General features: G+C 36.2%; 3 protein-coding genes and 1 long non-coding RNA gene across 7 annotated transcripts; 1 reads left to right on the top strand and 3 right to left on the bottom strand.

The window, feature by feature from the left end:
- Window positions 1–22,752: 22,752 nt before the first annotated feature.
- LOC122047819 (probable protein ABIL1) lies at window positions 22,753–25,804 on the bottom strand. The gene is made up of 9 exons (XM_042609306.1): window positions 25,653–25,804; window positions 25,077–25,159; window positions 24,397–24,547; window positions 24,226–24,325; window positions 24,049–24,129; window positions 23,900–23,969; window positions 23,761–23,813; window positions 23,575–23,681; window positions 22,753–23,004 (listed from the first exon to the last, which is right to left on the bottom strand). Exons 1-9 carry the CDS (start codon window positions 25,737–25,739, stop codon window positions 22,846–22,848), a joined length of 891 nt encoding a protein of 296 aa, XP_042465240.1. The 5' UTR covers window positions 25,740–25,804; the 3' UTR covers window positions 22,753–22,845.
- A 16,665-nt stretch (window positions 25,805–42,469) lies between these two features.
- LOC122047818 (ribosome biogenesis ATPase RIX7-like) lies at window positions 42,470–51,422 on the top strand. Of its 3 annotated transcripts, none has more exons than XM_042609304.1 (16): window positions 42,470–42,835; window positions 45,144–45,265; window positions 45,370–45,458; window positions 45,529–45,570; window positions 45,982–46,078; window positions 47,072–47,111; window positions 47,197–47,297; window positions 47,740–47,804; window positions 47,963–48,459; window positions 48,538–48,622; window positions 48,707–48,826; window positions 49,598–50,166; window positions 50,264–50,399; window positions 50,503–50,571; window positions 50,738–50,869; window positions 51,019–51,422. In XM_042609304.1, the coding sequence occupies exons 1-16, from the start codon at window positions 42,618–42,620 to the stop codon at window positions 51,130–51,132; spliced, it is 2,496 nt and encodes an 831-aa protein (XP_042465238.1). In that variant the 5' UTR covers window positions 42,470–42,617; the 3' UTR covers window positions 51,133–51,422. The 3 variants fall into 3 exon arrangements, with proteins under 3 accessions (XP_042465238.1, XP_042465237.1, XP_042465239.1); XM_042609303.1 differs by having other exon boundaries at window positions 47,194–47,297; XM_042609305.1 differs by lacking the exon at window positions 42,470–42,835 and having other exon boundaries at window positions 45,151–45,265; window positions 45,384–45,458; window positions 47,194–47,297.
- A 523-nt stretch (window positions 51,423–51,945) lies between these two features.
- On the bottom strand, window positions 51,946–54,490 carry LOC122047817 (reticulon-like protein B2). The gene is made up of 5 exons (XM_042609302.1): window positions 54,209–54,490; window positions 52,908–53,088; window positions 52,683–52,824; window positions 52,532–52,601; window positions 51,946–52,439 (listed from the first exon to the last, which is right to left on the bottom strand). The coding sequence occupies exons 1-5, from the start codon at window positions 54,396–54,398 to the stop codon at window positions 52,270–52,272; spliced, it is 753 nt and encodes a 250-aa protein (XP_042465236.1). The 5' UTR covers window positions 54,399–54,490; the 3' UTR covers window positions 51,946–52,269.
- A 12,085-nt stretch (window positions 54,491–66,575) lies between these two features.
- Window positions 66,576–68,473, bottom strand: LOC122049666. Of its 2 annotated transcripts, XR_006131012.1 has the most exons (4): window positions 68,374–68,473; window positions 68,197–68,277; window positions 67,325–67,468; window positions 66,576–66,697 (listed from the first exon to the last, which is right to left on the bottom strand). It is a non-coding gene; the product is annotated as an uncharacterized LOC122049666 (long non-coding RNA). The 2 variants fall into 2 exon arrangements; XR_006131011.1 differs by having other exon boundaries at window positions 68,197–68,467.
- Window positions 68,474–72,089: the final 3,616 nt, after the last annotated feature.

The raw sequence follows: 72,089 nt of genomic DNA, 5'->3' as shown, positions 1-72,089 counted from the left end.
GTGGTGCCTCATGAATGGTCTCACTAGGCACAGGCAAGGACTCAATATCAGGCAAAGGATCAAATTGAGTTCTTTGTTGCCTTTGCTCATCAACATCAGAGTCAACTTCGACTCGTTCTTCATTTTGATCATTCAAACTTAGATTTCTAAGTTCAAATTGAATTTCTCCTACATCCCTTGGTTGATCATTTAAGTTAGGGATTTCTTCAAAAGCTACATCAGAGGACTCTTCAATCAATTTAGTCCTATTGTTGTAGACTCGATAGGCTTTGCTGGTGAGCGAGTACCCAACCAGTATCCCCTCATCAGCCTTGGCCGAAAATTTTCCAAGATGGTCCTTGGTATTTAAAATAAACACCTTACAACCAAACACCCTAAGATGTTTAATTGTAGGTGGTTTCCCAAACGAAAGTTCATGGGGAGTCTTTCCTAAAAACCTATGTATCGAGACTCGATTTTGCACATAGCAAGTTGTATTCACAGCTTCAGCCCACAAGTAACTCGGTAGTGAGTACTCATTGAGCATGCTTCGTGCAGCCTCTTGTAAGACTCGGTTCTTTCTCTCCACAACCCCATTTTGTTGTGGGGTCCTTGGAGTTGAGAACTCATGTCTATCCCTTTTCTTGACAAAATTCTAAAAACCTATGGTTTTGAAATTCACCACCATGATCACTTCTAATGGTTTTAATTGTTGTTGATTTTTCATTTTCAGTTCTTCTACAAAAGGAAATAAAAATATCTATAGTTTGGTCCTTATGTTTCAAAAAGAAAGTCCATGTGTATCTAGTAAAATCATCAACGATTACCAAGCAATATCTACTTCCATTCAATGATATTACACTACTGCAATCAAATAGGTCCATGTGCAATAAATCTAAAGCAGTAGATGTACTTACAATGCTTTTACCTTTATGAACACCTTTTGTTTGCTTACCCTTTTGACATGCATCACATAGTTTGGTCTTGTGGTACTTGATGCTGGGTAAGTCTCGCACTAATCCTTGGTTGGCCAACTTCCGGATGTTCTTCATATTGACATGTGCCAACCTTCTATGCCATAGCCAAGACTCTTCTTCTTTTGACATGAAACACTTAATGAAAGCATTAGTAGCACTTTTAAACGATACTTGATAAATATTATCAACCATTGTGCCTACTAGTACCGTGTCAAGTGTGTCAATGTGTTTAACCAAACATTGACTTGAATGAAATTCAATTGTGTAACCCGTATCACACAATTGACTGACACTTAGGAGATTAAAAGTCATCCCCTTGACTAGAAGGACATTCTTGATATGGAGACATTCATATATATGAATGTCTCCAACTCCTACAACCTTAAGACTACCATTGTTACCAAATGACACATTACCTCTATTTTTGTTTTGAATGGTAGAAAATAGTGACTTGTCCCCGGTCATGTGCTTGGAGCATCCACTATCAACAAACCAAGTTGATAGACGCTCCCCCTTTACCAATGCCTACAAGACACGAAAGATAGATGTTTTAGGTACCCAAATCTTGGGACCTAATGCATCTACAATGAAAGACTTAGGCACCCATGCCTTTGTTACCTTCTTCCTAGTCTCATGAACCCTAGAAACATGCGATCTATGAAATTGGGTTCTTGACACTAAAGAAATAAAACTAGACTCCTTAGGTTGGTATCCTAATCCAGCCTTGTTGTAGACCGCCCTTTGGGCATTTAGAATCATGTATAAGGTCTTAGAGCTGGTTGAGAATTTCTCAAACATTTTCTTGAGCTTCTCAATTTCACCCTTCAAGGTTTTTTTTTCATCCTCTAGGGCCTCTTGATAAAGGTCATCGACCTCATCTTCCCTAAGGGCCCTTAATTTCTCTATTTCATCTTTTAGCAGTTTAGTTTCTGTTTTTGATTTTTTAAGGGAAGTAGACAAATGTGCAATTGTTTTATAACACTTTTCTAATTGGGGAGATGTTACCTCTTCATCATCCGAAGATGATGAAGTCGCGGCTGAAGAGCTTGAGTCCTCACTCTCGGACTCGGACTCCTCTCTTGCCATGAGGGCTAACTGCCGTGTACTCTTCTCCCTCTTCTCTTCCTCAGATGAACTTGAAGAAGACTCATCCCATGTAGCTTTTAGAGCCTTCTTCTTCTTGACTCTTTCCTCCTTCTTTTTGGCTCGTTCCTCCTTCCTTTTTAATTTCGGACACTCGCTCCGATAGTGTCCCTTTTTGCTGCACTCATAACATGTAACATTAGTTTTGTCAATATTTTGTTCACTAGGTTTACCTTTCCTTTGTATCTGCACCTTCTCATGATTCTTCTCACGAAGTTGGCCATCTCGCTTGATGATGATTCACCTTCATCATCGGACTCGGAGGAGGATGAAGATGAAACAATTTCTTTCTCCTTCTTCTTTTCTTTCTTCCTTCTTCCCTCCTTGCTCTTTTCTTCTGCAACCAAAGCAATACCTTTCTCTTTTTGCCCTTTGTTAGCAAGTTCATGTAATTCCATTTCACAAAAAAATTCATCTAACTTAACAATGGAAAGATCCTTGGATACCTTGTAGGCATCCACCATAGATGACCACAAGGCATTCCTAGGAAAAGCTTTTAGAACATACCTTACGAGGTCACGGTTTTCTACTCGTTCATCCACCGAATGGAGACCATTGATGATCTCCTTGAACCTTCCATGTATCTCACTTACAGTTTCATTTTCCTTCATGACAAGGTTCTGTAGTTGGTTTAGGAACAAATCCCTCTTGGCGATCCGAGAGTCTCGAGTCCCTTCTTGGAGCTCGATGAGCTTGTTCCATAGATCCTTCGCACTTGTGAAAGGACCAACCTTGACAAGTTGATCCTTGGCTATCCCACATTGCAAAGTGACAACCGCCTTGGCATCGGCTTATCCCTTGCGAGTTTGCTCGGTTGACCATCTCGATGAGTCAAGTTCCTTACCTTCTTCATCCTTTGGAGGTGAGAATCCCTCCTTGACGGAGAACCACATGGAGATATCGGTCTTGAGGTAATACTCCATGCGGCTTTTCCAGTATTGAAAATCTGCTCCATCGAAATAAGGTGGACGGTTGGTGCTGAGTCCCTCCTTCATGGCCATTGTTTAGCTCTTTGGGTTGTTAAGCCGTAATGAAGAGCACCAGGCTCTGATACCACTTGTTGGGATCTTAGATGGCTAGAGGGGGGTGAATAGCCTCTTTGAAAAACACTAAACAACAATTTCTTCAAGAACTTTGTTAGCACAGAAATAGAACAACTAAAACGAAAGAAAACAAACACACAGCAGACACAAGGATATACGAGGTTCGGGGATAACTTGCCCCTACTCCTCGGCGTGTCCGTAAGGAGGACGACTCCTTGATCTTTCGGTAGATCACACCCCGGACAAGATCCGGCTAAAGATGTCTCCTTCTCGGTGGAGCAACCTCTCAACAAAGTCTCAGATGATTATAGATTTAAGCACAAGACTTACAGTGGCTGAGAAAAATATTAAGATGAGCTTACAGCCACGCGGAGAAGAGAACAGAGCAAAGAACGCACAATCAACCTTCTCAGCAAAGAGCTCACAGCTTCACCAACTTGCTTTCTCGAAGGCTTGATCACAAAAGACAGAGAATTCAGAATTACCTTTCTGAACTCCTCTTCTTCCTTCTTATGTCTCTCTGCTTCACTGGCTCGAATCACCGCCGTCTGCAGAATCGCTGCTGCCAGCCAGGCGTAGCCAATCACACCTCCTCCTCTTCTGATTCTCTGAACCCATGCCAATGGAAATCACTGGCGTCTCTGGATACGAACCAATAGCTAGAGGTCAAACTGAGCAGCCCAATCGTAATCAGATTTCGTCAGAGAACGTTGATGCCTCAAATGCATCTGTTGCAGCAAATTACAGTGAAAAGGGTACTTGTCTCCTTCTCTTAATGAAGCTTAATTTGAATCCAAACATGAGAATGTGACCGCAACCTGCAAGCTAGAAAGACTCACAAAGAATGGTTAAAAACAGATAGGTGAATACAAATACGGCAATCGGAAAAAGCGTGCAAAGCAAACAATACCGTGGGTCGGTCGCAGATCGAACCACGCTATCTGATCGTCGTGATCGATCAGCGACGAAGAACTGATCGGTCCCGGCACCGATCAGGCCGCTCCTTTCGGTGCACTTCGGTCTGCGGACCGATCAAGTACTAATCTGATCGGTCCCGCCGATCAGCCGCCGTCTGCTTAAAGCCTCCGATCGGTCTCCGATCGATCAAGAAAATCGATGAGGCTCGATGATTTCGATCGGTCCGCGATCGGATCCTTGATCGATTTCGATCGCCGTCGAACGATCGCAAATCGCAGCCATCCGGATCGGGTCGCAGGCCGATCCGCTTGACACGGTCCGGTCGAGCCCTCTCGACCTAGTCCGAGAAATGAGCTCCCTAGCCCTCTCCGACTTCATCTGGTCCTAGAGAACGAGCTACCGAACCCTCTCTGACTCCGCATGCCAAGTTTCCTTCTTGGACTTTTCAACACCAGATGTCCGATCACCCTTGATCCATCTGGATTTTCCCTTGCCCGGCTTCACTCACCAGGACTTGCACCTAGCTTCACTCACTAGGGTTTTCACCTGGCTTCACTCACCAGGACTTGCACCTAGCTTCACTCACTAGGGTTTTCACCTGACTTCACTCACCAGGACTTTCCAACTGCTTCAATCAGGTCAACCTAGTCAACCTGGATTAGTAATTAATCTGAGTTAATTGTCTGATACAAACTTAAATCAGTGTCAACAGCAAAACAACATCCAGGTCAGACTGTATCAACAAAAGTAACTCTAGACAAGGACATTGGACTGCAGTAAATCATATATTAAAGTACCTTAGAGGCGCTAGAAACTATATGCTAGCTTACAAGGCAGTTAATTTGGTCCCTGTGGGTTACACGGATTTTGACTTCCAATCGGATAGGGACAATAATAAGTCGACCTCGGGGTTTTGTGTTTACTTTAGGAGGAAAAGTCATAACTATGGAAGAGTGATAAGCATAGGTGTTTTTCTGGACTCCACCATAGAAGCTGAGTATATGGCAAGCCTCTGAGGTAGCCATAAAAGTTGAATGACTTAATTACCTCAAGATAGACTTAGATATGATTTCTAGTTTGTCCAAAGATTATTACAATTTATTGTAATAATAATGGTGCAGTAACAAACTCGAATAAACCATGAGTCTATAAGGCAAGTAAACACAATAGAGCGCAAGTACTACCCAATACGAGAAATTGTATAACGAGGAGAAGTTGTTGCCGCCTAGATTGCATCAGATGATAACCTAAGGTCCTTAAGGCAAGAGCTTTTTGAAAGGCATGGGAATCAGATGTATGGCAGCAGATATGACAGCTTAGTATTTTAGTATAAGTGGGAGATTGTTAGAGTATATACTAAAAGCCTAGCTTTTGGTATAAATATTTATTATGAATAAAGAATCACATTTGGTCAAATTGTCTACATTTGTTTGTAGTTGTTCATTTAATTTATATTGTAGATAACATAGTATGTGGTGTCACATGCAGAAGATGATGTTATCAGTACCTTATAAATTATAAACAGTAGCTCACGACCAAAATGGAAAGGAACAAACCATTAGAAGGTCGTAGTGTAATTAGATATTAGTTTATCTTGACTATATAATTACACTAGTACACTCAGAGTGTATTGAGTAGGACCATTTGAGGTCGTTTCTTTTATACTGACTTTATAAAGGAACAAAGACCTCGGTTATTATGGAAGTGTGTGCTCTTAATCCTAATATAATAACAAGCACATATATTTGATATTTATTTCTTTAATTTATCAATGGGTGAGATTTAGTTCGATGAATCAATAAGCCCGATAAGTTGGGAAATGGTATCACTTATAGTGTGTGTTGTTGATTATAGAAGGAAACTGTGTCCTAGAGATACTAGGTTGATAATGTCCTCAAGAGGAGCTCATAAGGATTGTCATGTTAAACCCTGCAGGTGGACTTAGTCCGACATGATAATAAGGTTGAGTGGTACTACTCTTGGATTTAGATATTAATTAAATGAGTTGTCAGTAACTCACTTAATTAGTGGGCATTCGATATCTTAAACATAGGGAGACTAACACACTCATAATAAGAAGGAGCCCAAAAATATAATTTGGGATTGGTGCGGTAGTTCAAAAATAATTCTCTAGTGGAATGAATTATTATTGATAAAATTAAGTTGTGTGTTCGGGGCGAACACGGGATGCTTAATTTTATCGGGAGACCAAAACCAATTCCTCCTCTCGGTCCTTATCGTAGCATCTTATTTATAGAGTACTATACCCACCTATACCCACCTTCTATACCCACCAATAGGGGGCCGACCAAGCTAGTTTGGGAACCAAGTTAGGGCCGGCCTAGGTATAAATTGGGGTGGTCGGCCCTAGCTTGAACCCAAGCTAGTGGGGGCCGGCCAAATTAAATTAAAAAGGAATTTTAATTTTGATTTTTATTATGTGGAAGAAATAATTTATTAAAGAGAATTAAAATTAAAATATCTCTCTTGTAAAAGATCTACAGAAGATTAAAGAAAGAGATTAGATCTCTTTTCCTTATTTGTAGATTGGTGAGATATTTTATTTTCTCTTTAAAAATTATTCACATGTTGTAAAATTAAAATTATAGAAATTTCCTTTTATCAACCATGAAGAGATTTTTAAAGAGAAATTTTAATTTTTAAAATTTCCGGAAACAAATTAGGAAGTTTTAATTGTTGATTAAAACTTGTCTAATTTACCTCTTTTGATATGGCCGGCCATTAGAGATTAATTGGGGAAATTTTATTTTATTTTTCTCAATTAAATCATGTCAAGGGAATTAAGGAAATTTTATTGTAATTAAATTTCCTAATTTGCCTAGGCCAAGGAATATAAAAGAAGGGGTGAGGGTGCCTTCATGAGACACTACATCTATTAATTCTCTCCCTCTTTTATTCCTTGGAGTGGCCGGCCATCCTCTTCCTCTCTCCCTCTTTGTGGTGGCCGAAACTTTCAAAGGCTTGGAGCTCTTGTGGCGGCCGGATACTACTTGGAGAAGAAGAAGAAGGAGGAGGAGGGAAAGCTAGCATCTCTTGGAGCTTGGTTGGTGTTTTGATCTTCTTCCTTAGTGAAGCTTCTTTATTGTTGGCCGAACCTAGCTAGGAGGAGAAGAAGGTGGTTGATGATTTCTCATCTCGGAAGATCGTTGCCCACACAATGTCCGAGGTTAGAAGAGGAATACGGTAGAAGATCAAGAGGTCTTTCTAAAAGGTATAACTAGTAATTTTTCCTTTCCGCATCATACTAGTTATTTATGGAAATAATACCAAATACAAGAGGCTTACGATTCTAGAATTTCGAATATGTTTTTCGATGTTGTGTTCTTTTGTTTTTTCTTTTCCTTGTGATTTGATTGTTCTTTTTGGTTAACCTAAAGTTATTTTAGGAAATTAAATATTAGCTTTCTATAAAAGGTTTTGTCTAGTCGGTGGTGGTTGCTCCCATATCCAAGAAGGCCATGTGCCTCGCCACGTCAGTACTGGGAACCAATTATGGAAATTAATATTTAATGGAATTAATAACTTAAGGTGACTTGGGTCGAACGTGTTAAGTTCCGCAGGAGATCCAAGTCAAAACCTAAAAGAACAAATAGATTAAGTTTTGGATCAAACGTGTTAAATTCCGCAGGCGATCCAAAATTTAATTTAAAAGAACACATGGTAGCTAGGAAAAGGTTCAGACCTTTGTACAAAATTTTTGTACAGTGGAACCTCTAGGTTTTCCGTATAGCAACCAACACCATCGTCGTTTCTAGGTGCGGTCACAAGCTCCTTTCCACATCTTAAATTTGAGATCCAGTTTCCTTCATAGACGGTGATGTCTGAGCAACCAGCGATCAGCGTCCAAGGATCATAGTGCGACAGGAGGCGTTTTCCCTGTTCACGATCTTCGCTTTCGCGTTCTCCAGCCTGCCACAGATTAGAGGGTGTTTCCCTGTTCTGAGCTTCGACCATCCATTAGAGGTACCGACGGCGTTTTCTCGACACTTCTAATTACATTTCATCTTTGAATTCATCCGTGACTTCTGAACCGATCCGATCAATTGGTCAGAACTAGCAATTCCGGATTTCAAAACTCTTTTCTTCATGCGTCAAGAGTTTCAATTGAACGCGAGCTTGAACGGTAGTTCCCAGGAGTTGTGAGCATCATCTATTACTAGTTGGGAGTTCAGATCTTCTTCGTCAATTGCTTGAAGGGTGTTCTCAAAAGCATCTCTATGTGATGGCAGGGAGAAGGGATTAGATCAGTGATCTGAGTTTGTGGAATGTTTCTTCACTTAGATTGTGGATTTATTTGTTAGATCAAATGCTTAGTTTTATTTTTCGCTGCAACTAATTCCTTGATTAGAATTTTATGCATTTCTTATTGTAAATTGCACACTCTTCCGATATAGTTTTAGTTTACTGCTTGATTTCTACACTTGGGTAGACAAATTAGGGTTCCACTTCTGTTTTGTAGGTAGCTACAATTCAAGTGCTGAAATTTGAACTCAATTTGTACTCTGTAGCTAGGTTTTACAATTGGAATAAGTATATCAATTTTCTTTAGTTTAAATTTAGTTAACTCATAATTTGCATTTCTTTTCTTGTTTTCAACTTTGAATTTTAATTCTGCAAGTTATTGTTAGAATTCTTACAACATTTGATTGACATTTTGAACTAAATTCGTAGTTATGGTTTAATCAATAATTTAAGTTTATTCACAATCACTTCCATTAGAAATCCAAAAATAGTTTCGAATCTAGAATTTACACACACTTATTAGTTATCCTTGGAAAAATATAACTTAGAACATATACTACATCTCTTCTCTTGAATTAAGATGAGTTTTCAACAATAATAATTTGAAGGGCTACGTAACATGAATATGGCTAACATCAAGGCACCTCCAGAAGGAATTTTTATGCCCTTAGCTTCGGAGTCAATAAAACTTGCAACCTGTGGATTTTATCCTCTTAAAGACGCATCTTCCATGCTCTCCGAGGTGCATTCAAAGCACTTTGAGGCACCTCTAGAACTCTCCAGGGCACCTCCAACCCATCCGAGGCACCTCCAATATGCTGATTTGACACAATAATATTCTGAAGGTCATATCTTTTGACTCTAAACTCATAATCAAGTTTTGTCAGTTGTCATATGTGTAGAATTCAAAGATTTACGTATGTCTCTACAACACAGAGTTAGAAAAATATATACATGACTAGTTTATACATATTTATGAGTTAGATTTTATCTTATCTATACCAGAATCTAGTCTTGCTCTCAACGTAGATTTTTAAAATGAATCTAAGTTGGACCAGCATCTATAGTCCCTTCTGGGACTTGTTCTCACTGGATAACTCTCCTTTAGTGCTTACCTTACTTATCATTTGCAGTCACTTGACTTGCCCTTTAACCCATCAGGTTTTTCTGCCAGTTGTCAAGCCCTCATACCCAAATAAACTTCAGCCAGCTATTAGGCCTTGCAAATCTAACTGGATTTCCTGCCAGATATCAGGTCACTCCTTGATCTATCTGGACTTCATGCTAGTTATTAGGTCCTCACACCTTACTGGACTTCGGTCTGGTGTTAGGTCAACTAGACCCATCAATTCTTGCACACTTGGTAACAAGGTTAAATCACACAGTATATAACTTTAAACCATTTATCATTCATCAAAATTTGAATTTGACCATTGATACTAATTGTACTAATAATCTTTCTCTTTTGATGTAATAACAATCTGGATTAAAATTAGAAAAGAAAACAACAAATAAAAATAATAAGATTAACTTTTCTAGGATAGATTTTTTTTTTTTTTTTTTTTTTTTTTGTAAGTTTTTCAACTTTTCTAACTTAGCACCTTACCTGCCCCTTTGCATTCCTAAAAAAAAATTAATATATGAATAACAGTCTATGCAACTAATAAGCATCAATCAATACGTGTAAAGAAATTTTCTAAAAAATAATGCTAGTCCACTCATAAGACTTGAAAGTCAAAAACATGTTAAGTTATTTTCTCAAAGTACAAATTACAAACACATTTTTAAATACACACATTTTAAAATCAAAATTTTTCTTCAACCACTTTTTGAAACATACTTTTAAAACAACCAATTTTTTCTAAAATATTTTTTGAAACTGAGTTTTTAATATATGTTTTTCAGCTAAGTAATATATTTTCAAGTATGAATTTCAAAACATTTTGCAACGATTAAAGTTTACGAGTACTTTTCAAAACATTTACAAAATATTTTTTAAAATTATTTTCAAATACAAATTTTCAACACATATAAAACTGAATTTTAATATATGTTTTTCTTTTAAGTTTGAATAAAATTTTCAAGTAAAACAAATTTAATAACTATTTTCATATAAACTTTTTGAAATAATTTTTTCAATATTTTTGAAAAACATGATTTTTAAAATAATATTTAAATAAAACAAAGTTTTGATTCACTAGTTATTTAAAAAACACTGTTTTGAAATAATTTTTCACAGATAAGTATTTTGAAAAAAAAATTTAACAAAATAAAAAAAATAGCATAAGTTTGAAAGATAAGTTACGTAAATTGTAAGAAGAAAATAAATAGATAATTAAGACAATTTTTTAAAAAAAAAATCTTCACAAAGAAGTTTGTTTAATAATAATTTTTTAAACATTAGATTTTTCAAATAAATAGTAACTTTAAAAAAAATGGAAGGATTTAAGTATAGTTGCACAATATTTTTCAAAATATTTTTTCAATTATAAATGTTTGCAATTATTTTTCAAAATATTTTTTAAAATATTTCCATAGAAGTTTTTCAAAGCAATGTTCAAGACAATTGCAAAGCTATTTTCAAAATACTTTTTCAAGGTAATTTTGAAATATTTTTCAGAAGATTTTTTAAAGTAATTTTGGAACTATCTTTCAAAGAGGTTTTCAAATTTTTAAAAATAAAATTTTCCCCTTGACACTTCCCCTGGTCTATGAAATCTATTAATACTAAAGTTCAATATATTCTCCCCCTTAAGTTTATATTCACACTTTACTTGACATTAGGGTTTGGGTTTGTTTAAGGTTTGCTAGAATTAGTTACACTTTCTTAACATATTTTCAAAGATTATTAAGTTAAGTTGAATTTTGAATTTTGGGTTAAATTGAGATTGATTTTGTATTAATTAAAGATAGGTTAAACTGAGATAAATGTTTAATTAATTAAGTTGAGTTTAAGTTAATTTAAGATTTTACTAAGGTTTAATTAATAAGTAGGTTAATGTTTAATTAGACTTAGTGTATGGTTGAAGTTTAAACCAAAGTTTTAGCTAAGTTATAAAGTTAAGGTTTTAATTAAGGCTACGGTTATATGTTATGTTTAATTGATAAATGAATTTGATTGAGTTAAATTATATTAAGTTACATTAAAGTTTTAATTAGGTTAAATTAAACTAAATTAAGTTTAATTAAATTTTCAATTAATGTTGACCTAAGTTCTCAATTAAGGTTAGATTATTAATTAAAGTTAGGTTTAAATTTTAATTAACTTGAGTTGAATTTAGTTTAATGTTTTGAGTTTTATTCAATTATGTTTTAATTGTTTAATCATTAATTAAGTTTAAGTTAATTAAATTTTAATTGAGTTAATTATTTGTTTAATTAAGATTTAGGTTTAATTTAAGTAAAATTTAAGTTTAAATTAATTTCATTAAGTTTTAATTTAAATTTAATTAATTTAGGATTTTATTAAAGTTTTTACTTAAAGTTTTATTTTGCTTGAAGTTTTAGTAATGATAATTATTTTTCTCCAACTGTTCTACAAATCTGCATACTAAATTGAGATTACATCATTGTCTGATATTTATTCTTAATGGGAGTTGTGCAATGAAATTTTTTTAACCGATTGGTTGTCAACCAGAAACAACAATTTGTTTAGGATTTGTATACTTATCTTATCAAGCTTTTTTTTTTTTTAAGTGATTTCATTTGTTGTTTTTTATTACCTTATTGAACATCCTCAATAGGATGTTAAATGGACATTATAATACTCATTTAACATCCCCTCTTTATTATGAATGGGCTGTTAGAGTGTATACTAAAAGCCTAGCTTTTGGTATAAACATTTATCTAGAAATAAGAATCACATTGGTCGAATGTCTACATTTATGATAAATGTAGTTGTTCAATTAATTTATATTATAGATGACATGGTGTGTGGTGTCACACACAGAAGATCATGTTATCAGTAGCTTATAAATTATAAACAGTAGCTCACGACCATGATGGAAAGGAACAAACCATTGGAAGGTCGTAGTGTAATTAGGTATTAGTTTATCTTGACTATATAATTACACTAGTACACTCAGAGTGTATTGAGTAGGACCATTTGAGGTCGTTTCTTTTATACTGACTTTATAAAGAAACAAAGACCTCGGTTATTATGGAAGTGTGTGCTCTTAATCCTAATGTAATAACAAGCACATATATTTGATATTTATTTCTTTAATTTATCAATGGGTGAGATTTAGTTCGTTGAATCAATAAACCCAATAAGTTGGGAAATGATATCACTTATAGTGTGTGTTGTTGATTATAGAAGGAAACTGTGTCCTAGAGATACTAGGTTGATAATGTCCTCAAGAGGAGCTCATAAAGATTGTCATGTTAAACCCTGCAGGTGGACTTAGTCCGACATGATAATAAGGTTGAGTGGTACTACTCTTGGACTTAGATATTAATTAAATGAGTTGTCAGTAACTCACTTAATTAGTGGACATTTGATATCTTAAACACAGGAGACTAACACACTCATAATAAGAAGGAGCCCAAAATGTAATTTGGGATTGGTGCGGTAGTTCAATGATAATTCTCTAGTGGAATGAATTATCATTGATAAAATTAAGTTGTGTGTTCGGGGCGAACACGGGATGCTTAATTTTATCGGGAGACCAAAACCAATTCCTCCTCTCGGTCCCTATCGTAGCCTCTTATTTGTAGAAGTTTTATACCCACCTATACCCACCTTCTATACCCACTAATAAGGGGTCGGCCAAGCTAGCTTGGGAACCAAGCTAGGGCCTGCCTAGGTATATTATTGGGTGGCCGGCCCTAGCTTGAACCCAAGCTAGTGGGGCCGGCCAAATTAAATTAAAAAGGGATTTTAATTTTAGTTTTTATTATGTGGAAGAAATAATTTTTAAAGAGAATTAAAATTAAAATATCTCTCTTGTAAAAGATCTACAAAAGATTAAAGAAAGAGATTAGATCTCTTTCCTTATTTGTAGATTGATGAGTTATTTTATTTTCTCTTTAAAAATTATCCACATGTTGATAAAATTAAAATTATAGAAATTTCCTTTATCAACCATGAAGAGATTTTTAAAGAGAAAATTTATTTTTAAAATTTCCGGAAACAAATTAGGAAGTTTTAATTTGTTGATTAAAACTTGTCTAATTTATTTCCTCTAGAAGTGGCCGGCCATTAGAGATTAAATTGGGAAATTTTATTTAATTTTTCTTAATTAAATCATGTCAAGGAAATTAAGGAAATTTTATTGTAATTAAATTTCCTAATTTGCCTAGGCCAAGGAATATAAAAGAAGAGGTGAGGGTGCCTTCACAAGACATAACATCTATTATTCCTCTCCCTCTTTTGTTCCTTGGTGTGGCCGGCCAACCTCTCCCTCTCTTCCTCTTGTGGTGGCCGAACCCTACCCTTCTATTGGATCTCTTGTGGTGGCCGGATACTACTTGGAGAAGAAGAAGAAGAAGGAGAGAAAGCTAGCATCTCTTGGAGCTTGGTTAGTATTTTGTTTTTCTTCTTTGGTGAAGCTTCCTCTTTGTTGGCCGAACCTAGCTAGGAGGAGAAGAAGGTGATTGGTGGTTTCTCGTCTCGGAAGATCGTTGCCCACACAACGTCCGAGGTTAGAAGAGGAATACGGTAGAAGATCAAGAGGTTTTTCTACAAGGTATAACTAGTAAATTTTATTTCCGCATCATGCTAGTTATTTATGGAAATAATACCAAATACAAGAGGCTTACGTTCTAGAATTTCGAATATGTTTTTTCGAAGTTGTGTTCTTTTGTTTCTTTCTTTTCCTTGTGATTTGATTGTTCTCTTTGGTTAACCTAAAGTTATTTTAGGAAATTAAATATTAGCTTTCTATTAAAGGTTTTGTCTAGTCGGTGGTGGTTGCTCCCATATCCAAGAAGGCCATGTGCCTCGCCACGTCAGTACTGGGAACCTTTTATGGAAATTAATATTTAATGGAATTAATAACTTAAGGAGACTTGGGTCGAACGTGTTAAGTTTCGCAGGAGATCCAAGTCAAAACCTAAAAGAACAAATAGATTAAGTTTTGGATCAAACGTGTTAAGTTCCGCAGGCGATCCAAAATTTAATTTAAAAGAACACATGGTAGCTAGGAAAAGGTTCAGATCTTTGTACAAATTTTTGTACAGTGGAACCTATAGGTTTCCGAGTAGCAACCAACAATTGGTATCAGAGCTAGGGTTTTGCCTCTGTGTATTTGGTATTAGTTTAATTATGCACATGTCATACATAATTTAGGCAGGTTAATAGTAGGATGTGCTAACTTTGTGGATGCAGGATCCAACTATTATGGCTTTTAGTTATTATGTGTGTGATTGGACCCTTGGACATGTCAAGGACATTTATCTGTGTGTGCATGATTGTATTAAAATACAGCAGGAGCTGTATTTAGTTTTATTAGGATTTTATTTTTGATCTAGATACATGTACATTCCTTTTATGGAATATAGGATCAAAATGTAAAATTCTATGTATGTCGTGGATCGAATCTTGCAAAGCGTGGAACCTTCTAAGGACCAGAGGCGCAGCGGAACTAGTAGCAAGATGGATGCGACAGCTAGACCCGGTGGCGGTGGCCAAATATGGCAGCAGCTTGGGATGACAACACACGGAGGACAACTAGAGATAAAAGCCATAATAGTTGAAAATTAGATTTTCTATTTATTGCTTTTATATTGTCTTGTGTGTGCATGTTAGTATACATGACTAGTAGGCTAGCATAGTTAAAATTCCTCGTTTATAAATAACTAAGTGGGAGAGGGATTTTAAATAAATCCATGGTCTCCATTACTGGTTTGTAAGTGATGCAAACAAGCTTGCGTTGGCTCGAGTGCCTTCCTCCATAACGGATGAGCTTGTTTGTGGATCACTAGCAGACTTCCATTTTGGATGACTATAGAAAGTTAATTAAGGCGTGTGATCTTCCCCAACGGAAGGGCATAATCTTATTAATGGACTTAGTGTCAAGTAATGGTATACACTTAGACACATCTAATAGTATCCTCCCCATGAGTCATTGCTATTATTTGTGTGACCAAATGAAACCAACTATTAATTTGTCATAAAACTAGGTTGACAAGATAATAAAATTAAAGGGTTAAAACCCTCTTACAAATGATTGATTTTGTATCGTCCACACTAACGTGGCATACAAAATTAACGGTGTTTGAGATAATTTTATTTGTCATAAAGATACGTTGACAAGATAGTTAATGGGTAAAACCCTCCTTTTACAAATGTTGAATTTGTATACGTCCACACTAACGTGGCATGCAAAATTCACGGTGTTTGAGGTGTTGGTGAATTTAAAAAATATTGTTTGAGGAATCAATATTTTATTTTAAATTCAAAGAGTTTTGACCAAATTTTTGATCAAAGACAGATCAACTATTAATTTTATTCGTCATAAAGTAAAGTTGACGAGATAATAAAATTAATAAAATCTCCTCTTCGATTTTGTATACACAAAATTCATGGAGATTTTAAGGAGTTGATCTTGACCAAATATTTTTGTGATTCTTAGGATGTTTGTCAATCCCTAGTAGTCATACTATAGAAAAAGACTTATTAGTCCCAATTGTAATGATTGGAAATAGGACTTGGATATTAAGGTAGACTGTCTTCTTAGAACTAAGAACAATTTAGATGTATTTAATTCATTAGTTGAAACATGTCCAGTGGTGTTATCTACCAGAACCTGGAGTGTAGATACAAGATGCCATTAATCATGTCTGCAATTCAGGGTTCCAGGAAACCCGACAACTAAATGAAAGGTAAATCACCGTCCACATGAGCACTACTGTAAAAGTGGTAGTTGTTGCAGTGGGAGATGTTTATCCTTTGATAAGAATAAAATATGGATTTTAAGTAATTGTCTTTACGTACCAAGTTTAGAAAGAACCTGATTTCAGTTTCTAAACTATTATAGATATTATGTCTATTTTGATAACAAAGTTGTTATCAAGAAAAATAAGAAAGTTATCTATTCTGGTATGATGGTTGACAATTTATAATCCAATAACTCCCACGATGCAACAAATGGAAATTAGTAACACATCTTCTAATTTTAAGAGAAAGCAACCTTCGGAAATGAACCAATTATATCTTTGGCATCTAAAGCTAGGTTATACTTGAGTAGGATTCATTGGTAGCTGATGAACTTTTGGGTTCATTGGTAGTGGAAATCTTTCCAACCTGCGAGTCTTACTTGGAAGAAAAATAACCAAGAAGCTTTTAAGTCCAAGGGGTATAGAGTCAAAGATATGTTGAAATCGGTTCATTCTGATTTGTGTGATCCTATGACTATCCAGACAAGAGGTAGTATTGAATATTTTGTCTAATTTATAGACAACTATTCAAGATACAAATAAATTTACTTAATGTACCGCAAGACTAAGTACTTTGATTAGTTCAAAGAGTACAAGGTTGATGTGGAGAAATAAAGTAAAAAGTCACTATGGAAGATCGTAGTGGCAAGTACCTCTTGAGAGATTTTAGGAGTCACTTATCAGAAGTTGATTTCAATCCCAACTAACTGCATCTGGTACACCCCAACAGAATGGTGTAGTAGAAAGAAGGTAAAGAACTCTTATGGAATAATTAGATAGATGATGAGTTATTCAGAAAATTACCAAATTTGTTTTAAGGATAAACTCTGAAAATGAAAGTGAACATAGTGTCTTCCAAGTCATAACTCTCTACTCATATAGAATTGCTGAATAGGCGTAAGCCTATTTTGAAGCATATTCGGATTCAAGTAATCCAACATATATGTTAAAGAGAGATAATGATAAGTTGGATAGGAGTTCACTTGTTTGTAAGTTATCCTAGATAAACAAAAGTAGATTTATAGTCTTAAAAATCAGAAGGTCATTGATAACATCAATGACTGATTTTTAGAAAAGGACTATATAATGAACCACGTGCTCATAAGTAAATTTGTTCTTAAGAAAATAATAAAAGACATGTCTAATCTAGTACCAACTGTACAAGATGAGATACCACAAGAAAATTGCAACACGTATCACAAATGATACACAATTGCAGAAAATGCCTTGTCGTAGTGGGAGGGTTGTTAAGCAACCTTAAAAGATTCATGTTTTGGGAGAGTTTTTGAACTCGATCCCTGAAGGACATGAACTTGATCTCCGGACATATGACGAAGCACTCCAAGATAAATATGAAGCATCTTGGCAAAGAGTAATGAATAATAGAATTAGAATATATGTATTCTAATAAAATCTGGAAGCTTGTAGAACCACCAAGTGGTGTAAAAGCCTTTGGGTGTAAAAGGTCTATAATAGAAAAAGAGGGATAGACAGGAAGGTAGAAACCTTCAAAGCAAGGCTTGATGAAAAAGGAAACCTTTTTCACTGGTAGCCATGCTTAAGTCTATCCGGATTCTTTTATCTATTTGGCAAGTGGATGTCAAGACAGCATTCCTTAATAGAAGTCTTGAAGAAAGCATCCATATAAAGCAACCAGAAGGGTTCATTGCAAAGTGCTAAGAGCATCTTGTGTGCAAGCTCAATCAGTCTATGGACTGATACAAAGCTTCAAGGTCTTGGAACATCCAGTTTATCAAAGTAATCCACATCTATGGATTTATTGAGTAAACGGATAAAGTTTTGTGTATACAAAAGATGTGATGGAAACGTGGTGGTATTTCTTGTACTATACGTAGATAACATTTTTGGTAGTTGGAAACAATATCAAAATGTTGTCAGAAGTAGGGGTATGGTTGTCCAAATAATTCGATATAAAGGACTTGGGAGAATGTATATATTTTTTAAGATCAAAGTAATAAGGGATCACAAGAAAAAATATATTTATTCCAAGCTTGATACATCGAAAAAATCCTTGCTCGTTTTAAGCATGCAAAACTCCTCAAAAGGTTTCTTACCTTTTAAGCATGGAGTGTCTTTATCTAAAGAGATGTCTCCGATGACATTAAAGGAGATTGAGGACATGTAGGCAGTTCTTTATGCTTCGGCAGTTAGACAACCTAATGTATGCTATGCACGAGATCAGAAATCTGTTTTGCTAAGAGCATAGTTAGCAGATATCAAAGTAACCCTAGACAAGGACATTGGACTGCAGTAAAGTATATATTAAAGTACCTTAGAGGCACTAAAGATTATATGCTAGCTTACAAGGCAGTTAATTTGGTTCCTATGGGTTGTATGGATTTTGACCTCCAATCGGATAGGGACAATAATAAGTCAACCTCAGGGTTTTTGTGTTTATTTTAGGAGATAAAGTCATAACTATGGAAGAGTGATAAGCATAGGTGTTTTTCTGGACTCCACCATAGAAGCTTAGTATATGGCAAGCCTCTGAGGTAGCCATAAAAGCTGAATGACTCAATAACCTCAAGATAGACTTAGATATGATTTCTGGTTTGTCCAAAGATTATTACAATTTATTGTAATAATGTTGGTGCAGTAGCAAACTCGAAGAAACCATAAGTCTATAAGGCAAGTAAACACAATAGAGCGCAAGTACCACCCAATACGAGAAATCGTATAAACGAGGAGAAGTTGTTGCGCCTAGATTGCATCAGTGATGACCTATTGATCCTTCCACCGAGGTCCTTAAGGCAAGAGCTTTTGATGGGCATGTTGAAGGGTTAGGAATCAGATGTATGGCAGCAGATATAGCTTAGTCTTTTAGTATAAGTGGGAGATTGTTGGAGTGTATACTAAAAGCCTAGCTTTTGGTATAAACATTTATCTAGAAATAAGAATCACATTGGTCGAATGTCTACATTTATGATAAATGTAGTTGTTCAATTAATTTATATTGTAGATGACATGGTGTGTGGTGTCACACAGAGAAGATCATGTTATCAGTCTTATAAATTATAAGCAGTAGCTCACGACCATGATGGAAAGGAACAAACCATTGGAAGGTCGTAGTGTAATTAGGTATTAGTTTATCTTGACTATATAATTACACTGGTACACTCGGAGTGTATTGAGTAGGACCATTTGAGGTCGTTTCTTTTATACTGACTTTATAAAGAAACAAAGACCTCGGTTATTATGGAAGTGTGTGCTCTTAATCCTAATGTAATAACAAGCACATATATTTGATATTTATTTCTTTAATTTATCAATGGGTGAGATTTAGTTCGTTGAATCAATAAACCCAATAAGTTGGGAAATGGTATCACTTATAGTGTGTGTTGTTGATTATAGAAGGAAACTGTGTCCTAGAGATACTAGGTTGATAATGTCCTCAAGAGGAGCTCATAAAGATTGTCATGTTAAACCCTACAGGTGGACTTAGTCCGACATGATAATAAGGTTGAGTGGTACTACTCTTGGACTTAGATATTAATTAAATGAGTTGTCAGTAACTCACTTAATTAGTGGACATTCGATATCTTAAACACAGGGAGACTAACACACTCATAATAAGAAGGAGCCCAAAAATGTAATTTGGGATTGGTGCGGTAGTTCAATGATAATTCTCTAGTGGAATGAATTATCATTGATAAAATTAAGTTGTGTGTTCGGGGCGAACACGGGATGTAATTTTATCGGGAGACCAAAACCAATTCCTCCTCTCGGTCCCTATCGTAGCCTCTTATTTGTAGAAGTTTTATACCCACCTATACCCACCTTCTATACCCACTAATAAGGGGCCGGCCAAGCTAGCTTGGGAACCAAGCTAGGGCCGGCCTAGGTATATTATTGGGTGGCCGGCCCTAGCTTGAACCCAAGCTAGTGGGGCCGGCCAAATTAAATTAAAAAGGGATTTTAATTTTAGTTTTTATTATGTGGAAGAAATAATTTTTAAAGAGAATTAAAATTAAAATATCTCTCTTGTAAAAGATCTACAAAAGATTAAAGAAAGAGATTAGATCTCTTTCCTTATTTGTAGATTGATGAGTTATTTTATTTTCTCTTTAAAAATTATCCACATGTTGATAAAATTAAAATTATAGAAATTTCCTTTATCAACCATGAAGAGATTTTTAAAGAGAAATTTTATTTTTAAAATTTCCGGAAACAAATTAGGAAGTTTTAATTTGTTGATTAAAACTTGTCTAATTTATTTCCTCTAGAAGTGGCCGGCCATTAGAGATTAAATTGGGAAATTTTATTTAATTTTTCTTAATTAAATCATGTCAAGGAAATTAAGGAAATTTTATTGTAATTAAATTTCCTAATTTGCCTAGGCCAAGGAATATAAAAGAAGGGGTGAGGGTGCCTTCACAAGACATAACATCTATTATTCCTCTCCCTCTTTTGTTCCTTGGTGTGGCCGGCCAACCTCTCCCTCTCTTCCTCTTGTGGTGGCCGAACCCTACCCTTCTATTGGATCTCTTGTGGTGGCCGGATACTACTTGGAGAAGAAGAAGAAGAAGGAGAAAGCTAGCATCTCTTGGAGCTTGGTTAGTATTTTGTTTTTCTTCTTTGGTGAAGCTTCCTCTTTGTTGGCCGAACCTAGCTAGGAGGAGAAGAAGGTGATTGGTGGTTTCTCGTCTCGGAAGATCGTTGCCCACACAACGTCCGAGGTTAGAAGAGGAATACGGTAGAAGATCAAGAGGTGTTTCTACAAGGTATAACTAGTAAATTTTATTTCCGCATCATGCTAGTTATTTATGGAAATAATACCAAATACAAGAGGCTTACGTTCTAGAATTTCGAATATGTTTTTTCGAAGTTGTGTTCTTTTGTTTCTTTCTTTTCCTTGTGATTTGATTGTTCTCTTTGGTTAACCTAAAGTTATTTTAGGAAATTAAATATTAGCTTTCTATTAAAGGTTTTGTCTAGTCGGTGGTGGTTGCTCCCATATCCAAGAAGGCCATGTGCCTCGCCACGTCAGTACTGGGAACCTTTTATGGAAATTAATATTTAATGGAATTAATAACTTAAGGAGACTTGGGTCGAACGTGTTAAGTTCCGCAGGAGATCCAAGTCAAAACCTAAAAGAACAAATAGATTAAGTTTTGGATCAAACGTGTTAAGTTCCGCAGGCGATCCAAAATTTAATTTAAAAGAACACATGGTAGCTAGGAAAAGGTTCAGACCTTTGTACAAAATTTTTGTACAGTGGAACCTATAGGTTTTCCGAGTAGCAACCAACATGGGCATTATAATATCTACTTACAAGAGAAAGGAGAAAGGGTGTTCAAAGGTTTGAACACCTTTGAACACTCTCTTTCTCAATTTTTTTTCATTTTTTTGTTTTTTTAAATTATAAATTTTTTAATATTATTTTAAAAAAATAGTAAAAGAGATGAGTGAGTGCACAGTGGGGTTCATAAATAATGAGTGTTAATGTTAAAAGGGATGTGAGTGAAAGAGATATGTTGTTATAATGAGTATGTGACAATGGATCTCATGATTTTTAATGAGGTGGTGGATATTAAAACGAATTAGCATTGTGGATGTTCCTTGAAGAAAAGATACATCTTTGAATTTTTTTTTAGTCATAAAAGATATCTTGAAATTTGATGAATAGCATAATCGGGTACACATGTTTCTTATCGGAACTTGATGAACCCAAAGATGGAGTTTGTCAAATTTTTGAGTAAAAGTTATAACGAAAAAAAATGACTAATCAGGATGGGTAATGTCGAGTTTGGGGTGACTGACTCAGCTCCACAGAAGTTTTCCACGGGCCACCGGGTAAATCGGTAAGCGCTTGCAGTGGGCAGCCTAGGAGCCCAACATCTTTTAGTTGTGTGCCCTATTTGGAGGAAAAATTCTTGCAAATTTGTCATAGCTGAGATTCGAAGCGTGGATGTCTGGATGATAATCTGAATATCCTACCGCTACACCATAATCCGGGACAGTAAAAGTTATAACGAAGATACACTTGCAGAAGGCATAATCAACTCAATCAAAGAACACAAGTAGTAGGAAATTTGACCACCTTTTACTCTACAATTTTTTTTTTTTGAATTGAACAAACACCAGTTTTGCATCGAGAAATTTAATTTTTATGCTTTCTGGGGATAAACACGAAGGTGATTCTTGAAGAAGCAACCTGACGTGTCTGCAATTTCTTCAATAATCTCAGCAGCAAACACTTGCAGTTTTGACGTTGTACATGATCTTTGAAAGCATGGCAGAAGTCGTTGATTAGAACATCACAGTTGTGATAGTCGATAGCGGTTGCCTTTTCATTCTATGATACTTGTGATATTTATCAAGCAGACAAGATAAGAACAAGGTTGGCAATCGCCTAGATCTGTCAAATTCAAATTTTTAAGGTACGCATTTTTTAAAAATATTTTTGTTGTCTTTGATATTGGTAGAGATGTTATTTTAAAATTACAAATTTTATATAATGAACGCATGTTTTGTTCTTATTGAACTTAATACAAGTAGAAAGGCAAGATTATACACTTGACTCTGAGATGTGCAACAACAAATACATCAATTAGTAGTTGCTTAGTGTTTCACCAGAATACAGAGCTTAGACAGAAGCTAACAAAGGAAATATAATAGCAACATCAAGAGACTGAGATGTTTCTCGAAGTCAAGGTTTTTGGCTTTGAGAAAAATACTGAAAGCATGCTTCTGCTTCGAGTTCGAGGCCTATAAATTTGAAGTGCACCATGACCATGAAGGGATTTTATTGCTGGGACAGGTTTGGATGCCTCTTTCGAACCCTGTAAAGAAATAAACAACCACTTCTGAGATCTAGTAGCCAGATATGCTAAAGAAGAGCATGGACAACTTTCCCTGCCCCTCCGTTTCTGTGCTAGACTTGGATTTGCATGATTGGCAAGGTGTATCGGAAAGACAGGCCAAGTTTCCATGACTTTGATCTCCCTAGTCCCAAGGGCATGAAGCCATGAAGAGCCCCATAAGTAGAATGAATTCAATCGAAGAAAGATGAGATGAGAGTCAGATGTTGATGAATGAGAGGGAATAAGGATCATTTCCACCATATCACCATGGAACTCATCCAGTCATTCTTCTCTCACACACACACATCCCTACTAATTGTAAAACAGATTGGAAAATGTCACAGTTGGAGTCCTCCATGGAAGGAAACCAAATCAACTTATAGATGGGCCCTCGACTTGCCCTTATAGAGGCCAAAGTCTCAGTTTTTCCTTACCTTCGAACTCCTCCCCAATGGAGGAAAAGAGTGGAAGGGAAAAAGATATCAGTTGTTTTACCTCATAATTCTCAAATTTGGATGAATGGGAGATTATAGTTAATTGGAGACTTACCGCCAAGCCAAATTTGTTAGAGGCTATATCTGAAGTTGCATTGCCATTAGCTGCCAGGAGATGGTTTGCACTTGGAGAGGAGAGTGATGCAGCAGCCTCTTCTGGGACTAAAATTTCCATTTCGCAATCAACTAATGTCAAGACACATAAGTCCATCTTAATGAAATGTTAAACAATCGAGCATACCTAAAAGATGGAATAGTTCAGCCTTTATTTTTGAAGTCCTAGGATCTCCGAGGCTGCAAGAAGGGGAGACCGTAATGTTTTGATACTACCATGAACACAATATCAGCATGATCATACTCGCAAAACACAATAGACTTGCCATGGCAATGCGCTGGAAGTTCCACCTGATGTAGCTAAATGCCAGGAAAGAGTTTTTGACGAAGATTTGCCTTTGCCAACAGAATTGAAAGTTACTAATTAGGCAACAACTATCCGAGCAATAACGAATATGATTCGAAAATAGCATACCTGATGTCCCAGAACTAGGTTTTGCTGTTACATCGCTTTTTGGTGGCATTTGCATACTGCTAATCGCAGTTTTATCGAGACCTGGCTTGGGCATTACAAATCGAAATTACATCACTGGTATCTTTGGTTCTCAAAACTTAAAACTAAACAAGAAAACATTGCTTCTCTAAAACATACTTGGCAAAGTGTAATGCTTATGATGCCTCAAAGTTCTGAAGGACATTTGGTGCTGGATACGACCTTCTTTATCCACATAAGCTTGGCAAGTCGACGATCGCTGAAAAGATAATGACATCAACACACCCCAAGCAACCAGTTAAAACTGTCGGAGATTATCACCAGGCCTACCTGTCTCAAACATGAAATCCCAGACTCCACTATTGATACGTCAAACATTTGTTGTTCAAACAGGTCTGTCAGTTTAGAAGCAACAGTGCCAAGATGATCCACTGCATTCACGAGGGCTCGAACAGCGTAACCTTTTAGATTATCCAATACCCTACGTGATAGTTTAAGTTCAAAGGTGGATGACATAGTTGCATTTAAACGAAGAATTACGATACATATTCGCACTGAAGCAGGATGCATCTACAAGTCCCACAAGGAATCATTAATCTCACCACCAGTGTTCTTGAATGGTATTAATTCAGGAGTTTTGCCCTTAGTCCCTTTGAAATTTGACTCAAAGTAGATAGTATGAAACAGTAAGGGCGTTTCGGGGAAGGACCTATTGTAGGTAGTTTTATCTTGCATTGCAAAAGACTATTTTCACGACTTAAATCCATGACTAGTAGGTCACACGGTAGCAACCTAACAGACAGTGTGAGTGTAAATTGTATCAATCTTAAGAAACATATCAGATTTGATGAAATTGTTCAACATGTAGCATGAGGAACCAAAGCAAGTATGAGAGTAATCCCAAAACAAGATAACTCATTCCATGGAAAATCAAAGAAAGGACTGAAATAACAATTCAAAAGATTCAATTGAAAAATAAAAACAATAAAATTGGGGGGAAAAAAACTCACATCTGTTTCTGCTCATTGTGAAGGTAAGAGCTTTCACAATACTCAGCAGCAGTGTAAAGTTGAGGTCTCAGGTTCTTGAGTTCCTGCATTGATTGAGCGAGTTGCAGATCTGATTCGCGTCTATACTTGAATTAAAAGCAAACCACCGTCAAAAACAAAATCGAATGCAAAATTTGACTGGCCGATTACTTCAACTCAAAGTCTTCTTAGTTCTTCAGAACGAAATAAAGGAGAAGTTTTTCCGCCGAATCGAACAAAAATAGCAATTTCCTCGAATCGCCTGCATCAATAGAGTGAGCTGCAGATCTAATTCCCAATTTCACAAAGCAAACACTTCGACACAAAAGGGGAAAATTTGGAACCGGACCAAACAAATGTATCATTCTGCTCAAATCCCGGAAAACCTAGGACGGCGAATGGGACACTGCAGACAAATCCGTTCGCCAAAGCAACGCAAAACCTCGAGGATTCCGACACCAAAAGACGAAGAGGATTCGAAAGAGGAAAGGAGGATTATCGAAAGGCGCGACCGATCTGGAGGCGGACATGAAGGTGTGGGCGAAGGGGAAAAGGAACCTGCAAGGCCTTGACGAAGCTCTTGCTCCTCTCCATGGAGACCTCGTCGAATGTCATAGGGCAGTTCTCCGACCGCGGTGGCTGCATCCTCCTCCTCCTCCTCCTCCACCACCGCCACCACCACGTGAAAAAGGAGGATCAGTTGAGCGTGGCGCCGGGGAAATTGAAGACGAAGCAATACCGGGAATTTGGTTTTGGTATCGCAACTTTAAACATTTTTAAATGAACCCTTATTAGTTAATATATTACATTTAGCCCTTAATTTTAATCAAAGGTAGATCCGCTACCTTAGCGGCCCCCCTAGTACCGGAGAGATACCATGCATCCACCGTATACGCTACGCCCTGGGGGCGTCCTTAATTTTAATCAAGCCATGCCGTTATATTTACCACGGTAGATCAAATTGATGATTAATAATTATAATATAAAGTATAATTTTTTTATCTCTATAATTTAGTTATTTTTAAAATGTCTATTGTTAGGACTTCCATAATCCGACTACATGAGTGAATAATTATTATTTTTAAAATGTCAGATAAATGACAACTGTTAACTTTTCATTTATAGTTATCATTATTTTTTCTAAAAATGGTGGAAAAGATTGAAATAAATATTTCTTAACATATAAAGGGTGAAATAGAGAAATTAACAAAGGAGCAAAGTGAATTTTTCTACATTTTTCATAATCGACCATCTTTGATTTAATCATGTTGAATTTAGGGTAGTCGGGGTGTAAATTCCTGGTCCCTGTATAACTCACCCTACCTGCCACATGCTCGCTCAGGATACTATGATTTATCTCTCTCATAATGGCCTTGGGTCGGGTATGACGGGAGCGCTGGGGGCGAGCGATTTCGCCTTTTGCCACATGTTGAATTCAGGAGTAAAACGGCTAAATTCTGAAAAGGTTGGGATTAAAATATATTGAAAAGATCAACAGAGGGGCCAATGTGAAAATTTTCTCTTATCCAGGTGAGGGAAGGGCAACCATTCATGCGACAACGGACACAAACTGTTCGTTTTCTTTGAGATTCGTGCTATAGCGGAGCAGAGGCACAATCACTCAAAGAGTCAAAGTAGTTGAGAAAAGCAGGACGCGGATTAATTAACCTCAAACAACGTCATTAAAGCCACCTAATTACTACACTAATAATTGACGGGCCTAATCAGCCTCGCTGTGTCCTTCTTCGGCTTGCTTGAAGAGCTGGGCCTAGGCCGAGCTGTTCGGTTCGATCCGACCGGAACCTGCCCTGGTATCATACTGTCATTTTCTTGATTCCTTCAATCTTTTCGTGCTTAATCAAAGAATGAAAAAAAATTGAGAAAGAATCTCTTGGTCTTAAGATTGTCTCGAACTGAGTGTTATTATTGTCTTAAGTATCATCTATAGAATTTTGATGTTATAAAAATGATAGTCACGCACAAAGCTCTTATTAATATGAAGTTTTAGAAAAGGATTAAATCGTATTAAATTGATTATATATAGTCTTCCTCGGCATTATAAATTATTTCTACAACTTAAATCTATACCCATAACAATAACTCTATCCGTTGCACTAAAATTTCCCTTCAAAATTTGATGTTATAATCATTATAATATTTTATTTTTATATAAGTGCAGCTATGATCTAGCTTAGCATGATAGCCACTAAGAAAATATCAACAAACAATAAAATTTCTATTGAACTCGATATGCTATGTTTAGTTCAACAACTAAACAGTCCTAAATTTTCATGTAGATTGATCATGTCCAAAAATTGAGTTAGACGGATCATCAGATGAGATGGATGAATTGTTAATCGAATCACGATGCCCCAAAGCGGGATATACTGAGATGACTTTTATGTTGACTAAATCGTCAGAAGTCCTTTGGTCAACACTGTTGGATCGTGAATTCGATAGAGGGGGTGAATATCGATTAAAATTTTAACGAAAGTACGTAGCGGAAAAATCGAAAGCAGAAAGAATGACACAAGTAGTTTTTACTTGGTTCGGAGCCTGTGTCGACTCCTACTCCAAGGCCTGTATTCGTTGAGTGCTTTCATTGGACAATCATTAATAATTCGAAGAATAATTACAGAATTGAAGTACATGAATTATATATGGAAAACAAAATCGACAATAAAAAAAATAGAAAAAAGAAATAACATTTGTTGGAGAGTTTTCGCAGTGTCGCAGGAATACAGGAGAGCAGATTGTAAGTTGTTCTGTGACTCCAACCTTTACCCTCCTTATATAGGAGGTTCAGGGCACCTGGATCCCTTCAGGCACCCTAAATATGACGTAGCCGAGCCAACCAGGAATCTCCACGTGGCGAATTGACGTTGGGGATAAAATTCACCTCCGGGCGCCCGGATCCCTTCCGAGCGCCCGAACCCTTGTTTTCCAGCGATTTCTTTCCTGTAAGAAAACGTTAGTCCGAGACAAATATATATCCTGCAAAATAGAGTGTTAGCACAGTTTATCAAAAAAATATTAATTAGATTCCGTCTCCTCAAGACCGGAATCTAGTTATGATCTCAACTTAGATTTTCGAAATGGATCTGACGCGTCCTCACAATCACTCTCCTCCAATGACTTACCTCCACTTACTTGTCATACGTCCGGTAAGCCCTTCGACCCTTCTGGACTTCGTGCCAACTATCCGGTCAGTCCGTTGACCTAGCTGAACTTCGTGCCAAACGTCCGGTCAACCCATCGACCCGTTTGGACTTCATGCCAGCTATCTGGTCGGTCCATCGACCTGTCTGGGCTTCTCCTGCACACTCGGTCAGAGTGTTAGATAACAACGAAACTAACTTAACCTATTTTGTCATTCATCAAAACTTGAATTAGACCGTTAGTGATAACCACACCAACAATCTCCCCCTTTTTGATCCAATGACAACTTGGTTAAGTTAGTGAAAAACATATGCAAGTAAAAGCAAACATTTATTAGGTGGTTAAGTTAGCTTAGCTTTGTTTCGAATTTTGTTGTTTAACTAATTTAAACCACCTAACCCTCCCCCTTTGACATTCATCAAAAATGAACATAAAAAAATAAAAGGACGTTTAGAAATGCAAGTCAGATTAGCTTGGGGGAGTTTAAGCTAAAAATATAGAAAGATAGCTTTTGTTTTAAGCTTATATCTTTTTCAAAAAAGTGATTTTAGAAAGATGACTTAAAGATAGTTATCTTTGAAATTTGTAATTTTAACTTAGTTTTTCGAAATAAGTTTTGCAAATCAAACACATATTAGTAGTGTTAAGTCCAGTTTTCGAATCAAGTTTTCAAAATTAAATAAAATTTTATTTCTCAAGACTTAGTGTTTTAAAATCTAACTAAGTAAAATCTGTTTTCAAAACTTAAGTTTTTTTAAATAAATTTAAAATATATATATATATTTTGAAAACTAAGTAGAATATAATTTTCAAGATGAAAAATCTAAGTTACAAACTAGAATAAGGTTTATTTTTCAAAATTAAGTCTAAAAAATATGAATTTCAAAATTAAGTTTGAAAAGTTTAGAGTTCGAAAATAAAACTAATTTTCAAACCTAAGTTTAAACATTTCAATTAAGTAAGTCTAATTTTCAAACCTGTGTTTGAAAAGTCAAAAAAAAAAAATACTTAGATAGTGTTAAATTGATTTAAAAGAAGATATTTTTCAAAAATTAATTTCAAAATAGGTATAAAAATAATTAATCCTCCCCTTGAACCTGACATTACAAAAGTTGTCTAACCAATTAGCTACTTATTAACTATGAGATGATAGCAGCTTTCACTTGGTTAGTCAGGTTAAGTCAAACTGTGATCAGTTAGTGTTTGACTAAACTGAATGACTTAACCTGATTAATGTTTGTTTGGTATTTAACGCTCAGACTTATGTCGATGCACTGAAATAAGCATCTTAACTCTTAAGTCCAGACAATTTGCCTATGCATCTCACCCCTTTCTATGTTCGGAAATCACAAACAAAGGAATCCTAAGGTGTTGGTGAGATGTTCAAGTATTAGCCCTAGGGGAACATGTTTTCTAAGGAATTGTTCTAGTCTAAGGCTAAAACTTATTTAAAATTTTAGAAATGGAAGATTTTTTAAAAAATAAAGATTTTATCCTAGAATTTGAAAATATTATTTTTGAAAACAGTTTTTGCAATTTTAGTATTCTAGTCTATTAAACATATCCCTAATTTTCTATATAGATTGCTAAATTGACTTTCAGGGAGGAGTTTGGTAAATATGTCAGCTAAATTATATTTGGACTCAATATACTTGAGTTCAATGTCTCCTTTAGTGACATGATTCCTGATAAATTGGTGCCTAATTTCAATGTGTTTGGTTCTGGAATGATACACAGGATTTTTTGTTAAATTAATTGAGCTAATATTGTCAATTAATACTTTTACATTTGTAAGGTTTAAGTTAAAGTCTTTTAAAGTGTGCATCATCCATAATAGTTGGGCAACACATTCTCCAATGGCTATATATTCTAACTCAGTTGTAGACAAATCAACGCAGTGTTGCTTTCTACTAAACTAGCTGACAAGTAATGGACCTAGTAGTTGACATCCACCACTTGTACTTTTGCAGTCTAATTTGCACCCAGTATAATCTGAGTCAGAATACCCTATTAATTCAAAATTGTTGGTTCTAGGATACCAAATTCCTACATTTGTTATTCCTTTAAGGTATCTAAAGATTCTTTTGACTTGAGTCAAATGAGATTCTTTAGCACAGGTTTGGTATCTAGCACATACTCACTGCAAATAAAATATCAAATCGACTTGCAGTTAAGTACAGTAGGCTACCTATGGCACTCCTATAGTATTTTAAGTCGATTGGTTTTCCATTTGGGTCGTCGTCTAGAATAATATTAATTGTCATAGGTGTTTTTATTTCTTTAGTATTTTCCATCCTGAATTTTTAAGTAATTCTTTGGTATATTTTTGTTGATAAATATAATTTCCCTCATTTGTTTGTTTGATTTGCAATCCTAAAAAGTAAGTTAATTTTCTTACTAAACTCATTTCAAATTCTTATTCCATTAAGTTTGTGAATTTTTCTAAAAATTCTGAATTAGTTGAGCCAAAAATAATATCATCTACATAGATTTGGGCTATAAATATGTCCTCTTTTATTAATTTAACGAATAGGGTTGGGTCAATTTGACATTGGTTAAACCCTTTGGATATTAGGTAAGAGGTTAACCTTTCATACCAGGCTGCTTAAGTCCGTATAAGGCTTTCTTTAATTTAAAGACATAGTTAGGGTGCTCTAGACATTCAAACCCAGGTGATTGGCCTACATAGACTTTCTCTTTGATCAACCCATTTAGAAAGACAGATTTGACGTCCATTTGCTGCATAACTGAGTAACATTCTAATAGACTCTAATCTAGCCACTGGGGCATAAGTTTCATCATAGTCAAGTCCTTCAACTTGACTAAACCCCTTAGCGACTAACCTAACTTTATTTCTGGTAATTTCCCCAGTTTTGCTTAATTTATTTCTAAACACCCATTTTATTTCTATTATTTTCTTATTTTTGGGTGGTGGTACTAAGTCTCAAACTTCATTACGCTCAAATTGACCTAGTTCATCTTGCATAGCTATGACTCAGTCTCGATCAAATAATGATTCAGCTACGATTTTGGGTTCAGTTTTTGAAATCAGAGAAATTTAACTTAGGTTTCTAAAAGATGACTTAGTCTGAACCCTTAAGTCTGGATCACCAATTATTTGATCAATTGGATGATTTGGGTTGACTCTTATAGTTCTAGGCGGTTGATTTTCTAAAGGTTCTTCTTCTTCTTCGTGATCATTGATTCCTTCTTGATTACTATTTTCTTGAATAAATTCAATTGGTTGAGGTTGGGTTTGTTCTAGGTTTTGTTTGGATTCCTCAAATTTTACATTACTAGTTTCTTGAATTCTTAATGTAACCTTATTATATATTCTGTACCCCCTACTGTTTAGGGAGTATCTTACAAAAATTCCATCTTCTACTTTAGAGGTGAATTTTTTCAAGTGTTCCCTTGCGTTTAAGATAAAGGTTGGGCACCCAAATACTTTAAAATATTTTATATTGGGTTGCTTATTTTAATATATTTTGAAAAAAGTTTTGTTGTGTGTTTTATTTAGTGTTGTTCTATTTTGCACATAGCAGGTTGTACTGACAGCTTCTGCCCAAAAGTATTTGGGTAGATTATATTCATTCAGCATAGTTCTAGAGGCTTCAAGTAAAGTTTTATTTTTTCTTTCTACTATTCCATTTTGTTGGGGAATTTTAGGACACAAAAATTCATGATGATATCCGTTTTCAAGACAAAATTTATTAAAGTTATGATTTTTAAATTCTCCCCCATTGTCACTCCTAATTCTTTTAATTTTAAGATCTTTTTCATTTTCAACTTGTTTGCAAAAGTTTGTAAAAATTTTAAAAGTTTCATTCTTATTTTTTAAGAATTTTACCTAAGTGAACCTAGAATAGTCGTCTATTATTACTAGGTAATATAAACTGTCATTTATTGATTTGACCCCATGAGAGTCAAATAAGTCTAAGTGTAGAAGTTCTAGTATTGAGTTGGTTTGAGTTTGATTAGTTGGTTTGTGAGTAGACTTTGTTTGTTTACCTTGTTGACAAGCATTACATATTGTTGAGTATAAGTTATGTAATTTTGGTAAACCTCTAACTAATCCATTTAATTTCTGAAATTAGTGTGTGACATTCTTCTATGTCATAACCAAGTTTCTTCTTTTTGTGTTAAATAACACTTAATTGAAGAAGTGGTTAAGTTAATAACATAGATGTTATCTTTTCTAAACCCTTTTAGACTTATCGTAGAATTATCTAGGTGTTTGATTAAGCATTCCGAAGATAAGAACCTAACCTTATACCTAATGTCACACAATTGACTTATACTTAGGAGATTATACTTGAAATTTTCAACAAGTAAAATATTTGTAATAATGAAGTCAATTTTAAGCTTAATATTACTTATACCAATTACCTCGAGTTTGTCATTGTTTTCAAAGGTAAATGTTCCTAAACTTTTATAGGTAAGTTGAGTGAATTTGGTGTGATCTCTAGTCATATGTTTGGAGCAACCACTGTCCAAGATCCACTTGATTTCCTATAATAGGTAGGAATTGAGGGTTAGCATATATTTTTATTCTAATTTTGTTTAGGTAAGAATAATAGTAACATAATAATAATTATTGTTAATTTTTTTACATGTTTATTAAAGTAATTTTAAAAGAATTTTTAAAATGATTTAAAGTTTTTAAACGAATTTTTAAATAATTTCTTAAAATTTTTAAAAGAATTAAAATAACTTTTAAAGTTTTTAAAAAAATTTTAAAATAATTTTTAATGCTTTTTTTTAAAAAAATAAAGTTTTTAAAAGAATTTTAAAAATAATTTTTAAAATAATTTTTAAAGTTTTTAAAATAATTTTTAAAGTTTTTAAAATAATTTTTAAAGTTTTTAAAAGGATTTTTAAAATAATTTTTAAAGTTTTTTTTAAAATAATTTTTAAAGTTTTTAAAATAATTTTTAATGTTTTTAAAATAATTTTTAATGTTTTTAAATAATTTTAAATATAATTTTTAAAGTTTTTAAAAGGATTTTTAAAATAATTTTTAAGGTTTTTAAAATAATTTTTAAAGTTTTTAAAAATATTTTTAAAAATAATTTTTTAATTTTTTTAAAAAGAATTTTTAAAATAATTGAATTAATTTTAATTTAATTTTATTTAATTGAATTAATTTTAATTTAATTTTATTTAATTGATTTAATCTTTAAAAAAAATTAAAATAATTTTTAATGTTTTTTTTTTTAAATTTTTTTTAAGTTTTTAAAAGAATTTTAAAAATAATTTTTAAAGTTTTTAAAAGAATTTTTAAAGAATTTTTAAAATAATTTTTAAAGTTTTTAAAATAATTTTTAAAGTTTTTAAAATAATTTTTTGAAATAATTTTTAAAGTTTTTAAAAGAATTTTTAAAGTTTTTAAAATTATTTTTAATGTTTTTAAAATAATTTTTAATTTTTTTTTAAAAATAATTTTAAATATAATTTTTAAAGTTTTTAAAAGGATTTTTAAAATAATTTTTAAGGTTTTTAAAATAATTTTTAAAGTTTTTAAAAAAAAATTTTAAAATAATTTTTTAATTTTTTAAAAAAGAATTTTTAAAATAATTGAATTAATTTTAATTTAATTTTATTTAATTGAATTAATTTTAGTTTAATTTTATTTAATTGATTTAATCTTGATTTAATTTTATTTAATTGAATTAATTTTATTTTAATTTTATTTAATTGAATTAATTTTGATTTAATTTTATTTAATTGAATTTTAAAGTTTTTAAAATATTTTTTAATGTTTTTAAAATAATTTTTAATGTTTTTTTTTAAAATAATTTTAATATAATTTTTAAAGTTTTAAAAATAATTTTTAAAGTTTTTAAAAGGATTTTTAAAATAATTTTTAAGGTTTTTAAAATAATTTTTAATGTTTTTAAAAAGAATTTTTAATATAATTTTTTAATTTTTTTAAAAAGAATTTTTAAAATAATTGAATTAATTTTATTTAATTTTATTTAATTGAATTAATTTTAATTTAATTTTATTTAATTGATTTAATGTTGATTTAATTTTATTTAATTGAATTAATTTTATTTTAATTTTATTTAATTGAATTAATTTTGATTTAATTTTAATTAATTTTAATTAATTTTAATTAATTTAGTCTTTAGTTATCTCACCCGATCTACGTTTTCAATTAGAGAATCCTATAATTTTGTGAGATGAATTTAGGTTCAGTTTTAGGGTTTGGTTTAACTTTGTGTTAGATTCAGGTTTAGCTTTGAGCTCAACAAATAGACATTCTCTGGGGAAACTTCTCGGATATGGTGAGTCGCTTGGACATCATTAGAGTAACCATGCCTTCGAGGTTTTCCAAATAGTCTTATCCACTGAACTTAATGCAAAACCTTGGTCTAACTTGTTAGAATCCATAAAGAGTAGCTTCGGTCAGTTCCACTTAGCCAAATGCACCAGGTCGAAGTCATATCTTCCTAGACATGCATAGACTAAGTTTCCCTAACGTACTATTATCGAAAACTTCACCAGTACCATTGGTTAAGTTAAACTTGGTCCATTTCTAACTAGTCCTAGTTACCCTGCCGGGTAGGTTAGTTTCGATTACTCTGTCGGGTAGATTGTTTTTGGAGGTGCAGCTGTTCTGGAGCCTTCCCCTGAATTATTGGCCTTTATTTTTGAGTTTTAATTCTTGGTTTATGTCTGTTACTTTTATAATTATAATTAACTTGACGATATTCTAAGTTTTGGTGGGTTTTAAAGTATCTAGATTTTGAATTTGTTGGTCTAGGTTTGTATTTTGGTTTTTGATTTGTTGTATTCGATTTTACATAATATATTTTTCTTTGGGTATGTAGTATTGGTTAAGTCCTACTTACGTAGTTAGGTACACTTTCGGAATCCAAGCTTTACTTGATTGTTTGTGTTGGGTTATTAAGGATTTAAATGTTTTATTTGAACTTGACTTGTAGCCAAGTCCAGTTTTGTTGTAAATTACTTTTTGATTGTTTAAAATTAGATCTAAATTCTTAGATCTTGTTGTAAATTTTTCTAAGAGATCTTTTAATTTATTAATTTTTATTTTTAGTGATAAGTTTTCCTTCTCAAGTGTTAGGTCTTGAGTTGGATTTGAATTTGTAATTTGCTCCTTAAGATTTTGATTCTCTTTAAGGAGCAATTTGCTTTCCTTTTCTAATGTAATTAATTTACTATTTAAACATGTAATAATTATAAAAAACTTTCTATTCAAATTAAAATTTACCTCGTCGGGACCTTCGGAAACGAGTACGGACTCGTGGCTCGATTCGGGTTCGAACCCGTCTTCCGATTCGTCCTCCGACTCTGCTTCGAGGGCCATCAATGCGAGGTGACTCTGGTGCTTCTGGTCTTCGGCCTCCTATTCTTTCGATGAAGAGTCGTCCCAGGTTACTTTGAGAGCTTTCTTCTTGGATGTCTTCGTCTTGTCACTCTTCAACCTCGGGCACTCGTTCTTGTAGTGACCCTTCTTGTTGCATTCGAAGCAGGTCACATTCCTCGATTTGGTTGGGGGGTTAATCTTTTACAGGCCCTTCTTGCTGAAGCTCTTCTTCCTCCTGGTGGACATTTTCCTTACTAGGTTCACCAGGTATTCTTCGTCTTCAGAGTCTTGGTCAGACTCATCCTCAACCTCAGGCTTGTTTTTTTGTCCTTTCCTTGGATGAACCTACAAATAAAGCTACACCTTTCTCGGTACCGGCATTAGTTTGCTCGTGCAATTTTAATTAGCAAAACAGTTCGTCTAATTTTAATTTAGATAAATTTTTTGAAATCTTGTAGGCATCCACAATGGATGCCCACAAGGTGTTACGTGGAAAGGCATTTAACGTATACTTTATTAGATCGTGGTTCTCCATTTGATGGCCTATCGCGTGGAGTCCGTTGAGGATGTCTTTAATCCTCGCGTGAAGTTGACTCGCCGTTTCTCCTTCCTGCATTTTAATATTAAATAACTTATTTAAGAGGAGGTCGCATTTTATTACCTTAGCGTCGCTAGTTCCTTCGTGTAGCTCGATCAATTTGTTCCATAGCTCCTTCGCATTTTGATGCGGTCCTACCCGATTCAACTCTTCCTTTGTCAGTCCGCATTGTAGGGTGTTGAGGGCTTTGAAGTCCGTTGATGACTTTTTCTTCATGTCCAGAGTCCACTGTTCCGGGTCCAGTGGAATTCCGGAGTTGTCGACCGGCACCTTGTAGCCTCTGGTGACGCTGAACCATTGGTCGAAGTCTGTCTTCAGGTAGACTTCCATCTGCTTCTTCCAGTACGAAAAATCATCCCCATTGAATAGGGGAGGGCATACTGTGCTGAAACCTTCAATTTGAGATATTTTTTAACCTGCACACAAGTAAAGAAATAGACAAGGAAAATCTCAAGACTTGGTCTTGGATTAGTAGTGCGAGAAGAAATAAAAATAATATAAAAGTTGAATTAGTGTTGCACCAATTCAGATAACTTGCAACGAAAAATATTTCCAAAAAGGTAATAATACTAGTTTGGAATATAACGAAAAGACTAAAAACTGAAAAAAAAAATGAAAAAGGTTTCACCCCCTTGTCTGATTGATGGTTGCACCAAATCAGAACGGTACCTGCTCTGATACCACTTGTTGAATCGTGAATTCGATAGAGGGGGGTGAATATCGATTAAAATTTTAACGAAAGTACACAGCGGAAAAATTGAAAGCAGAAAGAATTACATGAACAGTTTTTACTTAGTTCGGAGCCTGTGTCGACTCCTACTCCAAGGCTCACACTCGTTGAATGCTTTCGTTGGGCAATCACTAATAATTCGAAGAATAATTACAGAATTGAAGTACAGGAATTATATACAGAAAACAAAACCGATAATAAAAAAATAGAAAAAAAGAAACAACACTTTGTCGGAGAGTTTTCACAGCGTCGTAGGAGTGCAGGAGAGCAGATTATAAGTTGTTCTGTAACTCAAGTCCTTACTCTCCTTATATAGGAGGTTCGAGGCGCTTGGATCCCTTCGGGCGCCCTAAATATGACGTAGCCGAGCCAACCAAGAATCTCCACATGGCGAAGTGACGTTGGGGATAAAATTCACCTCCGGGCACCCGGACCCTTGTTTTCCAGCGGTTTCCTTCCTGCAAGAAAACGTTAGTCCGAGACAAATATATATCCTGCAAAATAGAGTGTTAGCATAGTTTATCAAAAAAATATTAATTAGATTCCGTCTCCTCGAGACCGGAATCTAGTCATGATCTCAACTTAGATTTTCGAAATGGATCTAAGTTGGATCGACGCCTAATGTTCCCTTCCCGGGAACGCGTCCTCACAGTCATTCTCCTCCAGTGACTTACCTCCACTTACCTGTCAGACGTCCGGTCAGCTCTTCGACTCGTCTGGACTTCGTGGCAGCTATCCGGTTAGCCCGTCGACCTAGCTGGACTTCATGCCAAACGTCCGGTCAGCCCATCGACCCATTTAGACTTCGTGCCAACTATCCGGTCGACCTATCGACCTAGCTGGGTTTCGTGTCAGATATCAGGTCAGCCCGTCGACCTATCTAGGCTTCTCCTACACACTCTGTCAGAGTATTAGATAACAATGAAACTAACTTAACATATTTTGTCATTTATCAAAACATGAGTTAGACCGTTAGTGCTAACCGCACCAACAAACACTATCTGCAGCCAGCGACCGGGTCGCCACGATCCCTAGTACTCCGATACTCGAGGCAGATCCAACGAATATATAAGTAACAGACTAATACTAGAATAATAAAATGAATGGAGAGTGAGTATGGTAACATACTCTGGCCCAAGGGGCGTCCTCTGGTGGATCGGTGAGCTGGTTGGGATGCTGCTCGAGTTATCGTGACCTGAAAGAGTAGATGACTCTGAACAAGCTGGAGAGCTGGATCTGACGACACAGAGCCGAACGCGGTGGCACAAAGCCAGATGCGACCTCGACAAGCAGGACGGGATATGACATTGGCACGTAGGCCGGGAAAAGACATCGACACACAAGTCGGGATAAGATATCTGCTTGTAGGCCAAGATGAGACATCGACGCGCAGGTCGGGATACAATAGCCATACAAAGGCCGGAACATAAAAACATCACACAAGTCATACGACTACAATGTTGGAATATAGTAAGGCAATAGAGCGGAATGGCGATAGCTGCGAGGGCTGGGAAGCCGAAGACGAGTCTGATCTGCAAGGTCAAGTGGAATGCTGGAACGTCGTTAAACATGCGCTGTCGGATGGATCAGAGGGGCATGCGATAAGTATGGTCCGGAAGATAGCATCAGCTGCTGAAGACAGTGTCGCCCGGTTGTGCAGTGTTGACTGGATGTGAGCGGCGTCGGCCGCGGGAGGCAGTCGGTCGGCTGTGGCGAGAAGACGTACGGGCTGCCGGCGTGTGTGAGGGACAGAGGTAGCGCTGGAAAGGGGGAGAGCAGTGGGGGCAGTGCTGGCCCATGATGTGTGACGGGAGAGACAGCATCGGCCACGAAAGCCACACGAAGAGGAAGGAAAGGGGCAGTCAGCCTCGAAGGCAGTCGAAGTCGGAGACGATGCTCCGGTGGTATGCTCCCAGCGACATCGATGGCATGAGGAGGAGGGCACGGTGCGATGGAGGAGAAGACGACGCTGATGCGTGAGGTAGCGTCGACATGCGCAAGGCGGAGGCAAAGGTGGCCCTCCTGTGCGTCCTCCTCCTGGTGGGGACTAAAGCCCCTGTGTGAGGCGACGGAGAAGACCAGAAGGAGGAGAGGAGGGGCGGCGACGTCGACATCAGTGCCGACATTGACGGTCGACGTGGAGAAGGAGACCTCCCTGCGTGCCCCTTCGGTGGCGGCGGAAGAAACCCAGAAGGAGGAGAGGAGTGTGCGACCGTCGCCGCCGTCTGCGACGTCTTTGGCGACAGAGTCCTGGACATGGTGGCGGCCCCGAAGCCAACGAAGGAAGAGGCCTTTTCAATAGTGCCTCCTCCTCCTTAAAGCCCTATACAGTGAAAAGACCAAATGCCCCTCCTTCCCCTCTTAATTTCTCCTGGGGCATTCACCGATATCCGTATCATAGACTAATAAGGTCAATCATCTTGTTGAGATGAGGTTACAATCTAGAAAGGTCAACTTAATTGGGCTATTCGATCAGGTCATCTGGGACAAAAGGTACAATTAGACGATCAATTCACCCTCGTGGGCATAGGTATGCTAGCACATACATGTGCTATACTTCTCTACCGTTCATCTTCTCAATTTTCTCCTCCGCGGAAGATGACTTGAGCATTAAAGTGGCTGAGTCGAGTCATCCCGGCCATCCATCTAACATTCTATTTCTCTCCTCCTTCCTTCTAGCAGTCATGCATTGCTGATCGAAGATCTCCTTCCACTTTCAACTACGTCTTCCTATTTTTTCTTGAAGTCCAACGATTCAGTCAACATCAAAGACAACTCACTAATAGCACACTTTTAGTAGGATCAAGTACATTTCAAATCAAACTAAATCCACTCAACCTAATTGTCATCTCTACCCCTAAAAAATCAAAAAAAAAAAAAAAAAAAAAAAAAAAAAAAAAAAAAAAAAAAAAACTCTCCACTCATTTTTTTTATCAACCTAAAAATATTCCTGGTTTCCTTTTTCTTTTTAAACTAGTTCTTTCTTTATGAAAGTTTGCAAAGGGCCACTTTGCTCCTCACTTACCATTAAACAATATTTCCATCATATTTCTTCCTAAATAAGTTTGCAACTTTGCTACCACAATGAGGTTGACTTTCACTAGAGATAATTAAAAACTAATTGTTAGTTAAGAGAGATTAATCACCAATCTTCATCAATCAAACTAATCGCCCCACCCAAATGGAAAAAGCATTGGAGCAATTTGTGCTACTTTGCTTCCTACAACATCACAAAGGAAACCCCACCGGCCACCACACCGTAAAAGTGGCATTTGCATTAAGCCCATGCATTAAAATAAAATCCCGAACTTTTCTTTGTGAAAAAGTTGAATCGCTTAAAAAACAAGAGCTTAATTTTAGTTAAAGTATTAAGTTTTTATGGCTCTTGTTTGATTTTGATTTACAAAAATGCAATTTTTAACCTAAATTAGGGTGTGGCTCAAGTTTTGTTTGTCCGGAAGTGAGAGATCTTTACTTTGTTTGGCCCAAAAGATTAAGGTCGTGAAGTAAGAGCAAACAAAGTTAAACGCCTTCTAACTCGTTCACCACTTCGCGGGTTCATTAGGATTTGGAATCGTGGAGGGGCCTATGCTTGAAAGTTTTTTCCCTTTTTTTTTTAAAAAAAAAAAAAGAAATTAAAGTCTCAAACTTTTCTTTGTGAGAAAGTTGAATCACTTAAACAAATTAGTTTATTAAGTTTCGATAGTAAGTAAACACAAATCAGTAGCCAAATTGATGGCTCTCGGTTGATTTCGATTTAGGAAGATTCAATTTACTCTGAATTAATTAGGATTTGACACAAGTTTTGCTTGGCCGAAAGTGAGAGAGATCTTTACGTTGATCGGCCAAAAAGATTAAGGTCGAGTGACAAAGTTAAACCCCTTCTCGCTCGCTCATACACCACTTCGCGAGTTCTTCAATAGGATTCGGAATCGTGGAGGGTCCTACCCCGTAGACATGCCATGTCGGCCTAATTGGAAGGTGACTCGGATGGTGCTATTAAAGGTGGGCAAATGGCATCTGCAACAGCAGAGTAAAGTGAATGAAAACCCATTGCCCAATTTTGTGCTCAGTGTAGACTCAGAGGGCAAAACCAACAGTGGAACCGAGTCGAATCTTAGTCAATATCCATTGAAAGGCATCCATTCGAAGGCCCCTCTAAATCTCATTCGGAGATCCGACTTGAGTATCGCTGCTGCCCGGGGCACGAGCTCGATCGGTGGCGCAACGATAAAGTTAAAGCGGGCCCGGTAGAATCTTGGCTACCTAATAAAACAACTTTGGGTGGCGACTGCTCAGTTTTTTTGTTGATTGGAAAAAGCAGCACAAAATGGCACTCGCACGATGCGTGTACCGCACAAGCTCCTGCACTCTTCTGATGCAACAACAAGCAATAGGGAAAAGAAAAAACAGAAAAGCCATCACTACCCAAACCCTAAAGTTATTCTACATGATAACCTATACATCTGATATGCCCTATCACCACATTAAACATCACAATTCCATTTCAGTGACAAAGCCGCCATGTAGTCTCCCAAACACTCACGGAAAGTAAGATGTCCGTGACAAGTACTTGTGGGATGAACCAAATTTTCATGTAGAGCTCGTGCATACTTACCATCTCTACATACTACATCTGTATGAAAAATTCTTAATGTTAGTTGAGTACCTGATTCTCTAATTGATTGACGTCATGAGTAGAACTATGACCATAACATAATTGGCGTTCAAATATTGATTAAAATTGTTTCAATTTAAATAAAATTAGTTTAATTAAATCAAAACTAATCAAATATTAATATAATAGTTTTGATTAAAATTACTCTAGTTTTTAAAACGTGGAGGGATCAAATAAATATACTTTTAGATAAAATATATATATATATAAGCTGCCCTTTTAGTTATTTTTTTTTAAATAAAATATTGTTTCAATGATAATAAAAGTAAAAGACATCCTTTTTAATCTTTATTCGTTTTTAATTGTACTTTAAAAAAAAGAGGCTTGAGTTTTTGCGAGTGCTTATATTGATGCGTTTAGGTAAGTGGCAATGTTTACTTATTTGTGCTCGCTTTTGATGCTAAACTACGTTGAAAGCGAGCAAAAGTCATAAGAATCTAACAATTTTTATTCCTTCCCTCCCAAGTAAACACGAGGCCAGTAGAGGTGCTACTTTTTTTTTCTTCTACTTTGCCTTTTAATTTTATTTCGCTATCTATCTTTGAGTTTATTAATTGTTGTTATTTTGAGTTTACGTGGCAAGTTTTGATAGGCGGATGGCAATGTGGAAGAAAAAGAACGGACGGCCAGAGCCGCCGGGGCCCACGCCAATAAACGACTCATGCCACTGCCGCGTTCAAAGCCAGCCGAGCCACGTCAGACCCACTCCCACTTTTCCAACTCGGAATTTGGAAAATCCTTATATCTATATATATCGCTAAAAAAATAAAATTAATATTATTAAATGGATAAATAAATAACCAAAAATAAAAAAGAAAAGAAAAATATATTCCTGCACCTTGAGATGGTTCGCTTCTATAAATAGCGAGGGAGGCGTCCTCCGAAATCGCCTCTTGGTCGCTTCTGGAATTACCATTTCCTTCCTGATCAAGCTTCTCTTCTTCCTCGAATCCTTGCATGCCAATCCGCGCGAGCGGCGAGCTCCAGATCCGTCGGACAGCAGCGTGTTGTGGGTGCCCGCGATGGAGCAGAAGAAATTTTTGATGTCGGCCATCGGGGTGGGGCTCGGCGTGGGGATCGGGTTGGCGTCGGGCCAGGCGGTAGGGCAATGGGCGGCGGCGCCGAGGTCGTCGTCGACTAGTGGCCTCACGCCGGAATCCCTCGAGCAGGAGCTGCGCCGGCAGGTGGTGGATTGGGAGGATAGTGGAGTTACCTTTGATGAGTTCCCTTATTACCTTAGGTAACTGACAGCTTCGTCCTCGAAAAAGAAATGGTTTAGGCAATTATCAACTCGTCTTTCTATCGAGGTTCGGTTTGCTTTCTAGGCCTGGGTCCACTAGGAAGAGAACGTCCATCAGAATCACGAGGGTTTTCTGATGGAAATCATGTGCTGCTTTCTTTGGATTCTCTTGTTACCATTATTTGATTTAGTTTATTCTATTTTGGTGACAGAGTGTTCGAGGTTTTTAATTTATCGATCCTCTTTAGAACTTGCTTAGCCCGTTTAGCCCAGTGTTTAGCATTCAATAGTGTTATTGTTTTCGCTTTTCAAATCAATGGAGGATTGTGACCATGATTAATCTGTTTTTCTCTTTTTACCTTTTTGGAAACAATGGTGAGTGTTAATTTACTGCATCGACCGCCAATTGATTTCTTTTCCTGGATATCCTTTTGTAGTTATTTATTATTATTATTATTATTTTTTGAAGAATGAAGTTTGGAAAGAAAGAACATAGTAGATTTTTGAAAACATGTTTTCAAGATCTACGAACATAGCAGATTTTTGAAAACGTGTTCTAAGAAGGAAACAACATTTTAGGGGTCGTTTGTATAACTGAGGTGCAAGTTTGGCATTACGTTGGTGTATTTGAACTGACAAAGATCACAAGTGTTGTTGATCAGAGTTAGGGCGTCAGCTGCATTTTAGGGTTGAATAAATAATAGGTGATAGTGGTCCATCTAGTGATGGTAATTTGTTTTTGTACAGATGATTAACTAACCACTCATAGAAAAAGCTCAACCTATTAGGAAAGAAACCAATTTATATATTTATACCATAAATACTCTCCCGTCATTTGCAGGTGAATCGTGGGTATACTTTGCTTAATTGATCCAAACCAACATATGAATTGATGATATAATATTTTTTTTCACAAACAAGGTTTGAATTGTGGACCTCCTACTCCTGCTCTAATATCATATTAAAATGTTAAATTGATTGACTAACCACTTATCCAAAAACTCAACTTGGTAGCAAAGTGAAATTTACATATTTATATCCTTGATAGTTTTCTTCAGCATAAATGTGCAACAGAACTAGAACTTCTTCTCTCGGTAATAATAATTAGGAAAATATAGAACAACATTAGGTCATACATTTGACAGTGTTTCCATGTGCCAAGGGCAAACTTTGGCCATATCAGAAGGTCATCTAATTTTACTATCATGGTAGACATATTTGCCTAAGTTATGGAAATTGTTAGTATGACCTGATTCCTACAAGTAACAATAGTCTATACTAAGAGCTATAAAGCTAAAGGTTTTATAGTTAGTTGACAGAAGTTTTAGGTATTAAGGTATCTGCAAGACTCTAAGGCACAGTAAAAATTGCTCTGAAGACAACATTGTTCTGGCCATGCTGGTCAGCTTTCTAATGAAATATGCTGGTCGGTTAACCAATAGATCATGAGTATGCTAGATCAGTCCATGGGACAAAGCATTGAATCAGATATTAGTTCGAAATACAAGCTATGTCAGTAGATAATCCCCTACATTGATCTTGATATGCCTTTAATTTCTTGCACTGTCATTACCTTGTTTGCAGGGTTACAGTTACTTCTAGCCATGACTACTAAACCTTAAAGCAGCTTCTGTCAGAACCAGGAGCATAATGTGGTAGACTTGTAGCAACAAGGAAATAACTCTGCGCTTCCATATATATACACCACTAGCAGTTAACAAATGACAGTCTTATAGCATGGATAGTTTCTTTTTTATCATCTCGAATAAGATGTCCATATTCATTGCACAGTTACCAGATACCTATCACTTTTTTTTTCTCTTTCAATTCAGTGAAGGTAGTGATTTCTGAGACTCACACATCACTTCATTTATTAAAACACTCGTTTCTTCAGTTTTCAGAAATCAGAACTATGCTTGGCTTAATTTTCTTGCTACTTCTATCATTGAGCAGGTCAGATATTTTTGACTTGCAAGATATTTTGTTTGCTATCACTTTGTTTTCTGATTGTACCTTAGCAGAGATATGTCGGTAAAAACTGCAATAGCTATTAATGCATTAGCAACAGCTTCTTCATCTTGGTTGTCTTTAGTGCCTAGTTTTGTGACTACTATCAGAAGTGAGCGCTTATCAAAGCTTACTTAAAACTCCTTATAATCTAGCATTTTTCAGATTAATATTCCCAAAATTTTGGTTGTTTAGTATATGTTTTTGTGTTTTTTGTTAATCAAGTATGCTCAGTTTTGTAATACTGGCCACTGGGGTCCAAATACCTTATTTCTTGTGCTGCTGCTGATTTTGATGACAGTGAGAAGACCAAAGTTATACTGACAAGTACAGCCTATGTACATTTGAAACAAACAGACATATTGAAGTACACTAGGAACCTTTCTCCTGCAAGCCGGGCTATTTTGCTTTCAGGCCCTACAGGTAATTTGTAAACCAGAAATATTGTGTTATGTGGCATTTGAAGAATTTGTTTCAATCCTGATATATTGAAATCTGTAACTAATTATAATGACCTTTAATTGAAGAGCTTTATCAGCAGATGCTTGTGAAGGCTCTGGCCCACTACTACAAGGCTAAGTTTTTGTTGCTGGATGTGACTGATTTCTCCATTAAGGTAATTAATTCTAGATATATTTTTCTTTCTAACTATGCTTCTGATTGTGATACCTTTTGTTTGGCCACAGATTCAGAACAAATATGGTGACAGTTCCAGAAATAAAGATGTGGTAAGGTTTCTTATGAAGTTTTATAGTCTAACATATAACTATTTTTCCTAGTAGAGTTTTTTCAGGATTCATGTTTTTCTTGTCTGTTGGAATGATGATTTTAATTTTTTTTTATGTTCTTCAAATTAGTTTCATGTTGACTTGTTTTTATTCTCAGAAGTGAAAAAGAAGCAGATATTTAGATATTTTTCATAGTTGATAATAAACTCATATTTGCTATGCTTTCTTCAATGAAGCAAACTAATCTGTCAACAAAATGCCATTTATGCTAATGTCAGTTTTTTCCATGTTAATACAAGTCGAAAACTGACAGTAGCCACTCTCCTTTTAAATGTAATTGTTTCTTCTCTGTTACTTTCACATCTAAAGTATTTTGAAAGCTTTTTCATCCTTGCCTATATTTTTTTGCAGTTTGTTAAGAAGAGATCTATGTCAGTCACAGCATTAGAGAAGATTTCTGGTTTATTTGAATCTTTTTCAACCATTCTCCAGAAGGAGGATCCTGAAGGTACATAAATTAAACTTCTTGACTTCCATAGGTTGTATGAATGTGCATATGCTACATTGCATTTTTTTTTCTATGATTGGATTATTTCCATTCCCCGCTTATTAATAAAAACGTTCACTGCGATGCATTACATATGTGTATTGGTTTCTTACCAAATAAGATTCCAATGTTCTGTGAAAGAACAAGTATGTCTGGGCCTGTTAAATATCTATGGCATTAGATGGAAGTTCCAGTTGTCTTCATGAAATCAGCTGAAAGTAACACTAGCTAAGAGGCCCCTGAAGGTTTCTTTTCAATTTAGTCAAAGGAAACTATGGAATTATGTGATCATTTTGAATCTAATTTGACTTTTCTCTGTTGTCTAAAAAGCCATGTATGCCATTCCTAATGTGGCTAGTAGAATTGCAAGATTTAATTAAGATGATTGATTCTGTAACAATTATTATCTTACCTGTGAATCACCATGCATATTACCTTATTCAAATTCCAGTGTAATTAGTTGATGTTGTTTAAGGTCCTAGTCTGTAATCTTAATTGATTGCTTTAGTTTGCTCTTTATGTTGTTTCATAGGAGAGTCAAATCACGTAACATTGAAAGCAATTATATTGTTTTAGGTTTCCTTTGATCTTCTACCGGAACAAATTATAGGAAATGGAACTGTATTAAGTGTGTTTATTACAGGACTTGTATATTGTCCTGGAGTTCCCACTGATTCTCAGCATAGGTAAGTAAAAGTATATCTATCAAGATTGATATTGAATGCTACCGTCGATAGTCAATCTTTACCTATTCTAGACAATGATAAAAGCTAAAGAAAGCTAATGAGTAAAGCCGCAAAGTACAAAGTGCATTTTAGAGTTTAGACAATTCCCAATTGATGGCTATGCTTTACCTTTTGTATTATCTCCATATACTATATATCACATAGATTAATGGTAATCAATAACAAGTTCTTTTATAACAGACGTTCTCTTTTTCACATCCAATTGCAGGATCCTTCTGTAAGGAAAGCAGTTGGGAGTTGACGCCAAGGTAATGGCAGGAAAATGAAAGAAAGTCCATACAGGAATGGCATTTATTCTACTTCTCTTTATGCTTTATCTTGTATTTTCAGAAGATCTGATTGTGCTAATAACACACAACATCGTAAGACTGCTTCACTCTCAGCTGATATGGATGTCCATAGATCTGATTCTGAAGGTGGCTCTATAAATACAGGTACTGACTTGTATTTAGGCTTACTAGCTAAACATTGCTGCTAGGGGATTGAAGTTGGCTATAATACCATGTAAAATAAAATGATTTGGTGAATAATTCTTCATTCGATATATTATGGTTATACTAGAAGAAACCTCTAGGTGGTAGTATGGACAATTATAATTATATATAAATGAATACATAAATGGTATTGTTTTAAGTAAATCAGAAAAATATCAAAGGCAAACGGGAAATAGTCGCAGATGAACCAACCGTAACCTGTGCAAATCAGTAGATAACTAAATAATCTTTTTTCTTTAACACTTGCTTGGTGCACTTGATGATATACAAATCATGGTAAGGTTGTGTTTCTCCAAAAGCATAGTGCAAAAGTATTGAAGATGGATTGCCAATGCATTTTTGATGTCTAATTCTTGTTTTTTTTTCTTTCTTCAATCTTCAGTGCCCCTGCAACGAACCAGCTGCTGGTCTTTTGATGAGAAAATTCTTATTAAGTCACTTTATAAGGTATTTTCTAATTTCACATTTTTACAGTTCATGGTCTCAAGAAAATCCATATCCAGTATACAACATGGTATAAAAGTTAATACTTTTCCTAAAGAAATCAGTCAAACTTGGTTCTTTTGGTAAATTAGTACATTGTTTAACATGCTACCTTTCTCCAGGTTCTCATTACGGTGTCTCAGATTAGTCCAACAATCCTTTACATAAGGGATGTTCAGGATTTCATTAGTAGATCAGAAAAAGTATATTCTTTATTTGATCAGCTGTTGACAAAGCTATCAGGGCCAGTGATAATAATTGGTTCGAGATTGTTAGGAACTCATAAAGGATGTGAAGATGTTGATGCAAGAGTTACCACTCTATTCCCTTACAGTGTAGAGGTTAAGCCTCCAGAAGATGAGACCCATCTTGTTAGTTGGATCTCCCAGTTAGAGAAAGATACCAAAGCTATTCAGGTTCAGGATAACAAAAATCATATCACAGAGGTTCTCGCAGCAAATGATCTAGAGTGTGATGACTTAGGTTCTATTTGTCTCTCAGATATGAAAGCTCTTAGTACGTACATAGAAGAGATTGTCTTGACAGCAGTTTCTTACCATCTGATGAATACCAAAGATCCTCAATATAGAAATGGGAAGCTTGTTATCTCTTCAAAGAGGTTAGTCAATTTCTCATAGAGCTTTCTAGTTCTCTGCTGTTCTTGATCTCTGTGACCTTTATTTCCTTAATGCAACAGTTTATCACATGGCCTGAGTATTTTTCAAGAAAATAGGCACTGTGGCAAAGACACCATAAAGCTAGAAGTAAATGTTGAATCAGGGGTCAGTGACACTTCTATGATCGATTTCAAGTCTATTAAGATATTAATACTCACTTTTATTTATCTATTTATTTCACTTCTTCAGGTAGGGATAAATGGCGATAATGCAAATGCCTCAAAGGGGGAAAACAATGTCATTTCTTTATTGCCTGAAAACAGTGAGGCTGGGAAATCAGCAACAGTTGTTAAGGATGGCGAGGCTACGGTACCTGTATACTTGATTTTGTCGCTATTTCTTCTATTTTCCTCTTTATACTGTCTGATGTCACAACTACTAAGAAGAATATAGATACAATATAGTCTTACTCTAAAAACTTGATTTAATTTTGTGAAAGGGTTTCTCTTAACAAGAAATTTATAATGTGGATCAAGTGAAAGACTAATGAGCTAGTAATTTTATCTTTTGTTTTAGCTAGGCAGACTATAGGAAGCATAAGGAACAGAAGCCTATTGTCAAACATGAGAATTATATGCATATAATCTGCTTTGTAAATAGCGACATTAAACAGTGACATGGTATCGTAGCTAAGCCTGCACTCTTTATGGGATCAAGGGATTGTTAGAGAGCAGGTTCTCGATACTATAATTCACATAGTAGTTGACATTATTTATCTTTTAAGAGAATACGTGACTCCCTTCCTAGCTCTATGGGCACTCATTTAGCAGTAGAATTCATAAATAACTTCAATTTCTAGCAACTTGTAGACTTGATATCTTCTTTTGCACCAAGATGAGATGATCTAGCTTCAACTTTCTATATCTTACTTTCACTCATTATGTCCCAAGCCACATCTAATGAGTTTTTTCAGGTTTGAAGTTGAAGCTAAGGCAAGTTAATTGTGTTTGTTCTTAATTATGATTCTGAAACTAATAGTTGCTCCATTTACCACTACAGAATATTCAACCTTCCAACGAATAACAATCCTACCTGCTATATGATTCTAAGTCCAGAGCATAATATGTCATTTTTTTCCAGGAAGTTGCCCCAGACAATGAATTTGAAAAGCGGATCAGGCCAGAGGTCATTCCAGCTAATGAAATTGGAGTTACATTTGATGATATAGGTGCCTTGGATGAAATTAAAGAATCCCTCCAAGAACTGATCATGCTTCCTCTCAAACGACCGGACCTCTTTAATGGCGGTCTCCTGAAACCATGCAGAGGAATACTACTCTTTGGACCACCTGGTACAGGAAAGACAATGCTTGCCAAGGCCATAGCAAATGATGCAGGAGCTAGTTTTATTAATGTGTCTATGTCCACCATCACCTCCAAATGGTTTGGTGAAGATGAGAAGAACGTTAGAGCATTGTTTTCTGTTGCTGCAAAGGTTTCCCCTACTATCATTTTTGTGGATGAGGTTGATGCCATGCTCGGACAAAGAACTAGGGTAGGAGAGCATGAAGCAATGAGGAAGATCAAGAATGAGTTCATGACCCGCTGGGATGGACTTTTAACAAAATCTGGTGAAAGGATCCTTGTTCTTGCAGCAACAAACAGACCGTTTGATCTTGATGAAGCCATCATAAGAAGATTCGAGCGCAGGTATTTCTGTTGTATCTCTGCATGATCATTTGCGAAAGGAAGATTGTTCAGTCTCTTGAAAGATATGGAATCCTCATGTCTGTCATTTCTTTAACAGGATTATGGTTGGACTACCATCCCCCCAAAGCAGGGAACTAATTTTGAAGAAACTTCTGTCAAAAGAAAAGGTAGATGGAATTGACTATAAGGAAGTTGCAATGATGACAGAGGGATATAGTGGTAGTGATCTTAAGGTTAGTTACCTTTTTTTTTCTCTCCGGTGAATAAGAAGGTTACCCTGTGGCCATTTGATTGATAAAGTAAGACATCAGAATTATTTGATAATTTTATTTTCAGAATCTATGCGTCACAGCAGCGTATCGTCCTGTTAAGGAGCTGCTTCAGAGAGAAAGATCTAAGGAATTGGTAAGTTTTACATCGCCAGCGTTTAGGAGCCAGTTTAACAAACATAATTTTGTCACTTTCTCCTAATCTATTCCTGATTTTTTGTTTCCGAAAACCTTGTAAACTACAGCCAATGTTTCTTATTTCTTCTCAAGGGAATAATAAACACCTCCTGTTCTTGTTTCAGGAAAAGGAGAAGGAGAATACCGGTGAAGGTGACAGTTCATCAGCAAATTCAGCCAAAACAAGAGAAGATGGCGAAACAGCCGTTGTCCTTAGGCCATTAAACATGGACGATCTGAAGCAAGCAAAGAACCAAGTGAGTTAATCTTTTAAATCGATCTTCCTGCCCGAATGCATGATTCTTATAGGGTATTATAATGCTCATCAATCTTTGTTGTTCATCAAAAAATAAAATTGTCTGTGTCGATGGTCTGGATTAGTAACCATATTATTTTACAAATGTAGGTTTCTGCTAGTTTTGCCGCGGAGGGTTCTGTGATGAACGAGCTGAAGCAATGGAATGATTTGTACGGAGAAGGTGGGTCGAGGAAAAGGCAGCAGTTAACGTATTTCCTCTGAAGTATACAATGTACATACACGTTATCTCACAATCACTGTCGATGAAAGAAAAGGAAAAAAACCCAGAGGAGAAGATGCATGCATATGGTATTTGTAAGTAAATTAGCACAGGTGTGTGTTTTGTTTTGGCTATTGGGACGTAATAATGTTCTATATTCTTTTTGTAATATTATGTTCGTGTTTCTAGTGTCGATCTTTATCCCCTATCCATGGACTCACCTGGACATGCTCCATTCGTTGTTAGAGAGCTACTTTATTGGAAGCTTATGATTTTGCTCATCCGAGCATCATTTATGGTTTTATATTTACTTCTAGATCACAGCTTTTGGTGATGTGTAAAATCTTGAAACATTATCCCTATATCTTCTTTGGTGGATATGGAGGAAGGGAAAGCCACAATTTGATGAAATTCCATTAGAAGTAGACTTTTTTCTCGTGAACTTCACCTTCATCGCCACAGCCCTTCTACTCGATTCTTGATTGCGACAAACCCTTTGCTAGATGAAGGCGATAAAGAGGTACGCCCGGCTAGTTTCTTTGGCAGTTCCCCAGATTTCTGAGACTGACTTGCTCCGAGTTGCAGCGACGATCAGATAGATATGCTATTGCCCAGCACCAGAAAATGCAATAAGTTTCAAAAGCTTCGCCGGTGCAAACAAACAAGATGTGGTAAAGACCAGAATTTATAGTCTCTGATAATTGCAATCAAGATGTGGCAAGAATCGATTGCAGACCCTCAAACTTCACTAAAAGAAGATACTAAAAAGGAGTATCCATAGCCAAGCACACAGTCAAATACGCAAATTCAAAGCATACAGAAAAAAAGGGAAACAATAAGCTTTAATCATCTGTTTTTGATTCCCTGCATAATTTACCAACCCATCAATTCTAATTCTAACACCACTCCAAGCAAGCATAAATATTACATGTATATTTGCAATACCGCAAACGATTTAGGAGAACCCACATTAACAAACAGAAAAAAACAAGAACCGGTCCCAGCCACGACACGACAAGTTTCAAAAACCAGTAACTCGGTTCAGCACTGAGAGACCGAAAGTAGGAACTAAAGCACGAAAAAGATAGCTACTGTTGAACATCAGGACACCATGCGATACCATCTTTTTTTTTTTTGTCTTACTGGGATTTTTTGTCTTTCAATGGCCCTTTTGGTATCTTACTCAGATACTTGGCGTGAACCACTGCATAGTGCTTCTTGAATTCTGCAGCTGCCTTCTCCCCGAATGCATCGACTTGGTCTTCATATTTGTCATATAAGAAAGGCACGGTGTGAAGCGTGATGAAAACTGCAAATAAAAACACAAAGAATAGGTTTCAGCTGCCAGAGTAAAGGTATGCATATATAATAGGAGGCAAGTAAGAAATTTGAAGGTTGTACCGATATAAAACAATGTCAGGAAATTCGTGCAGTTTCCAACGATTGAAATAACCCATAGACCAGCAATAACCTGTGTCCAGAACATGAATTGGGGCAAATACAAGAAAATCGATATCCAAATCTTCTTAACAGAACAAATTTAGAAGCATACAGCAAGGAATTTCTTCAGGTCGCGTCCTAATGCAATTTCCCTTAAAACAGCAAGACTCCTGTTGATTTCGTATCTCAGAGATAGGGCAATTTTCACTGTCAGATCTTCAGGAATGCTCACCACAGGAATGTGAGGCCGAGACCTACCATTAAATAAACAAAAATAATCAATACGAGGATTCCATGTTCAAAGACAGTAAAGAAAATTGAATAGTAATGATCTTACTTGTTAATCAAGTTAGAAGCATTGGACCAGAGGAAAATGATAGCAAGGGTCAATATAAGGGAGTGGCAGACCAGAGTAAGCAAATGATATTCCATAAGCTCAAACAGGATCCAAATTGCTGTTGCCCCACCAAGCACAGCAGCCGAAGCTTTCTTGTCCTTCCATAGAAAAACATCAGCAGCTGCAAACGACTAATATAAGTCAAATCAACAAAGAAATATTTGGATCAGTGAATCATTGAAAAAGACATCAGATATATCTTCTGCTGAAGGATGACTTTTCATGATTAACTATATTTGAAATGTTTTTGATTGGAAAGATGGTTGAACTGAAGATTGAACCGTCTAAGACCAAAGATGAACTAACTAATTGAATGCTGGCGCCACAGTTAAGCCAGCAGTGTCTAGATTAAAAGGTCTGATCAACAGAACTAGTCACACTTACAAGCAGACTGGGTTGCCAAAACTCCCAGGAATGACTACCCATGAAGTCTGCAATCAGACTAAAATCGAAGTACAGATTAGGGAACACATCAAATCGGAGAATAAATTGAAACTTCATGGTGCATGGGATCACACTCCAAGCACCTGGAGACAGATTTTTGTGGAAGTTGAAAATGAATCCTATTAGCTCTGCAACTTAGATTCATTGGACCTTTAAGATAAAACATGATCTAGCGTTCATTAGGCATTCAAATTCTCTATACCATTTAGCACAGTCGATTTACATGATTACATCTTACCCTCATCAAAAAAAAAAAAATCATGCAACTAATTGTTTGCAGATTTTGTGACTACTTCACACAGTAAAAAGGAGATAGACACAAAGACCTAACGTACAGATCGGACTATGTTTATTTGTCTCCTTAAACAAAGTTATGGCAGAGTATTCAATCCTTAAAATGTTTTGTCTATGGTGGAAGCTGATTGCTTCTCTCAGAAAATCAAATTCGTTCCCACAATACATCGTTAACAATCCACTCAAAACTCGTCTGATGGAATATTCTATGATAAGAAACTAGGTCGTCACTTGAATTAACAAACTAAGTAAGGTTTTTCTAATAAGAACAAAAGACAATGGGTTTGTTCTTTCTTTATTTTTTTTATATGAAATAATAGGTGAAAATCCCACCGAATCCATGCAAAAAGCGATAGATCAGCCAGATCGTTCGCAAAATCCGCAAGACCACATATCAGAATAACCACGACGACACCCGAACCGATATACAACTGCAGAAATCAAATCAGGAACAAGAAACGAAAAGGCAGAAACCGTAAAGAAAAGAGAGATGAAGATCCTACGCTTTCCGCCGCCCAGGATCTGGTGCACGGGCTTCTCCCGGCCGAAGAGTCTGTAGATCTTGGCCTTGGCGGCCTCCACCGCCTCCGACGCCTTCGACTTCTCGTCGTCGGACGAGGACGAGGACGAAGAGCCGCCGCCGCGATCCTTCTCCTCTATCTGCTCGATCAGCGTCTCCTCATGCTCCACCATCGCCGGATCGCCTCCCAAAACCTCCTCCTGTCTTCTCTCCAATCTTCAGATTCGCTTCGCTACAACTACCAGACGAGTAAGGGGACGCCTCCGTGGGACGTGGCCTTGTATTCCTGCCACGATGCGGCTCCGAGATGGGATCAGGACCGTCGAATCCAGCAAGCGACGAGAAGGTTCTAAGGCGCTCCTCCGTTAACTAACGTCGCCGTTACTTTTGCTGGCCCAGCGGGACGCCCCCCCCCCCCCCTTGGTCGAATAGCGACACGTAGGATGGTGGAATATTCCAGATGGCATGTCGGCGAGGGAGCTCGATTGAGATAAGATTCCTTTCACACGATCCGCATAGCTTATCGTCTGCGTTTAATTGCATGCAGTCCTACGGTATTAGGACTCAAACCAAACTGCTCTGCGATCGAGTTGTGACTTGTCAAGGCCGTCTCTAACCCTTCTTGAGGTTCCAAGCGAAGGAAGAATTTAATATTTTTTTAAAATAAATCTTGACATCATATGTGATCCTGTCTGAATGTTGAATCAACGGATGTTGATCACAGGACGCTCCTCGAATACTGACGTGGATCTTCAACTGGTCACCAGAAACTCCGACGAACCTGCACAAAAGTCGGGCCGGGAAGGGGTTCCCGGTGGCGACCCTCCGACGCTCAAGTCAGGCAAGCAGATGAAAAAGGTGGCTCCAAAGGTGTAAAAACGCGTACCTCCGACGAAATATGAGGCTCTTTATATAGGGTGGTGAAAGAGCTCTTGCACGCCCTCCGAGGCGCATACGTGTCCGCAACCCATACCCCGGTATGTGGCTGTCAGAAAGCTTACCTGACCCATACTGCTACAGTCAAAGCACGTCCTTGATGGGACAACGGAACCCCATGTTGCGTGATTTGGAGTATGACCATATCACGAAGCATGCCAGCTGTCAGAAGATGTCCCTTGTCTTTTTCCCCGAACTCCTGCCGTGCGTCCGACTGGACCACGTCCGCCTTCCGTCCGACCGATCATGTATGATGGTACACTTGGGAAATTATCGGTAATGTGTTTTGTGGCGACTGTTAGCAGTATGCTTCATGTCTTCGGCCGAGCGTGTTGTCCGCTCGGCCCTACGATCTTGCCCCATGAGCGCCGCCCGGTCGGTCAGCCCCCTTTCTCCGGTCGGCCTAGCTGGTCCGACCTTCTTCGATGGACCGCCCGGCTCTTTGACTTCCACATGGCGTTGACCCCTTACAACGAGGGTCCCATGTTCTTATCGCCGGATCAATATGTGTAAATAAAAATTTAATATTTTTTAAATAAATATTATTAGAAATATTTAATTTTGTTATTTATAGTAAAAGATGAAATTTATCATTCAAACAGTCCAACACGATATCATTACGGGGAGAGTATTTTTCTTAACTTTATCAAAATTCGACATATTATCCATTATAATAATATCTATCTCGTATTAACCAACTCAACCATGTACCAGATATTTAATTTTATTAGTAAAATTTAAAATGACAATTTCATATATTACCAACGATTATTTATACAATTAGAAACAATAACTAATTAAGTCACCTAGCAAAAACTTTATCTTATATCAAACATCATTTTTTTTATTATTAGTAAAATTTTAAAAATAAAAAATATTTTATATTAACTAATTTATAATCAAGAAATAAATTATTGTAAGGAAAGTCTCAATACAAAGGTAAAATTATTATGTGACCTGGAAGAAATAGGTTCGTGTGCTATATATAATCATTACGTATAATAAACTCTTCCTCAGAATCTCATATTGACGGGAGCTTCGTAAATTAAACTGTCTTTTTTTTTTATCAATTTTAATTTTGATAAGTTATTAATAAAATTTATTTAGCTAAAAATATTTAACTAGAAAATATCGATGATGGATTATTAAAAAATAATAAAAGAAAATTAAAATTTAAGAAATAAATAATACTACAACATTAACATGCTTTGGACTTTAAAAGTATTTTTATAAAAAAATATCAATTAAGTATAATCAATAAATATTTTTAATTTATTAACAACATTTAATTTTGATTAATAAATTAAAATTTTATCAGTAAAAAATTTAAAATTACTAATTAAATTTTAATAAAAAATTTAAAAAAATTACCAAATAAATCTAATTTTAATAGTAAAAATTAAAATTATCAATTAAATCTAACACGAATAAAAAAATCCAGATTTAATCTATAAAAAATTTAAAATTTTTACCAAATATAATTTAACTAGTAAAAATATAAAATTACTGATGAAAATAAATCTGGATTAAAATTTATTTTAACCATAATTTTAAATATTTAATATCTAAACTCATATGTTTTTAAATTAATATTCACATTTAATTTATATATATATATATATGTAAAATTTATGGGCCCCAATATAATAAGGGTCCTAGGAATATGCTTTAATGGCCTATGCCTTGAGTCGGCCCTGCTTGTCACTGTCGCCCACGTAGCTGTCATCGTGCAAACCGTGCCAGATATGTTCAATCAAGTCGACTCAAAATTAATAATATAGTTGATTATAGCATAGCTCGTAATTTTTCCAAATATTTTTTTAGAACTTTTAGTTAGATTCTTAAAATATTTATGACGATCTCCTTCAACCAATTTACTATTACTATATCTCCCTCATTCTCAATAATCATGTTGCGTAAAATAATACAAGTATACATGATATCCTTCAAATTATACTTGTACCATAATCGTACTGGACCTAGCTCTTATCATTGTCCATCGAAATTAGAGCACTCCAAATATTCCTTAAATAATTTTCTCTTGGGATCCTGGGGACATAGAAAGCTCTTGACGAAACTAGCTCATTCCGGATGGATCCTATCGGTCAAATAGTATCCTTTTGTATATTGTGTATTATTAATCGTAAAATTAATCTCGGGTGCATTTCCTTACAAGACGTTGTTGAATAAAGGTGATTCAGTAAACATTTTGATATCATTACGCGACCCTACAATTCTAAAAAAGGCATGTCATATCCATAAGTTTATAGATGTGACTACTTCAAGCACAATTGTTGGAACGTCGTGATCTCCTCGAGTAAACTGGCCTTTCTAAGCGACGATATAATTTTTCCATTGTCAATGCATACAATCAAGACTACGCAACATGCCAGGGAAGTTGTTCATGCATTTCAAGCAAGTGTTGGATATCAACATTATTAGGTCTTTTCAAATATTGAGCTCTGAACACTTTAATTACATGTCAACAGAAGTTGAATAGTATTGGATGGTAGTTGTTTCAGTAATCCGTAAATATTCATCAGAATGATCAACATGGACTCTATATGCCAATTGACAGATAGTTGTCGTACATTTCTGAAGTGGCAATAATTATTTTTTTTCCCATCGCATCAACCTTCCATTGAAAATATTCTGAAAGCATTTTTGTTCATCTATATCCTCCGCATCTTCCCAGTGGCGGATTTACATGGGGGACATGGCCCCCCATCTACCGTGTAAATCCCCCTATATATATATATATATATATATATATATATATATATAGGAATTTGATATCCTGCACGCTCGCACAGTGCGCGAATGTGCGCGCGCAGGATATCTCTGGTTTTAGTGTTTTTTTTTTAAAAATTTGAATTAAAAAATAATAATTAAAATATTTTTTAAAAATTTTATTTTTAGGGTTCAGGCTTTGGGTTATAGTATCAAAGTTATTTTTTTTTAGATTTTACCTCTAGGGTTCAGGTTTGAGTTATAATATCAAAGATATTTAGGGTTCAGGCTTTGGGTTATAGTATCAAAGTTTTTTATTTTTTAGATTTTACCTCTAGGGTTCATGCTTTGGATATAGTATCAAAGCTATTTTTTTTAAAGATTTTACCCCTAGGGTTTAGACTTCCCAATTGGGTTATAATGTTTAGTAAAAAGAAAAATTAAAAATGAAATAAATTTAAGTATTTATGGAGTATTGTAATGTTGTTAGGAGATATATTTATGTATTAGGGATTTATATAAATAAATATTGATTTTTTTAATTAGAATAATTTTAAAAAAATAATTGAAAAAAAAGTCGGATATGCTGCGCGCGCGCACAGTCGCGCACTGTGCGGCGCGCAGCATATCACGACTATATATATATATATATATATAATGGTGAAAGAGTACAATATGATGAAATTAATCTTCCTTTTTAATATATTTTAATATAATCGATGGGAATGATAAACTTATTAAATATGCTATATAATTTTAGAGAAAAATATTTCTTTTGGGTGTTTTTTTAATTTACTTGATAGGAATTATGTTGGAAGTAAGACTATTTTAAGAGATTGATAGTTACAATAAAAAAATTTTAATAATACTTTCATTAATAAAAGGAAACTGATCATTAATTATATACAAACATTAATCTCGATATTATTAATAATTTATTACTATATAGAAATCTTTTCTAATTTGTGATATAGGCATTTATCTCGATATTCTCCAATTCACTCTAAAATCATTATTATTACTTTCACTGTAAATTGTGCCATTGTCGATCGCCAAAATTCAAAATTGATTACATATTTAGAAAGTCTGCAACCTAAATTTTCTATTCGTAGTTTGATACCAAAATCTTGAAATAACATCGCAACTTGAGAATGGTCGTTGGCCCTTGTTTCTGTTGGAGCAATCCCAATGGTTCGTGGGACCATGTGTTTTGGTGTTTGGGCAAAGAGTTTAAGTTAGGTTTACCCTTGTTATTTGATATGTGTACTTGAGTTGTGCAGGACTACAGGTGACACATGTGACTCAGGTTGATGGCTTCGGGTCCGGTGAAGGATGAAGCATTCGAGGGACCGTGGACAAGGCAGCAAGGACAAGGGCCGAGGGAAGCGACTTCGAGGCATACGCGAAGGATGGCATTGGGACGAGCCGTGGGCTTGGATGCATCCGAGGGACGAGAGCCAAAGGAAGTAGGCTTGAAGGCAAGAGGGCAAGGCTGCAAAGAAGAGTCAAGTGAGTCGTGAGGGTCCGAGTGCGAGTGAAATGTACTCGGGATGGGAAACCCTAAGTTTAGGGTTGTACCAGTCGACTGGTACTGTAACCAGTCGACTGGTGGTGAGCACAGAAGCTCTCTGTGCCTAAAGCGGCTGGGACCAGTCGACTGGTCCAGGGACCAGTCGACTGATAGATAGTCGTTGAGAGAGACGTTGGGTTGGCACCAGTCGACTGGTGCAAGGACCAGTCGACTAGTAACGGGCAAATCAGCAAGGCTGATTTCCCCAAGCTCTATAAGAAGGAGCTTGAGATGGCCGGTCAACCTGACTAAATTAGACTTGGTTAAAGTCTAATTAGTAGTCACAAGAGTTCTCAAGTGTTTGTGGAATCCAAGAGGTCTTGGTGTGTTGTGGTGAGGTTTCTCCACCCACAAGGAGCGACTTGAGATAGCCGGAGTTTCCGGGGGCTAATCCACCGAAGGATCGGGATCGTCCACCTTACGGACAGCCGTGGAGTAGGAGCATCATCTCCGAACCACGTTACATTGACGTGTATTGGTTTGCTAGTTCTTTTCTTTGTCTTTAGCTTTCGTATTCATTGTTTTAGTATTTGTATTTCCGCTTGCGCACTAACGAATACGTAGGAAGCGAGTTTTGGGGGTGCCGTCTATCCAACCCCCCTTCAAGCCGGCCACCGATCCTCCAACAAGTGGTATCAGAGCGAGGACGCTCTCCATTGGACTAACCGCCAAGGAAGCACAAGATGACCGGCTTGATAGAACCGCCAAAGTTCGATGGAGGAAGCTTATGGGACATCACCTTTTGGATGGTGAAGATGAAGAACTTCCTTGAGACGGATTGGGACACAATGATGGTCGTCGAAGAACCATTTGAAGTTCCAAGAGACAAGAAAGGAAAGAAGCTCCGAGACCGACATTGGACGGAAGAGCAAATCACACGGGCAAAGGCAAATTCAAAGGTAATATCAATTTTAATTGATATTTTGCCTAATGATGTGATGAGTCATGTAGGTAAATACGAGAACACCCATGAATTGTGGAGTAAAGTGAAGAAATTTCCATGGGAGGAATTTTTGCCTACACAAGAAGAAGAAGAAAAATCCGAAGAAAGTGATGGAGTGGTCCAAGAGGAGAGGAAGGACCAATCGGATGTGGAGCCCAAGGAGATGGGTCTAATTGCTCAAGTTGAGGACGAGCAAACGGAAGTTGAGCCATGCTCAACATCCGAGGAGGAGAAGGAAGATGTAGCATCATCGACATCCTCAATGGTTGAAGAAGAATCCAAGACGGATGAAGAAGAGGTCTTGGAGGTCAACCTAGTGAGCACCTCCACCGAAGCTAAGTCAAAGGACCACATCGTGTGCTTCGGGTGCAATGAAAAGGGACACTACAAGAGTAGATGTCCTTTGGGTAAGAAAGAGGTATATCCTAAACTCAATCCAATTCATTTTGAATCTAATTTGAGTTGTAGGAAGAAGAAAGAGAAAAAGCACATTAGATGCTTCACGTGTGGAGACATGGGACACTACCACACCAAATGGCCAAAGAAGAAAGAGCTCAAGAAGTTGGCGCATTTGAAGATGTGGGAAAAGAAGTGGAGGAAGAATGGAGGCTCATGTCAAGGGGGAGCTCCAAAGGTAAAGGGTAAGGTAAACCCTAATTTAAATTTGAAGTCAAATTTAAATTCCTCCATGCATGCTAGGAATAATTCTTATTATTTACCCATGCAAAACCTTGGATTTAAATATCATGATAGGAATAGGGTAAATGTTAGAGATAACCCTAGGAGACCTATGCATGATAGACCTAGGCAAGTTAAATTCTCATTACCTAAGGAGAAAAAGGTAATGGAGAACCAATGCATTAATCCCAAGAAGGGGAGACACATGCCTAGGAAGGGTAGGTCTAGGAATGTCCAAGGTGGACAAATTGACTCTAGGGTTAGGAACCTAGAAAGGGAGAATCAAGCTTTGAAGGCAAAGCTTGATGGTTTAGAGAAATTCCTTAAGAGATTCAATGTTAGATCTAAGGGATTAAGTATGGTGTTGGGTAGCCAAAAACCCAACAATGATAGATCGGGTTTGGGATACCGATCTAGTCCCTCCAAGGTCAAAAGGAGACCATGTGCTAGGGTGGCACATGATAAGGGCAAGGGAGAGTCGTCCAAGGCCAATAAAAAGAAATATGCTAGGGTTGCATATGATTATGGCAAGGATGATGTATCCAAGGTCAAGAAGATAAGGAGATCTTCTAAGGGACATCATTGTGGTATAGCCACAATAGATGAGTCACCTAGGGAGGTGGCTAAGGTTAAGAGCTCTAGGGGGAGCTCAAAGAGTCAATTTGGGATCCATGGCCAATGGATCTCAGGTGCGTTCTACTTGGGGGTCTAGAGGAGCCATGGAGTGTGCCAAGTGGTTTAGAGACGGACTTGAGTCTCAAACCTAGGGATTTGGCACACATGGATTGTGTTTCATGCAAGAAATATGACATTTGGGGTCATATAACATGATAATTGGTTTTGGATGTATAGATGCCATATAAATCAATGCTAGGGATGCATTGTGGGTTGGTATGGGCAAATACATCAAAAGGAAGCCAAAACTAGGACTTTAGGTCAAGGTTCAATTGAACCATTTAGCTAGTTTTGGATTTTGTGTCAATCTTGGGGTTGGTGATAGATACATTTTGTAATGTATTTTTCCCAAGTAGACAAGGGTACAATAGACATCTCCACAAAATTTGGAAATTTTTGGAGGTCTAGGGAATTACTGGTGCATTTCTGAAGTTGGCCTGAAAAGGCTGATTTTTTCAGAAAAAGGATACCAGTCGACTGGTGCAGATACCAGTCGACTGGTAACAATGTTTTTTAGCACAGAATGGTTCTGTAAGCTCATTTTGACGAGGGCAGTCGACTGGCACTTGGGGCAGTCGACTGATACCAGCCTGAAAGTGTTTTTCAGCGCTGTTCTTGACCATGTCAACTCGTTTAGATGTATGGGATCCAAGGGGGATTAATACATGAGTTTAGGGTCAGTTTGGATGATAAGTTTTCAACAATTGGGATATTGTTGGAGAACTTTTTGGATGTTAGGCAAAGGGGGAGAAGTAAGGTTTAGTTGGGAAAATCTTAGTCCTTTTGCGTAGGGGGAGCCTTGGGATAGGTTCTTAAAAAGTCCGTTGTAAAAATCCTAGCTCATTGGGGGAGCATAGGTGTAGGGGGAGCCTTGGGATAGGTTCCAATACATGATACATTGTTTCGGCGGTTGCCAAGTGTGTAGCCTTGGCAATGTAAGTCCATTCGGCATTATAAGTCCAAGTGTGTAGCCTTGGCATCGTAAGTCCATTCGGCGAAGTAAGTCCAAGTGTGTAGCCTTGGCATCGTAAGTCCATTGTATTAGCATGTTGATTTGCTATTTGTTTTCCTTAACTTAAACGTATTGCCAAACACCAAAAAGGGGGAGATTGTTGGAGCAATCCCAATGGTTCGTGGGACCATGTGTTTTGGTGTTTGGGCAAAGGGTTTAAGTTAGGTTTACCCTTGTTATTTGATATGTGTACTTGAGTTGTGCAGGACTACAGGTGACACATGTGACTCAGGTTGATGGCTTCGGGTCCGGTGAAGGATGAAGCATCCGAGGGACCGTGGACAAGGCAGCAAGGACAAGGGCCGAGGGAAGCGACTTCGAGGCATACGCGAAGGATGGCATTGGGACGAGCCGCGGGCTTGGATGCATCCGAGGGACGAGAGCCAAAGGAAGTAGGCTTGAAGGCAAGAGGTCAAGGCTGCAAAGAAGAGTCAAGTGAGTCGTGAGGGTCCGAGTGCGAGTGAAATGTACTCGGGATGGGAAACCCTAAGTTTAGGGTTGTACCAGTCGACTGGTACTGTAACCAGTCGACTGGTGGTGAGCACAGAAGCTCTCTGTGCCTAAAACGGCTGGGACCAGTCGACTGGTCTAGGGACCAGTCGACTGATAGATAGCCGTTGAGAGAGACGTTGGGTTGGCACCAGTCGACTGGTGCAAGGACCAGTCGACTAGTAACGGGCAAATCAGCAAGGTTGATTTCCCCAAGCTCTATAAGAAGGAGCTTGGGATGACCGGTCAACCTGACGAAATTAGACTTAGTTAAAGCCTAATTAGTAGTCACAAGAGTTCTCAAGTGTTTGTGGAATCCAAGAGGTCTTGGTGTGTTGTGGTGAGGTTTCTCCACCCACAAGGAGCGACTTGAGATAGCCGGAGTTTCCGGGGGCTAATCCACCGAAGGATCGGGATCGTCCACCTTAAAGACAGCCGTGGAGTAGGAGCATCATCTCCGAACCACGTTACATTGACGTGTATTGGTTTGCTAGTTCTTTTCTTTGTCTTTAGCTTTCATATTCATTGTTTTAGTATTTGTATTTCCGCTTGCGCACTAACGAATACGTAGGAAGCGAGTTTTGGGGGTGCCGTCTATCCAACCCCCCTTCAAGCCGGCCACCGATCCTCCAACAGTTTCATGCCGGAGCTACATTTGAACTTGTTCGTTATTGTTGTCTCATCAACCACTGTGTAACCTAGGACGATGATTTCTAAGTAAATTTTGACCTCGATTTCAGTCCTAAATTGAGAATTCGGAGGTTGTTCAAGGGTGTTCAAATTTTGACGACAATTATTGTTGTCACTTAACATGCGGCCCCTCAAATTTAAAATTTTGGATCCGCTCCTGCATCTTCCTTCAATTAATTTATCCAGAATTCACGGAACATAAATCGATTTGGATTTTCAGTTGATGCGGATAGTGCTGGGGCAGAGAGGGAATAAGAGGAAGAGGAAGGGTAATTTGGTCTTTTGGCTTTTTGAGGGTTTGTTGTATTAAAAGGCACTGCTCATCGTGTTGTAAGGAGGGGGCTAGGTTCGTTTCAGAGGGCCGCCGCCAAGAGCAAAGTGGAGTTTCTTCTTCCTCCCTCCCACGCTTCTTGCCGGAGTCGATGAGGCCGATGCCGCCGCTCTTCTTCCCTCTCTTTCTGCTGCTGCTAGACCACCTCTCAAGCTTGGAGGAGGTAAATGAGGGAGGCCCGCGACTGCTTCCAGTTGGCACAACCTCACCAGATATTCCCGATGACATCTCGCCATCGTCGTCGCCAAGGGGTTTGGTCCGCCGTCGGTAGAAGGAGAGGAGGGCGCGCCTCTCTACTTCACGCTCAGCTCCTCGCCGCACCCCCTTCTTTTCCTCTTCCCCGCAGCCAGCGCTGTTGCCGGCTCTCTATTCTCTTCGTGATGCCACCGCGTGGCTGACTTATTGCCGCCCCTCTACTTCTCTGTTCTCCCAACGTGGCAACGCCTGCTCCAGCTCCTCCATTGCCTCTTGATGGCGACCCCCGCGAGCAGCCCCTTGCCAGCAATCCTTTCTTCGTGTCGACGCCGTATTGCCGCCTCTTTCTCACGCCACAGCCCCTACGGCGGCTCCCCTCCCGTCCGAGCGCCACCTCTGGTGGCAGCCCCATAAGGATCCACAGTCTTCACCAGCCCACGACGGGGACCCACGACTCGGGCCAACCGTATAGTGTTGCTGTCATTGTCGGTAGTCTCCGCGCCGATTTCCTACTGGTTCCAGCTTCGTGTTGTTGTATTTCGGCCTACACGCCGCTATGATGTGTCTGGCCTGCGCGCCGATATTGTGTCCCGGCATGTATGCCGACGTCATCTCTCGGCCGACGTGTAGCTATTATCTCTCAGTCGCGATTGTTCACCGGATTCAAGTCACGCTCGACTCCCGACAGACAGATTTGGCTCCTCAGCTGATACATTCATCCATCCTTCGGGGTTATGACGACTCGATCAGTATCCCGACCGGCTCATCCATCCATCCGAGGGCGCTCTTCCGGGGCCGGGATATGTTCTCGTACCCTTTATTTGTGATTTATTTCTCTATTATTAGCTGGCTGCTTATATGTTCGCGGGATTCACCTCGAGTATCGAGGTACCAGGGATCAGGGCAACCTGGTCACTGGTTGCAGGTGTTGTTGACCAGAAGATTTCGGACAAATTGGTCAACATACAGGACAACTCACCATCCGGGTCATGGAGATGCGGTCAACCTTCCAGACACGTCACGCCGGCAGATCCATCTTCTTAACTTTTCGACGGGATCATCAGTCATCCAGTCTTCTAAAATATTTTTATGGTTGAAAGAAATAGAAAATTAGAAAATGATACGAACAATGAAATATTAAGACATATTTATATAAAAAATTTTAGATAAAAAAATAATCATTGAATAGTCATGGCTCAACTATTTAAATTCAACGTTTTTTGCTTTTTAAATATTTTAATATTTTTAAAAGAAAAACTAAAAAAATAAAATTGAACGTTGAAACAGTAAAACTCTAGAGGTTATTAGATGTGTATTATTTTTTATAATAAATATTAAAAAAATAATTAAAAAAAGGACAACGATGGAGTTTAAAAAATTTACGGAGCTGCTCTGTCGCTGGTTCCTCCCTCAAGCCACGTCACTAATAGGAACTTCCATTGATGATGTTCTAATAGCATCCACAATTCATTAAAAAAAAAAAAAATTAAAAATAATATTTTTTTTGTGTTGTCTATATGATTGGAAAAATATTGTTAAAAGCATTATTGTTAAAAGTCCATTCAAAGACAACACTTAAAAATATTGTCATTTTTTTACAAAGACAATACTTTTAAAATATAAATTTTTTTAATAAAAGATAAATATATTTAAACTATTATTTATTATATTTACACCATAAATTTTTTAATTTAACCCTTATAAACAATACCAATTAAAATATCATAAAAGTAATGAATCTTCTTACTATTGAACTAAAAATATGTCCTACAGAAAATATGTACATAATTCATAAACTTTAGATTATGTTAAGTCTATACAAAAATAAAAACATCTTTTTTGGATGGAATAATATTATATCTTTTCAGAGAATGATCATAAGTCCTGCTTGCTCTTTGCTTTGAATATGGTAATTGGTAATATTACATCTTCTCAGAATGATCACAAGTTCTTTTCATCTTTACTTTGAATCTAGATTTAGTCATAAGCGTCGACAGTGTGTTTGCAAAATTACCAATCACCATCAAAACAAGCAATATTCCACAAATGATGACCTGGAAAAAGAAATTGACGAAAACAATTATTATAAGGTGCATTTGATCAAAGAAACAAGTTTGCACAGAGCTCTTGCCTGCCACTCCCAGGTTACACCAACAATAGTTGTACGTAGTAGCAACAAGCCAACAAATGCTTCAAATTTCCATGCTTTTGCAAAACATAAGCCTGCAGAATGGAATAGATTATTGAGATCCAGTAAGATTCAATAACAGAACCATCTGTTGTTTATTAAAAAAATCCTTATTTTGAAAAAGAAATAAGAAGATGCCAATTAAAATTTGTACACATGTATCAAACAATCTAGATGAAAAGAAACCCAAGTTCAATGGAAATGATAATGAGAACGCAACATAGAAATGATTTTCTCAGAGGAGGGAAAAGTTAAGAAGTGAACAAGATCTATATAACTACATTGACTTACTAATTGACCAAATCAAATTAAATGAGAGACTAATTAGGAGCATGCCTGTCCAAAAATTGCAAGAAATAAAATAATTGTATAGTTTTTTAACACTAAATCATTTTATTTATTCCTAAATAGTTTGGTTCAAACTAATCTGTCTGATTAAGATTAGCTTGCAATTATTTTATATTATTGTGTGAACTGATTTCAAATATTTATTTTATTACTATTTTCAACTTTTGAAGTCTATTTTCTAAAACATGAAAATGTTCTAAGAAGATTTTTCTAGCCAAACTCACAGTACAGAGCAAATTTGGTTATGATTAGAAAATAATGATCTATCAGGAAACATCTCACATCAATGAAAAGAAAAAGAAATAATTCCTTACCAATCAAGAAAATAAGTAAATTCCTCCTTGGGCCTATAATTAGTGTTGCTCATTCCACTGACAATTTCTAATGTCACCACACCAAAACCATATACATCTGCTTTTGTCTATCAAGTAACCTCTCATTGCATACTCTGGAGCCCTCTGCAGGAGTTACAAAGTTTACATAAGGTTAATATGATTCCTTCATTTCAAAAATGTAATATATACAACTCAATTCAGAGCAATATATACAACTCAAAGTTTGCATACTCTAATTCAGAGCAATGTATACAACTCAATCTGATGCCTTCATTTCAAAAATGTATCTCTCTCAGTGAACCGACGTCATTAAATTCCATTATCAGGATATTACAAATAATCTAAAGTTGAAATACCATAAGAGAAAGCAATGAACAAATATGCACAAATATTCACAACTTTTGGCAATAGCAAGCCTTTTTTATATATAAATGAAATATGCACAAATATTCACAAGTATAATAATGCAATTCATGGACATGCATCCTGCATAAACAATATATCAATTTTTCAATTTTAAAGGATGCCCAAATACTTACATAGAAACATGACATTTTGCAAGGAAGTTAATGCTGTAGAAAGTGCTGACCATTTCAAGTTAATGCCTAATGTGCTATGTGCAAGTCCTGGCAATCTCCATTTTAGATTAAGAGAATAAAATGTAAGCCCTTTGGCCTCACATTAAAGAGTAAAGTTCTAAAGGTCAATGCTAAAGAATCCAAGAGAAAATTGATTGGCATAGGCATAAATTCTTTACCAGATCATCCCTGTCAATCAAGTTTAGATCAACATCAGAAGAGGAAAAAAAAACGTCTTTCAAAACATAGAACAACTTTAAGGAAAAAAATGACCTAATTGACCAAATTCCTTTTCTGGGAGCGTAGGAGCCAGCCTCGGTAGAGCTCCAACTACAACAGACTGCCTTGTGCTTCCTGTAAAGGTAAAAAAAAACACCAGAAATTTTGAAGACCCCGACCTACGCAGCTGGATACGGACAAGGATGAGCGAAAGGAAGCGCTTGAGAGTACTTGGAAGAAACGGGAAAGCAAGGTGAACAGATGAGAGAGACGTTGAAAGAGACGCGAGGAGCTCGGGAAGGGCCGTTCCTGGCAAAGGATTGGAGAGGGCAGCTTGCCAGTGAAGAAACAAAAAAAAATATATCAATAGATAATATTTTTTTTAAAAAAAGGCAATATTTAAATAATAATAATTTTAAGTTTTTTTATGCTTAATAGTATAACTAACCCCTAAATCTTGAAAATAAGATTTTATTGACATAATCGAAAATCTAAAAAATATCAATAAAAAAAATGAAAATAACATTGGGGCGGATGAAATCCATGATTTAGGGTTTAGTATTCATAAAGAACATATATACAACGTTATTCTACTGCGAAGACAGTTTAGTAATCTTAAAATATACAACTTCTTATAATGATAATGTGAGATATGTTGTTTTGGAAAATACATCTCAAAATGTTTCTTATTATTCTCAAATTCAAATGTTGTCTTATTATAGGTGAATCTATAAATAAGTCAAAAAAAAGGTGCAAATTACTATTATTTTAAGATTTATTGATAAATAGATCTTTATTACAAAAATATTTGACATTGTCCATGTGAAAAATATAAAATCATCTATTATGAAAAATGAAATTTGTGATATTCTATCTTGCAATAACCTTCTCATACAAAATATTAGAGGGTGAGATCACGTGCTAGTTCTATGCAAGGAGAATAGAATGATTAATGTCTATTAAACATTATTTTTCACACTTTTGTTATAGTAAATTTAATGGGTTCTTCTTCCAAATGTCATGATCAATTTTGTATTGCTAAAATTATAGAATTGATATCTATTAATAAATTTTAATTTAGAAGGAAAAAAATCAAATTTGGGCATTACAATGTTCAGAAGATACATGATGGGACTCTCACTTGAGGGCACTTTACAATTTACTTATTTTATTTAATCTCATTATATTTGTTTTAAGTGATATCATTAATGACAAAATAATTTATTTGGTAGAGCAACAACGGATGTGACTTATGATGTAATGCTATGATTTGAATTTGTGTTTATATTACATGTTATTTTTTAGTCGTTAGAAATCATCAATGATTTTTATCGAATTCTATAATATAAGTTTCATATAAGCTTCTCGTCGATTAGGTAGAAGAGAAGACAACCTAGTAAAGGAAATGTTACCATAAAAAATCGTCATCGAATTGATATATTAATTCACTAGCACCATAGATTCAATAAATTACAAAAGATGTATTATCTATTTAATGAAAATATAATAAAATTATGAGCTATGATACTCATCTAGAATTTTCATCTAGAAAATTCATCTAGATAGACACATAAATGATGGAACCCACCATTTCATTTTTTGTGGGCCCATCATTTATGCATCTATCTAGATGAATTTTCTAGATGAAAATTTTAGATGAATATCATTTCTCTAAAATTATTTTGGCTCAACTCAACTTTAATCCGAGATAGGTACAAATCATTCAGTTACAATTACGTTCATAAATTTATTGAAAAGTTTTATTCTATTAATTTTAAAAGTAAAGAAAAGTTACATATAAAATAGGAGCTTTTTAAGATACATTCGGTCTGATCAATATTTCCAAAATGTGCCAACACTTAGATTATGCCAATTATTGTCAAAGATAAGAAAGAGAGTTATTCTCTTATGGGTTGATTGATTGATTAGACTTACATATTTTGACTCTTCAATTTCTACGCGGAACGTGCATTTTAATTATCTAAAAAGATTAAAAGGATTATTAAGATGTGATTGCGGAACTAGATGAAAGAAGAATTTTTAACTAGTTCATTATATTTATATTTAAAAAAAAATTGCTCAACGTCCGGTACGGAATCAATTATTAATAAATTTAAAATTGTGAAAAAGGTCTAGCAAAACTAAAAAGGTTAAATATAATAAATAAATTGGTAAATAATAGTTTTTTATATTTATTTTTAACTTACTAATTATATCATAATGATTAAAGTATCATAATGATTAAAGTATTAATTTTAATGTTTTTGCAGGTTTTATTGTATAAGTTATTTTAAATTATAAATTTATTTTAATGATTTTTTATTATAGTAAGTTAAGACGTGATTTTTATAATTATCTTTTTGTTAAAATTTAGAATATGTGTTTCAATAGAAAATGTTATTATTTTACACATTACATTAGGTATCAATTACTATATCTATATATATATATATATTTTGATAATTTATTCTAATTTTTTTTTATATATATATATTTTTTGATAATTTATTCTAATTTTTTTTTCTCGCCTCTCCCCTAACTTAATTTTCCTTGCCTCCGTTCGAACTCTTGACCATTAAGAATTCTCCTACAAAATATTTAATTCGTCAATCGATCCTCCATCCCTACTTTCTGATCTCTTCTATCGATCTCACGTACGGATCATACGATATGATAAATAGTGATATACTTATCGCATAAGATTGTGAGGTCGAATTGCAAGACTATCGAGCGTAAATCCCTAGACCATGTGCAACTCACCTCACCACCACTTGCCCTCTCAGTTGTCGTGATTTACCTCCCTCGTGATGACCTCGAGTCGGGTACGGCGAGAGTGTTGGGGGCGAACGATTTCGCCTTTTGCCACATGATCTCTCCGATCTCTCTAAGGGTAACGAATCTCAATAAAATTAAAGGAAAAGTTATTTCCATACGGTCCAACTATAATTTTTCGATTTACCTCCTCATAAATAGTCGTAGGATCGAATATGTGGAGTCGTTTGGGTGGCGAATTCGACTTTTTTGACACCATAATATTCGATCTCTCAAGTTCGATATTATATAGTTCATCATTTTTTTAATATTCAATATTTATTTACGATGCAACGGAAGGATGTCAAGTTGTCATCCAGACACTTATGGTTCGATCCTTAGTTATGACGTATTTCATCATAAATACTTGCTAATGTATCTTATGGTCAGTTTACTTGAGAGAGTGTTAAATAAAACTAAGGAAAAAATTTCGTCGTTAATTCATTAAAATTTTTAGAGAGGAGAGTAAAAAAGATATATGTATCCTTTTTAACTCATAAAATTATATCGTATATTAAAAAATAACACGTGTACTCATGTCCATACTTTTAAGTAAATAAAGCATATAGCATATGAGGACAGATCCTCTGGTCCGTAATTTATGGACCAGGGGATGTCCATTATTATAGACCCTTAATTTGGATGGACCCTACCAATTTAAAAATGAACTCCATCCAAATCAATGACTCTCATACAGTGGATCATCTTCTGATCCACAAATTATGGACTAGAGGATCTCTATAGATAGCATATAGCATATTAGCAGACTGACCGAGCCGGACATCCTCCCTCTCCAACTTTAAATCCTGGGTTATAAATTAAAGCAAATTGCTTTTTCCCCCCGGTCAACGCGCACCCCTCCACTTCCCCCTCTCTCATCCGCCAAAAAGACGCATGTAACCTTTGTTTTGTTTTTTTTTTTTCTGATTTTTTTTTTATTTTTTTTTCGGAACTATATAAGTATGATGAGAGTTAATTTTTTTTTTCTGATTTTTTTTAAATATTTAATTAATTTTATTTTAAAATTTTTTTATTCATAGTTATATATTTTAATTTTTTTTTAAAATTTCATTTTTAAAATTAATTTTATTTTTAATTTTTTTCATTCATACTTATATATTTTAAATTTTTTATTT

The sequence above is a fragment of the Zingiber officinale genome, chromosome 2B, assembly GCF_018446385.1.
Source record: "Zingiber officinale cultivar Zhangliang chromosome 2B, Zo_v1.1, whole genome shotgun sequence".
In the NCBI taxonomy this organism is placed as follows: domain Eukaryota; kingdom Viridiplantae; phylum Streptophyta; class Magnoliopsida; order Zingiberales; family Zingiberaceae; genus Zingiber; species Zingiber officinale.
This window is presented reverse-complemented; position numbering and strand designations above follow the sequence as displayed.

Coding starts and splice junctions, on each gene's coding strand:
- LOC122047819 (XM_042609306.1), bottom strand. CDS start 25,739: ATGCAGCCACCGCGGTCGGAGAACTGCCCTATGACATTCGACGAGGTC. Junction 25,160..25,652: donor GCTTCGTCAAGGCCTTGCAG/GTTCCTTTTCCC, acceptor CAATCAATGCAG/GAACTCAAGAACCTGAGACC. Junction 24,326..24,396: donor GGATTTCATGTTTGAGACAG/GTAGGCCTGGTG, acceptor TTATCTTTTCAG/CGATCGTCGACTTGCCAAGC.
- LOC122047818 (XM_042609303.1), top strand. CDS start 42,618: ATGGAGCAGAAGAAATTTTTGATGTCGGCCATCGGGGTGGGGCTCGGC. Junction 47,112..47,193: donor AGTTGGGAGTTGACGCCAAG/GTAATGGCAGGA, acceptor TTGTATTTTCAG/AAGATCTGATTGTGCTAATA. Junction 50,572..50,737: donor GAGAAAGATCTAAGGAATTG/GTAAGTTTTACA, acceptor TTCTTGTTTCAG/GAAAAGGAGAAGGAGAATAC.
- LOC122047817 (XM_042609302.1), bottom strand. CDS start 54,398: ATGGTGGAGCATGAGGAGACGCTGATCGAGCAGATAGAGGAGAAGGAT. Junction 52,825..52,907: donor GCTTCTAACTTGATTAACAA/GTAAGATCATTA, acceptor ATTTAATGGTAG/GTCTCGGCCTCACATTCCTG. Junction 52,440..52,531: donor CCTGACATTGTTTTATATCG/GTACAACCTTCA, acceptor TTTTATTTGCAG/TTTTCATCACGCTTCACACC.